This window comes from Gymnoscopelus microlampas, assembly GCF_963454915.1.
Source record: "Gymnoscopelus microlampas genome assembly, chromosome: 7".
NCBI lineage: Eukaryota > Metazoa > Chordata > Actinopteri > Myctophiformes > Myctophidae > Gymnoscopelus > Gymnoscopelus microlampas.
Window position 1 is genome coordinate 44970445 of NC_139944.1, and position 72089 is coordinate 45042533.

The 72089-nt window shown below is 39.6% G+C and overlaps 4 protein-coding genes across 10 annotated transcripts in view; 3 read left to right on the plus strand and 1 right to left on the minus strand.

Moving 5' to 3' along the window:
* Positions 1-11225: 11225 nt before the first annotated feature.
* LOC311048927 (sodium- and chloride-dependent GABA transporter 2-like) lies at positions 11226-30837 on the plus strand. 4 transcript variants are annotated; one of them, XM_084062290.1, is made up of 15 exons: positions 11226-11428; positions 17703-17893; positions 18471-18605; positions 20813-20953; positions 21947-22034; positions 22351-22483; positions 23396-23530; positions 25264-25367; positions 26092-26216; positions 26438-26550; positions 27001-27138; positions 27236-27338; positions 27456-27556; positions 28020-28190; positions 29098-30837. In XM_084062290.1, the coding sequence occupies exons 2-15, from the start codon at positions 17704-17706 to the stop codon at positions 29221-29223; spliced, it is 1803 nt and encodes a 600-aa protein (XP_083918416.1). In that variant the 5' UTR covers positions 11226-11428; position 17703; the 3' UTR covers positions 29224-30837. The 4 variants fall into 4 exon arrangements, with proteins under 4 accessions (XP_083918416.1, XP_083918415.1, XP_083918418.1 ...); XM_084062289.1 differs by having other exon boundaries at positions 27236-27556; XM_084062292.1 differs by having other exon boundaries at positions 20910-20953; positions 27236-27556.
* A 977-nt stretch (positions 30838-31814) lies between these two features.
* fkbp5 (FKBP prolyl isomerase 5) lies at positions 31815-50049 on the minus strand. 2 transcript variants are annotated; one of them, XM_084062295.1, is made up of 11 exons: positions 49863-50049; positions 40764-40899; positions 40095-40239; positions 39626-39768; positions 38679-38793; positions 38138-38294; positions 36211-36301; positions 35942-36025; positions 35642-35827; positions 34392-34631; positions 31815-33701 (listed from the first exon to the last, which is right to left on the minus strand). In XM_084062295.1, the coding sequence occupies exons 2-11, from the start codon at positions 40866-40868 to the stop codon at positions 33603-33605; spliced, it is 1365 nt and encodes a 454-aa protein (XP_083918421.1). In that variant the 5' UTR covers positions 40869-40899; positions 49863-50049; the 3' UTR covers positions 31815-33602. The 2 variants fall into 2 exon arrangements, with proteins under 2 accessions (XP_083918421.1, XP_083918422.1); XM_084062296.1 differs by lacking the exon at positions 49863-50049 and adding an exon at positions 49170-49255.
* A 9066-nt stretch (positions 50050-59115) lies between these two features.
* On the plus strand, positions 59116-65492 carry srsf3a (serine and arginine rich splicing factor 3a). 3 transcript variants are annotated; one of them, XR_014601138.1, is made up of 7 exons: positions 59116-59210; positions 60424-60464; positions 60651-60861; positions 61381-61533; positions 62382-62860; positions 64407-64445; positions 64542-64637. XR_014601138.1 is itself a non-coding variant. In XM_084062305.1 (7 exons), the coding sequence occupies exons 2-7, from the start codon at positions 60458-60460 to the stop codon at positions 64781-64783; spliced, it is 534 nt and encodes a 177-aa protein (XP_083918431.1). In that variant the 5' UTR covers positions 59116-59210; positions 60424-60457; the 3' UTR covers positions 64784-65159. The 3 variants fall into 3 exon arrangements, 2 of the variants coding, with proteins under 2 accessions (XP_083918431.1, XP_083918432.1); XM_084062305.1 differs by lacking the exon at positions 62382-62860 and adding an exon at positions 64756-65159; XM_084062306.1 differs by lacking the exon at positions 62382-62860 and adding an exon at positions 64756-65492 and having other exon boundaries at positions 59129-59231; positions 60446-60464.
* A 1478-nt stretch (positions 65493-66970) lies between these two features.
* The window catches only part of rab44 (RAB44, member RAS oncogene family), a 17305-nt gene continuing 12186 nt past the window's right edge, over positions 66971-72089 (plus strand). The window contains exons 1-3 of the mRNA XM_084062273.1: positions 66971-67078; positions 68744-70744; positions 71456-72089. The exon at positions 71456-72089 is cut by the window's right edge and continues 6938 nt beyond it. Coding sequence (XP_083918399.1) covers positions 68762-70744; positions 71456-72089 — 2617 coding nt within the window. The 5' untranslated portion in view covers positions 66971-67078; positions 68744-68761. The remainder of the gene's footprint in view (positions 67079-68743; positions 70745-71455) is intronic.

The following is a 72089-nucleotide window of genomic DNA, read 5'->3' on the forward strand; positions in this document are numbered from 1 at the left end:
AGACCAGTTCAAACAGCTACTTAAAAAGACCAAGATTCCTATTGACAACTGGGAAGCCATGGCAGCGGACCGTGCAGCCTGGCGCGGCACAATAGCCAATGGTGTCCGGATACTTGAGGCGGACCGGGCACGAGCAGCCGAAGCAAAGCGTCAACAAAGACACCAACGTCTCTTGTTACGCCGGCCACCTCCAACACTTCCGTGTCCAGACTGCCCCCGACTCTTCTACTCACACCTTGGACTCCACAGTCATCAGCAGGCACACAGACGGAGAGATCAACCCAGCTAGCTCGAGAGGAGAGGAAATGAATTAGATGAGGAGAACGGATCCTCGTTTTCGAGGCTGCCAAGATGATGATGGACCTGCATTTACTCATCTGTAAAATAGCATATTAACCCATTAAAACCAGGAAAGCATCTGTGTCATTTTAGTTAACATAGCAACACAACCATTTTAACCACTTTAAGCATTATGTTATACTTTGGCTTTTCAAAAACAGCAGATATAGACGAATCCACAGACGCGCTGCCTGTAGCTGCCTGTAGGCGGCCATTGCTGCGGTGTCGCGTCCGCGGACCGTTGACACCGCAGCAATGGCTGCGCGCAGGGCAGCGCTCCGTGGATTTGTGTATACAAGCTCATAGCTATAGCAAGAACTTGGAACTTCTAGATCTGCAATTTTTTAGATCATTTTTAACTCAAATCTTTTCTGGGTCATGGCCAAATACATCTAATTTTGGGGGTCCTTGACATGAAAAATGTTTGAGCACCACTGATATAGTTTTCAGAAAGGATTTAGAAGACATTTGTAGAATCGGCCTCATGCGTTAATGGGTTTAACAGATGTCATAAAATGCCTTGTAGCCCTACGTGAATTAGAGATTAAGCTAATTTATTATTAATTTCACCCTCACCCCCCCTCTCTCTCAGTTAATTTATACTAGGTATCTACCCCCCCTTCTCCTCTCACTTTATGATTAGAGCAATATTGACGTATTTGGTCTCTCGTTCTCTCTCTCTTTCTCGCTCTCCCCCTCCCTCTCGTTATAGTTTGCAGTAGTTAGTGTGGTTGCCCTATTTGTAACATTGGCAGATTACTGCATGCATGGCCATAGAAGAGTATAGTTTTCTTGTAGCATTAGCTTAGATCACTTATATCTGGATCGACTTCTTTTTGTGCACCTTCTTCAAATATCGATTGAAGTTCAAAGTAGTTGCAATTCCATTGGTGATTCTAGCAATACATGCCTTGCATACTGCGATTCTTCAATAGTTGCATTCCACCTCGTAATCTTTAAAACCGAAAGATATAATTACTGGATTCGACGGGCCGGCAGCGACAGGCCAGCAGGAGTAAACGCAGATGTGTGTGCACACACTGTGAAGCACAGGCGCTACTACAATATGACACGTGTCACTGACGGCTGGGATGTTTGACTAATAAAATTAATAGTTTTTACACTTTTTAAACATTTAAAGATTTGGGCTTGCTGTAAAGTATTAAGTGACTCTTCAAGTCAAGAGGGCTCAAGTCAAGTCAAGTCACAAGTCTTTGGCGTTCAAGTCCAAGTCAAGTCCAAGTCTATTTTTGATTTGATCAAACAAGTCTAAAGTCATCAAAATCGGGACTCAAGTCCAAGTCGAGTCTCGAGTCCAAGTCCCCTGGGGACAACAGCATCATCATCATCCATAGTCTCTAATATCACCAAAGCCAGTGCTGTGCCACATTTGATTACCTTATTAACAAATGACATGACCTGCCTGGTGAAGCATGTTTACAATTTACAATTTTTGTTTGTATTGTTTTGTTTTTGTTCTTGTCTTGTTTTGCACTGCCCCCCCCCCCCACCCCCCTTTATCCTTTTGATAATGGTGTGACAATGTATGTATTTTACATGTTTTTGTTATCAATAAAGATGTCAAGTCAAAGTCAAAGTCAAAGTCAAACAATAGCTATAGACGTATATATAGCTTTAGACAGCTATGTAAGCATGTGTGTCATACTAATTACGTGTCGAAATGTCCTTGAGCAAGACACTTAACCCCTAACTGCTCCTCCCTCCGCACTCCTCTGTGGGCAGCACTCAGCTGAGTGAAGCCCCTGTGGTACGAAAAAAGGTCAAAAACAAAAACAGGTCTTGAGAGCTGCAGCCTCAGTGGACATTTTTAAGAACCATTTAAAAACACAACTTGTTGAAACTCCTAAAGACTTTGACCTTTCCAACACTACTGTTTAAACAAGAATTTGTGGAATGTCTTAGATCTTTAGTTTTTTGATGTTTGTGTTTTTGTTGTTTTTAGTCATTTGAATGCTTTGTGCTGTGTCTTTATTTCTGTTGTAAGTAAAGCACTTTGTGAGTTATCTCTGTGAGAAGTGCCATACAAATAAAATTTACATACATACTTACTTCACCACACAACACGTTCATAAGAGTTGTTGAACATGTTTCACCAGGCAGGTCATGTCATTTGTTAATGAGGTCAAATCAAATCAAATGTGGCACTGCACTGGCTTTGACGACATTAGAGACTATGGATGAGGATGGTGCTGTTGTTCCCCAAATGCTCTTAAACTTAGGGTGTCTGCCTCCTGGAACAAACCTCGAGGATGGTTCCACAGGAGAGGAGCCTGATAGTTGAAAGTTCTCTCTTGGAAATTCTAGGAGCCACAAAGTAAGCCTTCATAGCCTACTTAGAATGCAGGGACACACGCCTGTACACAGCCTCTGTCTCTCTCTCGCTCGCTCGCACGCATGCACGGACGCACACACACACACACACACACACACACACACACACACACACACACACACACACACACACACACACACACACACACACACACACACACACACACACACACACACACGTTCGAGTTTTGCCCTGACACAGAGTCAAGATATGCTTGAATCTTAATAATATCAATTTTAATGAATTCCTTGAGTCCAAATTGTATGGAAAATGTGTTCATTTGTATGTTGTATACTTCCAAAGATTTGCTATATGCTATTGTTTCCATTTTTGGGTTTGGTTACGATATGTGTATCATAGGGTTAGAAATTAACCCCATGGGACATTATTTCAGTCTGATACCTGGCAGAACCTTAAAATACACGCTTCAATGATTAAGAAAATGCAATTGGTGAGAAAAAGTATTTAGTAAAAGCATAAATGTATAGCCTATATGTGATATGAACATTTTCTTCTTTCTTTTTTGCTGTTTTTGTCCTGTAGCCTACTAGAGTCAAGATGTAATTGAATCTTGATAATAACCACTTTAATGAATTCCTTGGGTCCAAATTGTATGGGATTTTTTTTTGTCTCTGTAACTTCCTTCAAAAGTTATGATCTTTTCTATTGTTTCCCCCCATTTTCGGGTTTGGTTTCAGGATATGTGTATCATAGGGTTAGAAATTAACCCCATGGGACATTATTTCAGTCTGTTACCTGGCAGAATATCAAAATACACACTTCAAGGATTAAGAAAAACCAGGTGGTCACACTTCAAATCAGGTAAGGTTGAATAAAGTAGTATCTGTTTTTGGTATGAATATGTGTAAAAAATAAATTGTATTTGCATTTTGGAGATATTAGGTTCAGACATTGTCATGTGTACAGATAAGTATATATATATATATATATATATATATATATATATATATATATATATACACATACATACACACACACACACACACACACACACACACACACACACACACACACACACACACACACACACACACACACACACTAACATCAAGGTTTGGGATTTTTCATTTTAGTTTAGTTTTAGTTTGTTTTGAATATTTTCTTCTACTATAATTCAGTTCGTTTTAATTAGTTTTGAGTGCGGATTTTCAAGTTTTTATTTGTTTTTATTTTTGAAAATGCTAATAGCATTAGTTAGTTTTGATCAGTTTTAGTGTGTTGGAACAGACACACACACACACACACACACACACTGGAGTCAGAGGCCACACATTCAGAGGCCATTTGAGAGAGAGGTGAGAGTTTCGTGTATTGACTTGAGTTTCTTGTATTGACTTGAGTTTCTTGTATTTAAGAATGTCATCATTCTTCTTTTCTCCCTTTAAAAATACAAGACGGCCCAAAAACACCACTTACTTCAGCAGTAGGCTGTGCAGCACCTCCGGTTAAGGAACCAAGGTAAGTTCTTGCATCTATAAAACAATAAAGAGTTGATTGCTTCGTAATGTTCACTTCAGAGCTAATGTATCTAGTTTGTTCCTTTTGTGTGGTTCTATTACTTGTGATATCATTGTCTGATTGTATATAGGGATGCAAGATTAATCGGTCATTGTATCAGTATCTGCAATATCGGCCTTAGAAAATTGAAATAGTTTCAAATCGATATCAAAATAATATATCGGTTTTAGCCAATATTTAATTTTATAATGTTTGAATGTGAAGCTGAAAATGCCTTTTGTGATGATTAAGGCTGCAGAGTTGGAAAAATGTTCAATAGAAATGCTACATTTACATTGTTTGAACTAATATGTGGATCAATAGGCGGGTCTAATTAATCAGGTAATAAGAATCACAGTTACTATAACAGGTGTAAGGTAAACCCTTATGGAGACTTGTATTGTGATATCGGTACAGGTCAATTTGACCATGCAAATAATCGGTAATCGGATATCAGCCAAAATGTCAATATCGTGCAAGTATTTTATTTATTTATTACTGTTGTATTTTGCTGTTTTTGTCCTGTAGCCTACTAGAGTCAAGATGTAATTGAATCTTGATAATAACCACTTTAATGAATTCCTTGGGTCCAAATTGTATGGGATTTTTTTTTGTCTCTGTAACTTCCTTCAAAAGTTATGATCTTTTCTATTGTTTCCCCCCATTTTCGGGTTTGGTTTCAGGATATGTGTATCATAGGGTTAGAAATTAACCCCATGGGACATTATTTCAGTCTGTTACCTGGCAGAATATCAAAATACACACTTCAAGGATTAAGAAAAACCAGGTGGTCACACTTCAAATCAGGTAAGGTTGAATAAAGTAGTATCTGTTTTTGGTATGAATATGTGTAAAAAATAAATTGTATTTGCATTTTGGAGATATTAGGTTCAGACATTGTCATGTGTACAGATAAGTATATATATATATATATATATATATATATATATATATATATATATATATATATACACATACATACACACACACACACACACACACACACACACACACACACACACACACACACACACACACACACACACACACACACACACTAACATCAAGGTTTGGGATTTTTCATTTTAGTTTAGTTTTAGTTTGTTTTGAATATTTTCTTCTACTATAATTCAGTTCGTTTTAATTAGTTTTGAGTGCGGATTTTCAAGTTTTTATTTGTTTTTATTTTTGAAAATGCTAATAGCATTAGTTAGTTTTGATCAGTTTTAGTGTGTTGGAACAGACACACACACACACACACACACACACTGGAGTCAGAGGCCACACATTCAGAGGCCATTTGAGAGAGAGGTGAGAGTTTCGTGTATTGACTTGAGTTTCTTGTATTGACTTGAGTTTCTTGTATTTAAGAATGTCATCATTCTTCTTTTCTCCCTTTAAAAATACAAGACGGCCCAAAAACACCACTTACTTCAGCAGTAGGCTGTGCAGCACCTCCGGTTAAGGAACCAAGGTAAGTTCTTGCATCTATAAAACAATAAAGAGTTGATTGCTTCGTAATGTTCACTTCAGAGCTAATGTATCTAATTTGTTCCTTTTGTGTGGTTCTATTACTTGTGATATCATTGTCTGATTGTATATAGGGATGCAAGATTAATCGGTCATTGTATCAGTATCTGCAATATCGGCCTTAGAAAATTGAAATAGTTTCAAATCGATATCAAAATAATATATCGGTTTTAGCCAATATTTAATTTTATAATGTTTGAATGTGAAGCTGAAAATGCCTTTTGTGATGATTAAGGCTGCAGAGTTGGAAAAATGTTCAATAGAAATGCTACATTTACATTGTTTGAACTAATATGTGGATCAATAGGCGGGTCTAATTAATCAGGTAATAAGAATCACAGTTACTATAACAGGTGTAAGGTAAACCCTTATGGAGACTTGTATTGTGATATCGGTACAGGTCAATTTGACCATGCAAATAATCGGTAATCGGATATCAGCCAAAATGTCAATATCGTGCAAGTATTTTATTTATTTATTACTGTTGTATTTTGTTTGCTGTAAATTAATCAATAATATGTGATTTATTCTTGGACTTCAAAGTATGGGAAATTGAGCTTTTTTCAATGGTTTCCCACCTACATTTTGATACAATTGAACCTGCTTTTAACCTTCCACTTATTGGTTACACCACCATTATGTAATTGGTGATCCTTTGCATCTGTGGAACGGTCAGTGCAACAATCTAGTCTGACCCCTTTTTCTTTTTTTTGCAGAACGCAAAGGTTAAGGTTAGGAATACGTTTAGGGTTAGGCATAGTTTTACTGAGGTTAAGTTTGTGGAACAATATTAGATTTAGGCATAGTTTTACTGACGATACGCCTAGGAATAAGGTTAGGTTTAGGCATAGTTTTACTGAGGTTAAGTTTAGGAATACCTGGTGATACATATTTTTGCACATATAGATTGACCCTTATTAATTGAACAATATTTGGCCAGCATATTGGCACTTTGGGTATTTGCACTTTATTAAATACCGCTACCACAGTTTTTTTTTTGCACATTCATGATTTTATTGTTTATTGAATACATTGTAACTGAACATTTGAGTTGTGTCTCCTGTCCAGCTGAGCTGGCCACTCAGCTACTGTAAATAGTTCACCTGTGGAGATATTTGGTAATAATGTAATCATGTAATGTAATTGTAAGTGATGATTGAAAGCTTATCAGTTACCGGTTCAAATTGTGCTGTTCTGTTCCAGTATAATTGGGCTGTCAGGATGGCAGAGGGGGGTTGTGTGTTTTAGAATTGCTTATGGTTTGTTGTAGTAGTAAGGAAAGAATCATTGTGAAGTTCAGTGAGACTTTTAATATACTTGTGTGGTTTAAGGATATGTATTTATCTTTATTGTATGTTTATTTAGGTATTCATTGTGTGCTCTATTTATTGTATGCTCTATCTAGATTTAGAATACGCCCCTTAGAATGGTATATAGTCCAGGCTGGCTCATTAGCTCAGCTGAGCATAAAATGCTGCCAATTTCCAGTTGATTGCAGGGGCGTAGCCACGGGTGGGCATAGGTAGGCCTGGGCCCACCCACCTGGCTGTTGTGCCCACCCAAAAAAAAAAAAGAAGAAAACATTTTTTCTGCTTGTGAACTGTGCCTGTGCTCTGTGAGTGGAGGCGGACAGCCGCGGACTGCGGACGCGCGGAGGAGGCGGACAACGGGGCATTATTTGCGACCTGTCAATGTTTTCATGAAAATTAAGGCAAAAATAACAATTAAATAACATAATAAACCCGCAAAAGACCCGCAAATTGCGCAAAAAAGTAAGATTTTAACCGATAATAACCGGAAAAAAACGCGCGCGCGCGCACATGGCACTCATGCACGCGCGCGCATGAGTGCCCACCCACAAATCCCCATGCCCAGCTGCTGCCAGCTTTCTGGCTACGCCACTGGTTGATTGGAGCCGATGTGTGGAGGGTGAAAAGCTTTGTGTGGTGTTATTGTCTCTTTTTGTATGGTCTGTGGTGAATAAATACACCTTTTTGGTTGAACCATACCAAGGCCTCTGTACTGAATTCCAGCCGCTAAACGGGTATTACCACAGCACCACACATTCCTCGAGCCAGCCCTGACGGTCAAGTATGACATCCTGGGAGTGACAATAGACTGCAAGCTATTGTCACAAGGCAGGTCCGAATTGAAACTGGGAGCGCTGAGGAGAGTGGCCACAAGAGCCGAGCCCGAGCCACTGAAAATCACAAGTCTGAAGTGTCTTAGAATGTCCCTCACCAAGCTTGATGATTGCCCCATCAACTCAAGTCTGCCTGCTTGACTACATTCAGAAGAATGCCCTGAAAATTGGACACAAAGTGGACACGGACACTGCTTTCACAAATTTGGCCATCCCCAGCCTTAGTGACAGATGACAAGTTGTGCTGCTACAGTTCTGTATCATTGCCCCATGGCCCTCCAACAAATCTATGCTCCCTCCACCATATATCGCACCACGTGTCTGTGCACACTACAGCCACATTGGATTATAGAATAGCCTTCCAGAGCATGGTATTTAAACCATTACAGACAATGGTCTTCCGACCTCCAATGCAGAGTGCATAGATTCCTCCTGACCGCTACCCTATAGACTGTTGAACTGCAGTCCACCATAATTGGCCAAGTGGATTTAACGTTATAGCTGTATTGTCTAACTTGGCTATTGTTCATAATTGTAACCACAAAAAACTAGCTTATTGCAGAGCCACGGCATAAAAGAAACATACAAAAAAAAAACAGGATAACTGATTAACAGACATATAATGATTTGCCTCTAACCGTCTCTGCCTCAACGTGTCTTTCAGCTCACCTGTTGGCAATGTGCATTAAGAAGCTGCCACTGAACTAAAGAGAGAAGTCCTTCAAGATGGAAGAAGTCGGAACAGAATCTGTGAGAGACCCTCCAAGTCATCCATGTCCAGCTTCAGAAGAGGAGCAATGGTAAGACTATTTCATTCACTGTCATGTCAAGCTCGACTTTGACCTTGTTTGGCTCGCATTAACCATAATAGTATTATTTTCAAATAGCCAAAGAATGCTTAGGTCTGAAGTGGTTAATATATGTTTTGTAATAATAATCTAAATCTACAAAGTAACTAGTAACTAAAGTTTTCAAATAATTGCTGTCGAGTAAGAGTACAATATTTGCTTTTGACGTGTAGTGGAGTAGAAGTAAAATGATTGAACATTGGAAATACTCTACAAATACCTAAAACTTGTACATGCACTGTTGTTACTTTCCCCCACTGATTTCAGACGTCTAGCTTTAGTTGGCCTGAAGTGTGCCAAAAAATATCAATGGGTGTGCATCTCTACAGTACATGCCCGTAGACCCGTCAGAATCAGGATGAGAATCAGCTTTATTGTCACGTCACAGGTTTATAGAAGTAAAAAGTGAGTGAAATTTGTTTTCGTGCATAGTTCCCATCGTATCATTATTTCCATAAAAAAAAGAAAGGGAAGAAGAAGGGGGGGGGGGAGATCAAACACGAGAACAAGAAAAAACATACAAGTTATCCACATATTTACACACATGGTAACTGAGATAAGATATAAAGGTGCGTGAGCATAGCAGCAGATGTATAGTGTGCACTGTGAATGACATCATCGGTGGGGATTCCAAGCTCATGGAAACCTTTCTCTTCTTGGAAATGTACTCAAATAGTAGCCATTGTTCCCTATAAAAAGTTTGAAATATTGTTTGAAATAGGTTTCTGAACTGTCCACAGGCCAATAAATTGTGCCATCTGAAAATGAGCAATTAGTGAGGAGGACCAATTAAGATGTGGTTGAAAATGGGTGAAGTGCTCGCAGTACAACAATTATTATTAATACTAGTATTAATACTTGTTAAAAGTAAAAGTTCGAGTCCCGAGCCCGACGGCCTTTTCTACATGTCACTGCCATCCCTCTCACACCATTTCCTGTCAGATAACTGTCCTATAAATAAAGGCATAAAAGCCCCAAAATAAATAAATACCAAAAAAAAGTAAAAGTTCTGCATTTGAAAATGTGGCCATCCGCTGTAAGCCTCACATCAATCCTGATGGCCCAAAATAGAGCCCTGGCCCCTGGGTCTAAAAGCCCCTCTAGCAGCCCCTAGTGTCCGTACTGCTCTGTTCCATACAGCCAACTAGAAAGTGGCCGATGGGTGGTGCTAGAGTAAAAACGATAGTGCCCAATACTTGTAGGGTTTACCCTCAGATCCTTCTATTAAATGATGGACCCTAAAAATAAATAATGAGTTCTCTTGAGAGTGAAAGCTTTATATTTTGGCCAGAGGGTGACCATGTGACTCAAATAGTTATGTTCATCTTCCACAGAGCATGAATGTGCTCAGCACGTTTCATGGCAGTCTGCCATGAAACGTAACTTGTGTGCAAATTGAAATTTCGGCCTAAGGGTGGCACAAGAGGAAAGGCCATGGCATCACTAGCCTTGATACAAGACTGTCATAGATATCATTATGACCGATGATGATGGCCACCTTGATCCAAGGCTATAGTCATCACCAAAATCAGTGGAGTTCACCCTCCCAGAGTGCATGTTTTATGGCAATCTGCCCTTTAGATTTTGAGATATTGTGAGTGCATTTGGAAATGTTGGCCTATGGGTAGCACTAGCTAGAGGAAAGGCCATAGGGTCACCATAATCAGTAGGTTGCCAATTGCCATAGACACCAAAATGGAATAATAATATAAAGAACAAGGAAACTAACAATTACACTAGTTGCCTACAGTTCTGGTCCTTGGCTCCCGATTAAGGGGTCACCAGTGAGGTAAGAAATCTGCTGTAGCCTATAGGTAATCAATAATAAAAAGTAACACCAATTCATTACTGTTTTACTGTTTTAAATCTATGTACAAGGCTAGTAAAACACTACTACAGTACATCTTAATACAGCTGTTAAACATTCATAGAATAACACTTTAATTTTGTGGTAACTAATACTTTGTAGAATTAACAATCAAGTAAAAAGTAAGTATAATTTGAAGGTATAATACTTGGTAATTTAACAGTAACCAATTATGTAGGCTGTTATTAAGGTACTTAAGGAAGTATTATTCTTCTACACCCCAACCCCACTGTAGCTCGATCTGTTCCCATTCCACAAACGCATGCCGTTCTTTTTTAATAACCATTCCTGCAGTATTCACTGAACAAACCCCCTCCTCTTGCCCTGACCATGGCACCATTCTGTTCAATAAGCTCCGCCTTAAGCTGCTCACTCAGACACATGCTGTCCCACTCTCTCTATATCTCTCTCTCTCTCTCTCTCTCTCTCTCTCTCTCTCTCTCTCTCTCTCTCTCTCTCTCACACACACACTCACTCTCTCTTTCACTCACTCTCAATCGCTCTCTCTCTCTCTCTCTCTCTCTCTCTCTCTCTCTCTCTCTCTCTCTCTCTCTCTCTCTCTCTCTCTCTCTCTCTCTCTCTCTCTCTCTCTCTCTCTCTGTCTCTCTCTCTCCCTCTATCTCTCATACACACAAGGCACTCATAAACTCTCCACATGGGCTCACTCGTGGCTAGAGCAGGAGAGGACATTTGGCTGGGAGATACTTGGGGGTCTGTAGGCTTGTTATTTACCCAAAAGAGGACCAGACAAAGTATTCCACCTAGAGCTAAATGGAAAAATAAAGCGACCACACAGACGTCTGACTCTGACCTGCAACTTCCTCCCTCAGGTACACTTTATCCATCCCACACACTCCCTTTAGTTCACGAAAACAAAATCTCTAGAATATTGTTTACAGTGTTGATTGTAGGTGTGGATTACAGAGGGCTGTAATCTCTGTAACAGCATAAGGGCATCCCCATAGTTACTGTACATGCTTCAGTGATCACACTGGTGTTTAGTACTTGTGGCTGCTGAATGTGGGACAAAGGTTACTGTCTAAAAGCTGAGCGCGTGGGAGTGGCTGTTTCTTCTTGTCTAACACATCAGGCGGCTCTGAAGCATGCATGCCGGTATAGCTACATTACATGGGATTTATAGCTGAATAAAGTTCATGAGTATAATAAGCTAATATCTGAACATTTTAGACCAGTGATTTAGCAACAAAGCATTTTAATATTCCAAACGATAGTGTGCTTATACAGTATGTAATAAAAGCTTAACAACTTTATATTATACACAAAGTAATATTCAAAGATTCAAAGGGGTTTATTTGTCATTCACTCATACAAGTATAGTAAGCAAGATGTTGGTGTGACATGCCCCAGAGACTGTGCTATAACAATATACAACAAGATATGATATTGGGTATACAATAAGGAAATACAACTGGTAAAAAAAAACTGTAGCAGCAATGGAGAGTGTACAGTATATGAAGTGAGAATAAATTAGCAACCAGGATACAGAATATTAAGGAACTACAGTGGGATATCAATAATACATGTACAAAATGCACTATGTACAACTTAGTATGTGCTTGGGGGTTTGACCCAAAAAAGGAGGAGTATAAAGACAGTGTAGCCTAGTGCTCTATTGTGAGTCAAACAATTAAGCCAAATAAACAAAAACTTCGAGCCCCCTAAAAAAGACCATGAAAATAATATAGCCTACTGTGCTGTATTAGGACATTACCAGAGAAAACGTATTATCAATAACAAAGGATTAACCAATCATATCAAATATCATTTGAGGTGAACAAATTGTATCTATTTGAAACCCCTAAGGCATTGTTTGTCAGGTAGCATTAACATTTTCATTTCATAACTCTGCCTTTAATGTCATTGTTTGTTATCACATAGTTTACAGCCAGCCTCTTCATTGAGACTGCTGTCAATCAATTTATGAATGAAAAATATCTGCCCAGGACACGGTCCGTTGCCTTTTTCAGGTGGACTCGTTTTCAGGTATTTGCTATCTTTTGCATCAGAATCTCATCTGTGTACGTGCATGGCACTGCGCTAAGTAAGCTCCATGCAGCTTCCCCAGTGATGCTGCTCAGCAAGGTGTGTGTGTGTGTGTGTGTGTGTGTGTGTGTGTGTGTGTGTGTGTGTGTGTGCGTGTGCGTGCGCGTTGCGAGTGCGACTACGCACGCATGTGTCCCCCACTTGCAACTACAGTACACTAAATAAGAATGTTTTCATAGTTAAATCGGCGCAATGTAACTTTTTTTATTAATAAAATGTAATTTTGTCCAATCTTTATGGTAGAGTATGTTAATACTATATAACTTATACAATTGGAGTGGTTGTATTCTGTCTCCCTGCTCATCTATTGAGATAGTGACATAGTGTCAAAGGTCATGTTTCACCTATACACAGGATCTGACAACTTTTGACCTGATGGTCAAGATTCTATTTATCTCCTGATTAAGCAGGCAGACTCTATTAGCTCAATGGTAAAACATAAATCAGCACTTGCGTAGGAAACCGGGTTCAACGAGTGGTAGAAGAGTAAAGTTACATGGTGCGGCTTTAACTGATCTGGTTAATTTTAGATCAATTAAAGTTTTTTAGTTCAGTTTTAGTCAAAGCCATGGTGTGTCGTAGGTAGACCATGGTCTGCCATTACATACTAACTATATTTAAGCAAATAAAAGTCATGTAGGATGGTGGTGATAATGTGTGTAATATAACTGATAAACAATTAAAAATTGTCCAAATGTGATTCCAAATGCTAAAATGACCAGAGTGACTTAGAAGTGCAAGATAGGTAGCAGAGTAAGCATGAACTCTAGTCAATAAACTTAAACCAAAATAAAACCCACCCTGCTGGCTTCAAACCTGGCCACAGTACTGAATCTGCTCACTTGAGAATTGTTTAATGATTTGCTTTTAACTGCTGATTCTGGTAGCTCTTCAGTCCTGGTCCTCCTGGATCTTTCAGCGGCATTTGATACTTCATGACATTTTGATATCACAAGTCACGACTAGAACATCATGTTGGTATCTCTGACACTGCCCTTGCCTGGTTTACCTTGCGGTCAGAGGTTTTTCTATCCAACTAGGTGACTTTTCATCTCAGCTCAAACATCTGCTCCTCCGTCAAAAACCTTGGCGTCATCTTTGACAGTACCCTCACCTTCGATAAGCATATAAGCTCCGTTGTTAAAAGTAGTTTCTTTCAACTACGACTGTTAGCCAAGCTAAACAGCTGGAGATGGAAATCCATGCCTTTATATCTTCAAGACTGGATTATTGCAACTCCCTATTCACCGGTATTGACCAGTCTTCACTCAGGCGCCTGCAGCTGGTGCAAAACTCGTCTGCTTGCCTCCTTACTGGCACACAAAAAGTGGCTCCCTGTCAATTTTAGAATAAATGTTAAGCTTCTTTTATTTGTTTATAAATCTTTGCACGGGCTGGCCCCCTGGTACTTATCTGAACTTTTGGAGCCTTACACCCCACACAGAGCACTGAGCTCTGGCAACAAGTTGCTCCAGGAGGTTCCCAGGAGCAACTTCATCAGACTGATCTAAATCACATTCTTAACGTTTGTGGTGGGAAAAACTAACATCAATCCAAAGAAAAGTTGGCAAGATCTTTATCATAGTTCATCTATGATAAAAATTACACAACGTGCCATGCATAACAGTGGCAAGATAATGGATAATGAAAAGACATGACCAACTAATCTAAGATGTTACAGGCAAGACTACATGTGTTTCACTGGTTAAAGTAAAGCGCAGTTAAACATTTGCCAAGCTGGCTGGACTGCCACTTTTATTAATGCGCACTGTCCTTGTAAGTGTAAACGATATAAATAAATAAAGTAATGTTGCCCCACTACTGACTTTGTTTGCAGTTTAAACAACAGCAGACCTTAACAAAAATAGATGGCAATAGACATGGATGCTTTTGCCACGTTGTAATGCACAAAATCCTCCAATAGTGACCATCAGTCATCTACACTTGCTTTTGTTGTCTACATAGCTTTGATACTAGAAATATTGGTCACTGGATCTCCTAAGATACTGTAGTAGTACTGTACCTATACCTTTATTCTCATAGTACTCTAATCCCGTGGTCACTTGCCCTCTTGTAACTTGACAAATATTCATTGTACTTATAAAAACCTTATTTTAGTAAGCAACTATTTGACTAAGTAATACAAACAAATAACAAAGTATGTATTTGTTTATTTAGCAGGTACAACACATGGTTTAATTACGCAACAGTGCTTTTCACCTGTAGGAGATAGGTAGGCTATTAGCAGTCAACCAAATTTACAGCCAGATGAAAAATACAAAACTTTATATTATTAATTAAACCCGTAAACCTAGCAATTTTTAAATGTGTATCTGCTAAATATCTAAATTGTACTGAAAATGCATTTCTACAGGCAAAGCTACAGCCACCATTTGGATTTGCATGAACTTTAGTGTGAATGTTTAGAAACTATAGGTCCTGTGATGTTCACTGACATCCATGGTGCTTTCCAAGTTTGCCTTCATTTGAAGTTAATATTATGTAATATTGTGCCATGATTATTCAGGAACATGTGAATAAGGATAATAATGATAATACATTTAGACATTGATAAATGGAAGTTTATTTATTGAATGTGTTCTGCTGCATACCAGACAGTTGGACTTCTCTTCACTTAAAAACAGTAAATGACATTGGTTTTCATATGAATACTAGTGGCAAACATTATTTTCCACTCTGTTTAACTCCCACAGTAAATACCATGCACCAACACAAAGGCAACATTGATGACAGAATTAGTCTTCTGCCAAAGCAGTGCTGAGCAGTGCCCTCCTACCTTAATGCAACTAGGCCTCAGGCGTGTGGAACTGGAATATGGTTACACTATGTTTTTAGATCTATTTTGGCATTTATGCTTTATGTACAGCAGGGATATTCAATTAAATTGTTCAGGGGGCCACATTGTCATAAACCCAAGGGGCCAGGGACCGGACCCCCCCGAGCTATTAATCTCATATGTACGCTTGACACAACGCGCTACCACATTTTCACAACTTTTATTTAACTACATTGCAAAAATAGCATACTTTTCATGTAAAAGTGAAAAATCTGTGAAAAAACAAATTACACACACTCGTCGCTAGAGCAGGAGAGGACATTTGGCTGGAAGATACTTGGGGGTCTATAGACACACACAACACACACATACATCTACTGTAACACAACAACACACACATCTAAGTGCATGATCTGCATGATGTGCATCTGAACATCTGAAAAAACAACAACACGCACATCTAAGTGCATGATGTGTATCTGGTTTATTAGCTCCATCACAGCAGCTCAAAACTTTTACAAGGCTACATCTTCATCTATAGTGCATCTGATGAGGTAAACAACAGCTCACTTAAAGGTAGGGTAAGTGATATTTATGGTTAAAACTAAAAGTTTTTTGTTGAAAGGTTAAAGCACTATATTTTGATATTAATAATTGCTATAGAGTGTTTGTTCAGTCACAGGGGTCTCCCTGTCTCTCTAGCTCTTTAATAAACAGACAATACATTTTCAGGTAGGTGACAAAATCTCAGGCAATCAGAAGAAAGTACCCATTTATCAGCTTCATTTTTTGTGTTCCAGTTCCAATTTTGTCAGCTAATTTCTTAGTGTCATCACTTCTAATTTCACTTGTTTAATCTATATCCTGACTGACTTCTCTATCCTGATTGGATACAATTGGAAATGAAACTGAAACTGAACTGAAAATGCATTTTTTGTTAAATAAAGAGCTGGAGAGACATGCCACATGTTACTGATCAAACACTCTATAGCCAGGAGTACTATCAGAATATAAAGCTATTTAACACTTGTTTTAACCAAAGAAAATCACTTACCCTACCTTTAAGCTACATCACATCTAACAAAATAACACATTTATACACGATTTGTGAGAGTGAAAGAGAGAGGTAAGTGGTAATAACATTTTACAAAATGGTTATGCTGTGATGTACTGTAGCTAAACAAGACCTTATGATGCCTTATCAATGGTTTTGACTTGAGCTGCTGTTGTTTACCCCATCAGATTCACTATAAATGTGTTATCTTTCCAGATGTGATGTAGCTTAAGTGAGCTGCTGTTGTTTACCTCATCAGATGCACTATACATGTGTTATTTTTTTCAGATGTGAGCTGAAAAGCTTATCAGAAAGATACGATAAACTGTACGTTTTTAAACTACACACTTAAATGAAATACTTTCTTTGACTAATTTAATGTTTTGAACCGTAGAGTACATTTCGCTATTGCAAAAGAGAACTTGTTCTCAAAACGAACAAACATTCTCTATGGCGTTTCATCATTGCCTTAACGTGTGAAACTGTCAGCAAAACATGGCATCGATAACGGGTATTGATAGATGCGATGTCAAGGAATTGGACCTTAATCGTTTCTCACCGGTGATTACTGGCACTACTGGCTGAACCACCATGGCACCCCCATATAATTAATAGTTGTATACACAATAGTTTCTTGTGTTGAGAAATGTTACACTTCTATGATTTCTTTTAAGTTCACATGTAAATAACCATATGTTTAAGTTCAATGGCAGTGGTAATGGCAGTAGTAGTAGCCGATATTCTTCTGTTGTTGATATGCATACATTTTGCGCTGGCTATGTTGGTGTATTGGTTATCTGCAACCTACCAAGCTGTAGATTCTGAATAGTTATTTCTTATAGTGAATATGTATTTGTTTCCCTCGCACTAAAGGGGTAAATAATAACACCAAAAACGAAATAAACAAATATCGGTATCGGCTAAATTGTTATTTTAAACATCGGCCAAGAATTTCCATATCGGTATCCCTAGTTAAAAGTACATAGTTTAAGTCTGTGATTTAGGAACTGTGATAACAAACTCCAATAACAAGCACACAATAATTCACAGTTCAAGGTTGAGAATACAAGGCCTTTTTAAAGAACGTGTGGGCATTTAAGTGGGATGAGGGCTCTGTCTGTCTCTGTATATAGTCACCGATGGGCCTTGCCAAGCTGCTTGATTAACCCCTGCACTACCCTCCCTACAGTATGATGGACAAACACTATGACCCAGCTGTCAAGTACAAGCTGGACATGGGACTTGTCCATTGTCCACCCACCACTGTGGCTAGAGGCCAATGGTCGAGCAAGTTGGAGTTCCTCCTTGCCGTTGCAGGACAAATCATAGGCCTTGGAAATGTGTGGAGATTCCCATACCTGTGCTACAAAAATGGAGGAGGTGAGTCAATTCTACTAATAGACAATTTAAGAGCATTGGTTCTCAAAGTGGGGTCCTTGGGGGGATACCAGAGGGTCCCTAGCAAAATGAGTTAATAAAAAGTCACAATCATTTGAACCCCTTTATCCATATTTTATACTTTGGCTATTCAAAAATAGCAGATCTACAACCTCATAGCACGGTACTGAGTGCCGTGCTATGAGGTTGTAGATCTGCTATATAGAAAAAATGTTGAAAATGAAAATGTGTGCAAATCTATTTTTCTTTAAAGGCGAACATTTTTAACACAGATCTTTGCTTCTGGGGGTCCCTGGCACAACATATTTTCAGGTGGGGGTACGCGGTTCACATCCATTAAATACCTGAGATTTGATTATTCAGTGGTTCTCAAAGTGGGTTCCAGGTACCCTCTGGGTTCCTTGAAGGGTTTTCAAATGGACCCTTACAGGTGTCAAAAGTTTGAGTACCACTGCTCTTTATAAATGCTAATAATAAATATTCTTGATTCAGTAAGATTCCTACATGTACTGTCAAATGTTGAACTTGTTCATGAGAAGTAACTTGTCTTGTTTCTAAGGGGTGTTCTTCATCCCTTATGTCCTCTTCCTCTTTACCTGTGGCATCCCCTTGTTCCTCCTGGAGACGTCTATGGGCCAGTATACTGCACAGGGAGGCATCACCTGCTGGCAGAAACTATGCCCCTTGTTTGCAGGTAAACATCTGTTCTATTCACTTTCAACTAAACATACAACAAAGGATCTTATGAGGTCTTTTCGTTTATATAATGGTATTTGGTCCAATGAAGCTTACAGTAGAATGATGCCCGGGAAAGACACGCACGCACGCACGCACGCACGCACGCACGCACGCACGCACGCACGCACGCACGCACGCACGCACACACACACACACACACACACACACACACACACACACACACACACACACACACACACACACACACACACACACACACACAGGTTTCTGCAATTTAAAGATAGACAACGAGTAGTATTTTCTTCTTTTTTTTTTTTTTAAACCATAATCTCTCTCAATCATCACTTGACCCATTAGAAGTGTGTGCCAATGTCTGTATCTAGGTAGATGCTGTAGATAGACAGAACCTTTTTGATCCCACTGGGAAAACTGGGGTTGCCGGAGGCAGCACAGCAGTTAGAACACAGGGAAGATACAGAGGAAAAAGTAGATAGAGCTAAGGGTAGCGACAAGAGAGATGTAAAAAAGGTGCAACAAACTTTCAAAAACAGTATCAACAATACGCAACAGTGTACAACAGGTACAATAGCTGCACTGTACAGTACCAGTGGGGCAAAACTATATAAATACAATCACAATATCAATACAGTATCAACAATATACATCAGGACAGTAGCCTTACTGTACAGTGTACAATACACTGAAAACAGTAGAATACATTATCAGTGTGAACGACAGGGTCAGGATCAGTGCGGTATTGTCCTCTGGATGGATGTTACTCCAGAGTTATTAGTCTATGGACCAAGCAGGCCAGCCATGTGCGTCATCGCATAACCTCATGGCTACCAGCACAAAGGACAGACCAAGTCTATCTCGTTACCGGGAGAGAATGAATCTGCCCCCAGTTTAGCACCGACAACGGAGCCAACCTTTTTTACCAGCTTGTTCAGTCTATTAGTGCCCCCCCCCCCCCCTTTAAAGCAGGCACCTTAAAAGACTGCACAAGACACTTTACAGACTGGTAAAACATCCATCGAAGGACCTGAACACAGAACAGCCTGTTCTGCCCCTTACTGCCAGGATACTGTGTTGTCAGAGCAGTTCAGTTCAGTGTCTTGAGCAGAGACCCTTCCCTCTGGCTCTATTGTCTTATTTTACTTTGTTTGGGATGTTTCTGGGCATGACCCTTGGGGCTGTGTGCACTGTTGGTGTCATCGAGCCAAGGAGGAGGGGACAACATTGAATGTTTGGGGCCAACATTGAATGTTTGTGGTTAATGTTTGCGAACCACAATCGCCAAATCCTACTCCCTTTAAGTTAGTCATGTAAATGTTGGTTGTAAAGTAATAATTAGATATGTGTTCTTACACCCTGTTCCTGTGATCTGGCACGTGTTTGCATGAGTTACAAAAGTTAATGTTTATTCCTATCTGACGAACCTGTGCTCACGAGATTCCAACTTTCCTAGTATTTGCACAATATTAACACTGTGTACAATACAGCCTGAAATTAATATGTTACTAAGTAAAAAAAAGAAAATCTGTCTAGGTATGTAAGGTATGTATCTTGTGTGAATGGAAAGTAAATGACAGCAGATATATACGTTTTGCATTTGTTTATTATGACAAATATCAAACAGTGCAGTAAGTGATATTAACACTACCTTTAAGTAGCGTACTTCCTTAAAGTTGTGCGTGCGTGCGTGCGTGCGTGCGTGCGTGCGTGCGTGCGTGCGTGCGTGCGTGCGTGCGTGCGTGCGTGCGTGCGAGCGTGCGTGCGTGCGTGCGTGAGCTGCTGTGTCACAAATAAACTCACCTGCCAGAAGAAGTGTAACTGACATGAGAAGATGATTAAGTGCAACATGCAACCATAAGGATTATTATATGTGACACACTCTCTCACTCTTGCTCTCTCTCACCCTGATTTGAGCCACTGCCTACATAAATAGCGCAGCCTTTTCTGGCAATAATCGTTTTGGTATTTATCGCCCCTTCCAGAAGGCCAGACATATTTATTTTTCCAGCAGCTGAATAAAGTTAACCTTTTCGTCCTATTACATTTTCACCATACCATCGTAGGCAAGATGAATAACTTTGATATAATCTAAAACTCTTTTTTCGAATTGATTTCATTTTCCTTATGGAAACATTAGGTAATTTATTGTAATTTTAACACATGATTTATTTATTTATTTCCTTTCAGGAATCGGTTATGGAAGTCAGGTGGTGGTGTTATACTCCAGTATTTATTACATCGTCATACTGGCATGGGCATTCTTCTATCTCTTCTCTTCTTTCAGCTCTGAGCTGCCCTGGTCAAGTTGTAGAAACTTTTGGAACACAGGTACGTGGAAGTTTTAAATGCACAAATGATTAAACGAGTGATAATTCATGCTTTGAATTGATTAACTGATGAATTCACAATGAATATATACAGTATATATATATATATATATGTACACACACACACACACACACACACACACACACACACCTACGTCACACCACCGATCCGATCGATGGAGTTACATGGAGATCCCTGATGTTATCAGTATGTGCCCATATATTGGCATGCCCGTGGGCATATTGGTCATATCGGCAATTCTGGACAACCACATATCCGAACGACTCGGCCGCGGGCACCAAACTCCGTCGAGTCCTTGCCGATGTGTGCCGAGTTTGAAGTCGGTCGGTCCCATATACGCGCATGACCATATATGGGCATAGCGGTCGGATCTGTGGCTCTGGACAACCGGATCTCCATATATTATGCCTATATATGGGCGTATCAACTTTGTTTATAGTTATGTCTAAGTCATAGTGACGTGCCCGTGGTCCGCCCGCCCACCGGTCCTCCCATTAGCCAATTTTAGTTTAAAGATGATTTGGTAAGATGTCATTGAGTAGCTATCCTATCTGGTTAATGTCAATGCCCATAGTACCACCTTCTGCCCAAATACAGAAAGGCCATGGATAAACTTTGACCCATTTCCCACTTAGCATTCTGTCTTATCTTTTGTTTTGTCTTGAATGATAAAGAAGACAAACACATGTTCACAACATTGCATCGTGACGTGTTATGAGCGTGTAGATGTGCTACTTAAAAAGAAAATGATGACAAATGTCCTGTTATGGGGGTCCCGGGTCCCTGGCACAAAATCTTTTCAAATTGGGGTCTTTTCAAAATTCATCTTGTGTAGGTGCAAGCAATTCTGCCTGGATTTCCTGTTGATATTTTTATGTTTCAATTGTATTATTTCTATTTTATTGTTCATTGTGTTCATTGTTCTTGAAAGCTGCCTCGATTAACAATACTATGTGTATTTCATTACAACAGAGACCTGTGTGGAGTTTAATCGAAAGACTGACCTCATCAATTGGACTGCAGCAGAAAATGCGACATCGCCAGTAAGGGAATTCTGGGAGTGAGTAGACAAACTGTAGCCTAACCCAAAAGGAATACATTTGTTTTGTTTTAGTTGTTTCAGGGACCAGGTACAAAATCATTCATCAAAAATAGAAAAGATGCTTTGTACCAGATTTAACCACTAGCTAGTTTCCATCTGTAGACTGGCTGCTTAAAATATATAAATATATTTTTTATTTAAAATATGAAAATCCGGTTTTCAGATAGACAGGGAGGTTATTCCATAATTTAACGGAATAGAAAATGGAAATGCAAATATAATAATATGAAAGGATTGGTACACATTGTAACGGAAAATGTATTTTGTTTTTCAGGAGAAGAGTTTTAAATATATCTGGAAGCATTAATGAATTGGGCAGTGTGCGATGGGAGCTGGCATTATGTCTTCTTTTATCCTGGATTGTATGTTACTTTTGTGTCTGGAAAGGAGTGAAGTCTACAGGTAAGGTAAGACACAATCTCTGCTTTTTTCTTTGTTGGAGTGATATCCAAGTGCTATAAATCTGTTAAAGTCACACTGTAAAATTTCATTGAGTAGCTATCCTATCTTGTTAATGTCCATAGTACCACCTTCTGTCCAATGCTATAGTAAGGCCATGGAAACACTTTGGCCCATTTCCCACTTAGCATTCTGTTTTATCTTTTGTTATGTCTTGAACAATCTGGGAACCCATCGCCAAATAAAAAAGGAAAAACAGCGCCCTCTGCTGTTTTTTACATCGCAGAATCTGTTCTTGAGAGATTATGTCTTGAATGATAATGAAGACAAACACATGTTCTGAAATACGCAAAGACTAACAAATGGGGAAATTAGGGTAAACAAGGGTCTGTTATTTAGGGTTATTGGCCCCGATTCACCAAGCAATTTACGACCATATTTTGATCGTACCGGCAGGTACTGCATAGCACTGTTCCCCGTCCTGTTCTGTGACCTTTATGAAGTACAAACTGCTACGGCCAGGCCCTTTCTGCCACATTCCTGAAAATAGAAAAAGTGCTCCTTGGAGCACAGGTCTCCGCCAGTTCAGGTAGGTTATTGTGGGCCAGCAATGTTCGGAATTCGCCAATCAGGATGGAATATGAAAAATAGGACTGATCCGTCTTGATCACTTGACTATAGAGATAATGTGAATTTCCGAACATTGCTGGCCCACAATAACCTACCTGACCTGGCTGACTGTAGTAGCTTGCATTATGTGTCAATCTCTCAGAAATGGTACTTCGAAATGTCCTAAAGAAAGTGTCTCACTGAAATATAAATCATCTTGGTAATATCAAAAAATAATACTTGTACCATATTGGTAACCTTCCATGTAGGGACAACTAATAGAGATTGATTGCACACTGGTTCTCTCATAGGTGGTTTACTTCACCGCTACTTTCCCATATGTGATGCTGGTGGTGTTGCTGGTCCGTGGGTGCACGTTGCCCGGGGCGATAGATGGAATCAAGTTCTACCTCTACCCAGACCCGTCCCGCCTTGCTGATCCTCAGGTAGGTCTGATGTGTTGATGCCTGGTTGTGAGTTAATTAAAGAGATTGGTCAGCCATTTTAGCCTCATTTTGACAAACTAGCATTTACTGCTGTCAGCTTTTATGTAGGTTATTCGGCTTTACTTCTGTCTAGAATGCATATACACAGCCACAGTCCAGGTTTTTAATTATGAATTGTAAAACTGATGTTGAAATTTGGTAGAACCTCATTGTATGACGATAAAGGCTTCAAAATAAACATTTGCATTAAAGGAGTCCTGGAAGCACTAAAAGTGTAGATGTGCACAAAACACAAAACTGGTGTGTGCAGTCTGTGCACAAAAATAATCAGATGTATAAAACCATGTGCACGCACACCTGCACACAATTATCCCTTTATAAACCTCAATTAACTTAAAAATGTGCGCTCATGTCCAAGCCTAATATCATGTCCCTTTAACTTCTACAATTAACTTTAAATTGATGGTTTGTGTTTGTGTATTCAGTAGGCTAATGTTAGGTCTGGTGGGGTATTATTCTCAAACCCACATGGCCCCTGCCACACATGGCCACTGGTGTGACTATTCTCATGGCAGACCCCTGAACAGTGTTTGTTTGTACCAAGTTTGCTGCGGAACCCACGACATGCTGTCAGGCTGGCATTGCAGCCTATGGTGCCTGGACCGTCACACTACGGCCCAGGCCAGGATATCCTCTTAATCACCTACTGGTAGCCTAGAACAGCAGCCTGGCAGCAGCCTGTCCTTGCTCTCTAGACCAGTGTTTATCAACCCTGGCAAAGGGCCCAATTTTGGGCCGCGAGTACTGCTGAGGTGTGCCTCGCCGTTTGAAGAAAGTGTGAACCCAGCCCCTCGAGAACAATAGCGGTGATCGTCCGTCAATCGATACGGCCATCATCCGTTTCACGCACGACCACGCCCGAGTCCATTCAGTGTAGCGACCATCACCCATAGGAATGCAAATATGTTGTCCTACCTGTTACTGTATAAAAGGGGCACAGGGTACATGCTTTGGCACTCAGTATTATTACTACAAGATGATGAGAGCTCCACCAGCAAAGAAGAGATGCACCCAGGGCCAGAAGACGCTAAATTCTAGGTGTGCCCTGGGATATTTTGGCTATGCCAGGTGTGCCTTGGCACCAAAAAGGTTGATAAACACTGCTCTAGACAGTCGCTGAGCCTGATCCTTCTTGTAGCTCTCATGCAATTGTTTTATATTCGTTCTGTTGTTTTATTTTTCATTCTGGCTCCAACCCCAAAACACAAAGTGAAAAGCAAAACACAGTTTAATTATTTTGGTTCCTCATGATAAGGTATTAGAAGGCTGTGTAATTCAATAAGAAGTTAATTCAGGGCGTTTCCCTTTGCCCTGGTTCCTTATAGTTCTTGTCAGTCCGTTCATGTGCCTGATTGGCGGAGGCATCCGTGTTGCAGTATTTCTACTGTTTTATATATTAGATTAATCTACTTTATATATTTATATATCCTGCCCATCTCGCTATACAGCAAGTTCCTTCTAAAGTTCAACATCACAAGTGTTTTAGCGGGTCTTATATAGGTTTAGATGGTTATTTTCTGACAGTCTTCTCTGCACTTGCATGAATTAGTTTCTGGGAGATGTGGCATTATCAGGCTGCTTCAGAGGAGAGAATTATTAAACAATTGTCACATATCGGCTTACAAATCAATAAAAAATACTACATTTGTATATATTATGTCTCCTTGTTGCAGGTGTGGATGGATGCTGGGACACAAATATTCTATTCATATGCCATTTGTATTGGCTGCTTAACTGCACTTGGCAGTTACAACAAATACGACAACAACTGTTACAAGTAAGTCTGCAATGTACTGTATGTAGGTGCATGACTGGTGGATTAATTAATTAGCATTCCTAAAGAGTACAATGGGTACATCTGACCTGGTAAACAGATGCAGAATAGAAATAGAATTAAGTTGTTGTCTTTGTTTTAGGTTAAAGCTGATCTGATCTGTTCTTCATTCTGATGAAGATCCTTATAGAATCAAAAAGTTGATTGCTGTTAAAGACAGCAGGACCTAGATTAATTTGTGTCATACTATTATTACATTGTAAACCACTGCAAAGGTTTGAGTGCTCTTGCATCCAGCAATATTACTAATACAATACAAATACTGTACATCCTCAATTACCGTACCCACTGGAATAATTTAATGTATCACATTGAGTGTCACAATAAAGTGACATTTTCTTTGCATAACAATCTTATTTGGAGATGGACGAGTTTTCATTCCAAATACAAACTAAAGACAGTGTATATTACATAGTGTACTGTATAGGAATGTTTGTTGGCGAGTGCACATCTTCTCTTGTTTAGACTTCGCTAAGCTACAACTATCTATAGCCATAGGACAGTTAAAGGGAAACTGCTTAACATTGTTATTGATCATGTTCTATGTATGTAGACATACTGTACCAAGCAATGTGTGTAGTTAAACACATTTTTAATTCTATGTTATGTGAAACTCCTATTTGCACATCCAAACTGACACTATTGTAACCAAACATTTGTCTTTTAGGGACTGTGTGTACCTATGCCTACTGAACAGTGGGACCAGTTTTGTAGCTGGCTTCGCCATCTTCTCTGCACTTGGTTTCATGGCTTATGAGCAGAACATGGACATTTCAAAAGTGGCTGAGTCAGGTGAGGAGTGGAATAATAAATCCACAGGCCCGTAGGTTTTCTTGTTTCAAACCCAAATTCCATTACCATGACTCATTTTGCTTAAGGGTTTTTGGCCAGGGCAGGTGACTTTGTTTGCCTACTCCCCTTGCCAGCTGTGGGAGGATAATTTCATTGATAGTCTGCATTCTCGGACTGTGTATTCGTGTGTAAGGGTCTTTACTCTCTCTTTATCAATGCAGGTCCTGGTCTGGCTTTTATCGCTTATCCTCGCGCAGTGGCCATGATGCCTCTGCCTCAGGTCTGGGCTATCTTCTTCTTCGTTATGGTCATCTTACTTGGCTTGGACAGTCAGGTAGGTTTACTCTTTTCCTAAGTGTGCGAAATAAAGACATTAAGCCCTATTTGTATACTTTGACGTAAGAAAATAGCGAGAACAGACCTAGATCCAAAAGCTCACACATGTGTCATGATGTGCGCTTGTAGATCTGTTTTTGCTATTTTCATAATGACATGCCTGGACAGCAGGGGATTAGTGAAAGTGGTTAGCTTCTTTCTGTGGTCAAAGACAATCCAAATGAAGATATTTGGTGATCATTAAGTACCTCTAAAGCAATCTCATACTTTATATTATTGTTACTGAATAAACAATGCAGCACTTATTAATTGTGACTTTTATCTCTTAAACATTACATTGCTGTGATTGACGATCATCTAACCATCCATTTTTACAATCTCTGAGTTAAACTAACGCTGATGATTTTACTGTGTCGTCATATAAACTGAATTTATGACACTGTTTCAGTTTGTAGGTCTGGAAGCTCTCATGACGGCAATTACCGACATGTATCCTGCCTTCTTTCAAGTCGGACATCGACGTAAACTTCTTCTGCTCGGCATTAGTGTGTTCTGCTTCTTCGTAGGCCTGGTGATGGTTACAGAAGTAAGATCAAAGACCAAACTCTGATGCTGTCCTCATTCATGATCAAAATGTTTCCTCATCTCTTATACAACTAATACAACCTTACTCTCAAATGTAGGGTGGACTGTACATCTTCCAGGTGTTTGATTACTATGCCTGTAGTGGGATGACTCTTCTCCTCTTTGCTATACTGCAGTCTGTGGGTATTGGATGGGTTTATGGTAGGTTACGTAAAAAGGAAAGTCGATGGTATGGTTCATTTGAAAATACTGTACTTGTGATGACACGCAAATCATCAATCAAATTGAATTCCCTGAATGTCGGTATCCATCCCTTAGGTGCAGACCGGTTCTACGATAACATAGAGGACATGATTGGATACCGTCCGTTTCCCTTGATTAAGTACTGTTTGAAATACATCACTCCAGTAATATGCATGGTGAGTAATTTAAGTTAAAATATTCACCAATCAAATTCACTTGATAAATAAAATAGAAACCTCTCTGTTTGAGGAATATGAATGGCAAACAATTGCTTGTGAACACTAAAGAAACAGATTCAAAATCGTGTTTTCTGTCACTAGATTACCAGCTTCTTACAAGAACCAGAACATATGGCCACATTACCCCTTTTTTTGACTCACTGCTCTGGCTACCAGTGGTGTTCAGAATTGATTTTAAAATCACATTATTGTACTGCAGTACTGTATGTGAAGCACTTGGTAAACCTGTTTTTGTAAATATATATAAATAAAGTGTATTATATTATTTTCTTGTTCACGGATTAAGACTATAGCTTCAAGTGACCCAATGTCACTGCCTAGCAGCATGGGGTAATATATATTTTTATCAATCAAATTACATTCTCAAAACTAAAACTGTTGTTCTCACAACTAATTTCAGGGAACATTTGTGTTCTCCTTGGTCAAATTCACCCCTCTGAAGTTCAACAACACCATTGAATATCCATGGTGGGGCTACGCACTCGGCTGGTGGTTCACCCTCTCCTCTACACTCATGGTTCCTCTCTGGATGTTGTACAATGTCATCGTTACTCCTGGTTCTCTGAGACAGGTATGCTGTTTGTGTTTTTTTTTTTAGATAAAACATGCTGTTTTTAGCAGTGATGGAAAAAGTACTAAACATTTTTACTGAAGTAAAAGTATCAATACTGCAATGTAGAAACACTGTTACAAGTAAAAGTCCGGTAATCAACATTTACTTGAGTAAAAGTACAGAAGTATTGGCGTTAGGGGTGTGCCGATATATCGTCCCGCGATATATCGCGATACGTTTTCGCGACGATATGTATCGTTTTGGGGAAAAAAAATATCGTTTTTGAATTTTTTTTTTTTTTTTTTTTTTTTAACAATCATAATAATCAGGCATGCAAACGGCCCCGAAGTGAAAAGAGTGACAACATGTTTTTTTTTCGGGTCAGGTGTCATACTATTTGGATTCAAAACGGCTATTGTAGCTGAAAAGCTACAAGTTTGCATGTCTGAATAATGCAAAAACAGAATTATTTGTTTGCATTTTCTTTTTTTCTCCTCCATATATTTTCATAATAAAAAAAGTGCGTATCGTATCGTATCGAAATCGTATCGAAGTTGTGAGCCAAATATCGTATCGTATCGTTTCGTGAAATTAGTGTATCGGCACACCCCTAATTGGCGTCAAAATGTACTTACAGTACCAATGTAAAAAAGTACTCCTTTATGCAGAATGTCCCGTTTCGCAAGGTGTCATTATGTCTAAAATGTATAAAACTCTTTTGAAAAGAGCAAATCTACAAGCAATTTTCAAATAGGCAAAGTTTAAATGGGACTGAAGTATTGAAAATTGGAAATACTCAAGTAAAGTAAAAGTACCTCAAAAAAGTATATCAAAAATGTACTTAGTTACTTTCCATCACTGTTTTTTAGATAATACTCTTTGGTCATCAAGCTTAAACCTTAAACCTTCTTCTCTTCTTTGTTAGCGAATCTCAACCCTGTGCACTCCGGCCAATGACCTTCCCTTGACCAAAGCTCAGAAGAAAGCTCTTGAACAGCATGAAATGGAAGCATGGAGGAACCACAGAGACACAGGACCCCTGAAGTCATAAGGCCTCAAGTGTCTCGCCATAAGTCGCCAACTCATTGATGAGAAAGTTTATATTGATTCTTAGGTATGATATTTTGTACAGTATTACAATCTTTTTAACACATGATGATTATGTAAAGGTGCCAAATGAACGGGAGGAGGTGAGACCAGGATGTATTTGTTTTTGTCAATACGTTTTTTTAGATATTGGAGGTTGGAAAATGACCTGGTTAAAAGGGATTTCTGTTGCCAATGTAAAGTGATAATTGTGTCTAAGATCTAACTGACATGAATTAGAGCTAATAAAGAACAACGTATATATTTTATCATCCTTGCTGCAAGGTTTTAAGACAGAAAGCCCAGGACCAAACACCATAGTACCTCAACAATAGTGAAATTATTTTCATCAGGCTAAATCAACATCACCTGTCTCCAAGGAGTATCAATGAACTTCAGGTCTGGGGACTCAGTTGATGCTTGACTCACACTGAAGTCTCTGTCCTCGGACCACATGCACAGAGGGGACATGCAATAAATGTGTATGGACAAATCACTTTCCACAATTAAGACTACACAATGCATTAATTATGTGAGCTTAACAGTCTGTGTGGGATATAAACTATACATATACGTATATATTTGACCAATTTTCATCTTCATATATTTGGTCCTTACTAGAGGTCATTATAAGATGGCACAATTCCTATCTACTCGCTCTGTGTCTCAGAGGAGGTCTGTCTGTGTACAGTTCAAACAAGATTTTACTTCTTTGGTAATTGGTGGTGATTTCAAACAAGATTTCGTTTTATTTTTTTAATGCAAGGACAAAATGGATTTATTTCATCATGCTACCTTCCCAGGAAGAGATAGACTTGTTTCTGTTGGCTTGAAATACCCATCGACCATGTAATTGGTAGGCAGGTTTCTGAACTGTCCATAGCCCACCAATGAAATGCCAAGTGACTAAATGGAAATTGTGCCATCTTATAATGAACATTAGTGTGGATCAATTATATTAAAGGTAGGGTAACTGATATTTCTTGGTCAAAACAAAGTTTTTTGTTAAAAGGTTAAATCACTATATTCTGATATACCTCTCCAGCTCTTTATTAAACTCAACACTCTACAGCATATAGCAATGATTACTATCAGAATATATAGTTATTTAACTTATTTTAACAAAGGAATATCACTTACCCTATCTATAAGATAAGGTTAAAAATGGGTGAAGAGCTCCTTTAACACAAATTTATGCTTTGGTGAAAAAGTAACTTGTGTAATAATATGTCACTCGATTCTTTTTTGTCATAGTATAACTTAGGCTTTACATAAATAAAGGCTTATTACTGAATGGAATAATCTTAACACTTAATTTTTGTTAAGAGATCAAAGTTGTCAGTCTTCAACAGATGTTTCAACATGTTCACGTGTAATTAGTATTTATGTTTTGTGACTGATTTTCAAATAAATACATTTTTTGACTAAGTGAGAGTGAATGTGACATAACTGGGTCATAGTGGGACATAACCTGCTCACAAAGCAAGCTATTCATACGTTGAATACAACATTCCTGTTTAGAATGGTAAAATGTGCCGGTAATTGTGAAAAGATGTATTTTTCTACTGAACAGTGTTTACCTTAACACATCGGGTGCCAAACACGGTCTGAACCGTGTGTTTACATAGTGGTTCCGAAGCTTCGGTGCCGAACATCAAAAATCATCAAAAATGTGGAATGCCCTACCAAAAGGAGTAAAGGAGTGTAAAACCCTACTCACTTTCAAAAATGCCCTAAAGATACACCTTCAGGAGGCTGCATTTCAAAAATGGCCCCTGTCCAAGTCCTAACCTACCCCATGTCCTAACCTAACCTACCCCCTCCCCCCCCTCTCTCTTTCTTTTTTTGTACATATTTTTCACTCTTCATACCAGTAACCTGATTGTATGACATTCTGTATAGTAGTGTGTATATCTGTCTGTCTCTTATATGTCATCATGATTTGTGTACATGGGGATCTCATCTTAAACAAGCTAAGTGCTTAACTGAGCTATCCAGTTTAGTAGACCTTGTATTGCGAATTTGTACTTCCATGTACTGTTATGTACTGTCATGTACTGTTCTCATGTCTTACTAAATAAAGTACATCAATCAATCAATCAATCAAACAAACACGGTCTGAACCGTGATTTCAGTCTTTTTGTTTTTTTCGTTTTTCTCCGCGCGGGCGGGGCTAGAGCAGCTCTGGGAGCACCCATTGTAATCCTGCGAAGGAAGTGCCAGATCGCTCACCGGAAACACATTTTTTCCCCCCATCCACTTCCTGTCTATTTCCTACTTTGAAACGCCTATATCTCCGAATCTGTTTCCTGTGGGGAAAAACGGTCATTCGCGATGCGCGATCCCCCCCTCCCCCGTTGTAACTCGCCAGGGTAATGTTATGGTTCCAGCCTGTAGCCAGGCTCATGGCAGAACATGAATCGATGCTTTTTTTTGCGTGGATTTGCTTGTAACGCACGCGGAAACGTTAAACAGCAAAGCGCAGTCAATGGGGAGAATGCTGGCACCCACGGTAAGTTGTTATGAAAAAATGCTGGCACCCGATGTGTATGAGCTTGAAAATAAGTATTTCACGAAGATTGTCATACTGTAAAAACTTATTCAATCTTATTTTACAGCAACACTTAAAACACTTACTGATAGTCCCTTCAAAAAAAGATACAGGTTTACAATTCCCAACAGAAACTACTGTATATTTCAATTCTTTGACAAATGTTACCATACACACACACACCCATACACACAAAATCACAATTTGTTGTTGAACGTACAAGCCTTTTTACACAAAATATGTAAGACACCAAAGGTATGAAAACCAACTAAGGGTTTAAGAAAATAAAAAAAATATAGTCAAGATCTCATCCAGGCTTGACTTGACGTGGTTTACTTGACAAAACTGTGTTTAAAGACAATAGCGGTGGTTTTACAATCTTAGCCAAAGTGCATCATTGTCCACAATTTAACACTTAAAAGAAAATAAATTCAGTGGCCTAAAGAGTCGCCTGTTGCTGGACTAAGGCAAGCAAAACTATACAACAGTAAATTGCTTTAGTCACAAAACCAGATTTTCAAAAATGTTGCGGAAAATACAAAGATTACAGGGTCGATTTAGAGAGGACAATTTTTTGTTGATTCAAAGCTTCATTGTCTTTTACTGTGATTGACTTCCTCTTTTTAAGAGGGTGGTACTCACAGCGTAGGGTCGCATACAAGAATGAGTCTACCATTATATTTGTCCTTTCATATAGACAACTGTGAGATTGGGTTTATTCTACGGTTTCCTTCAGTAGTACTGTGATGGACTTTGCCAATCTTAGCTGCTTTGCCAGTCATAATACGATGTGCTCCACTACTTTGCTGTACTTGAAAGCTAGGCCCCTATTCAGAGCTGGCTTACCTAAGCCATGTGTTCTTCAGACAAAGCAACAAGAAAACCGTTAACCATGCTCAGTCCTGTGCTTTACAGGTGCAGAGCTCTGAAATGGGGTGGCGTGTAATCTTGAACATATAATATAATAATATAAACTGAAAGGAAGAAACATTTACTGACATTCGGAGTATCCTATTTTATGATTCAAATGATTTCCTCCATACCAGTTATGGTCAAGTTGTCTTGGCTTATTGACACACATAAAAGTAAATTTCTTATTGGGTTTTCTTCAAAATACCACTAGGTTCACAAGAGTTATTCCACCTTTTATCCATAGTAGATATTGCACATTACGAAAATACGTTAAATTTCAAGTCTGGATAAAAATAAAAATAGATGAAAAATAAAAACTAAATCGCATCTCTATATTGTTGAAACCCTACGCAGGCCGCTGCCTAACGTTACAGCAACTCTGAGGTCTCAGTACCAACATGTGCACTTTTGGAACTGAATACCGTCTGTCCTGGCTTACTGTAGTTCCACTCTGAATAGAAGCCGAAGGATATTGGATATCCAATTATACTTGTTTATAACTCATTCATTTAAAATGAAGTCATCTTTCCAAAAAGAAGTGGCCAAAACTGATCACAGATCTATCATAATTTAAACACGCATCACACTGGGATTGATTCTGTTTCACAAAGAACAGAACGCAGGCTGCAGCACTGGCTGTATTTGAAGGTGCATTTGTGGCTGATGCACAGTCCATGTGACAGAAGCGATGCTTTTTGGCTTGCAATCGTCCTTGCTCACATGCTGTTTCTTTTTCAGAAACAGTGCTTGGGGGCTAATGAGGTTTGGATAAGTGCGTGGGGTTTGTACGACTCCATTCCTGCCTCGACCCCTGGGGTCTGTTTTGGACGCAAAGGGAGGCCTGCCTTCCTTTCCCGCCTTCCTTTCAGATGTCATTGTCATCAGGGACAATCCTGACTCCTCCGTCGTCGTTTGATTCCCACTTCACTGTTCATGTTGCTCTTCAAACTCTCATCCCTTCTCCTCTTCATCTTCCCAACCTGGGTAGCAACAATGAGATGAAATACAAACTTTAGAACCACAATGTTCGGAAATATACTGCAATTACAGCTTTGCTTCATTTAAGAAAGGTCTTTCCCTAGATTAAACCATTACAAATGTATGATTGATGTTTACCAGGCATTTCATATATATGAAGATGTTTTTAACAGAGCCATAATTTCATAATGCATTGCAGTTTAAAGGGAAGGGAAGGGATACCATTTACCATTTATACCAGCATGTCGGCCATAAACACAATGGCCACTAGGTGGCAATATGACATCACAGCAAGTTAATCTAAAACCCATGACATGAGAGGGAGTTCTGTCTGTTCACACAGTTTCAACATAATTATGTGCCAAAAAAATGATGAATGCATAGGAGCAGTAAAATAACTGAATCTTTGAGTTGAGTGAAATATGAAGTCACACGTTTAGTAAGTCACACGTTTAGTTTTCCACATAATATCTGTTGAGAAACATTCCATGTTTCTCCACATTAAACAACTTTCAACCTGGCATCCCTATTTTGGGCATGCCATTATAGACATTGCAAAAATAGCCGATCTACAAACTCATAATGGGTTTCACCGTATCATGTTGTGAGCTTGTAGGTCACCTATTTTCTCCGCGATGCAAGACAGAAGTATAGGGCTCAAGTGGTTCATTGAAGCAATAGGATTTACAGACCTTTGCATCATGATCTGCAAATTTCTGGAACATGTTGGCATAAATCCTTTTGTCTCGTTCATGATGCTCCCTCATCTTGAGCTGGCATATGGAAATCTGAGCACGGGCTGCTCGGTTTGAGGAGTTGACTTGCAGCACTTGCCTAAAGTCCGCCATGGCCAGGCTGAACTCATTTCGAAGGAGATGGGCTTCTCCTCGCCGATACAAAGCCTTCTCATTCTTCCCATCAAGCTCAATCACCTGATAGACACACATACAGTACATACACACACACACACACACACACACACACACACACACACACACACACACACACACACACACACACACACACACACACACACACTGTAACTGGTTGCAGATCCACATATCCAGAGAAATGGAACAAATACATGTATATGTACGTATTTGAAATTGCACTGGCAATCAATACAATATTATTTGGCGAGTTAAGGATCTCAGATGTTCCACCAAGGATGAATCTTAGGCCCTGTTTAGACGGCAGTCAAATCATATTTTTATTTCTCAGGACCGTTATTTGCAAGTGATCAGATCAGTGTGTCCAAACTGATTTAAACAGCGTCAACCCAGAGCCGCCCTGTGCGACCTATCTGCTTTGGTTGCTGTAGTAACGACGTAACAATGTCGTAGGCGCTAGTTGCTTCCTTAGAAATGCATCATAACAGACAAGCGACAACAACAGAAGACACAAAAACTAAGACAAGTACATGCATGAAAACGGTGGAAAATTGACATATCTCAACTTGCCAGTTCTTCTGTAAAATAATACTGTCAAAATCAATAACGTCAGTGTTGCTTGGGTTGCGCTGCAAATGCCGTATTGGGCAATTAAATATGCGACTTGGGTGGTTAAAGCACGTTAGAGCGTTCAGACTGAGACACATCTTTAGAAATCAGATTTGAATCTAATTTGAAACCACCTCTGAATGTGGCTCATGTGGTGCATGTTTTCGGTTCAGACGTCATAAAAAATCTGGATATGCCAAAAATCTGATTTAGGTTGGATTTGAGCTGCCAGTCTAAACGTTGCCTTAGAACATCTCTGTGAAAAGTATGCACGTGCAGAATATCATTTGACTCAATGTGGAATCGTGGAACCAGAAATCCCTATGTGCGCCTTCCTGCTAAATGGTACCGTATTAGCCTTACAGTACAGTATCTTTAGAGTTTAAATACATTGGCAAAGTCATCACACATACACAGTAAGTGTCCTTGTGTATGCAACTCACCTTGTTGCAGTTCTCTATTACATGTGAAAATTCCTTTAGTCGCAAGAAACACAGAGCCAGATTGAGCTGGGACAACAGAAGTAATTCTTGGATCCTTTTCTGCTGCTCCATCCCAGCACCACACTCCATCTCCAGCCAGGAAACAATGCGCTGGTACTGGATGACTGCCTGAAAGAGCTGTCCTCCCTAGCAGGAAAACAATAGCAATTGCATGTTTTAATTAACAGCTACTTGTTTTTAATTATCTTAACATGATAAGAGGATGCTAATGGCAAAAGGGTCAAATCAAATGTACGGTACCTTGAAATATTGATTCCCTTTGTGCTTGACTCTAGCAGCCAAATCCAGTTTTTCATTCAATTCCATTTCCCAAGATTCTTTGGCCTGAAGGAAAGTTTCAGTTAGTGTCATAACATTTGAACTGATGTTTCTTCATTTTCAGGAGGGCTGACAAATGGAAACTTAATTTTTTTTTCCTATATTGCAGCTGAGCTGCTTATCACCACAGCCTTAGTAATCTTTTATTTGGGTTGTTTATTTCTTTTAGCACTACTGACACTAAAACTCACCTTCTGAAAATCTTTAAGGGTGACTTCATATACAAGTTCTGTGTTTGGTCCAATCTTGTACTCTGGTTTACCCTCTTTTCCAAAGCCATACCTACAAAAACATAGAAAGTGTGACTGAGCATGAGCATTTTCAAACAGAAAACAAAACGAAAATAAACGAAATGTTTCATTTGTTTAGTTTTTTCTAAAGATGGATGTCCGTCAGTTGGTCCCTTGGTCAGTCCCGCCAATACTTTGGTCTCACACAAGACATTAGACATCTCAAACGCTACAGGCTCGATTGGCATGTAATTTACTGTGCACCTTCATGCTCCCCTGAAGCTGAACCCTGTTGATTTTGATGACTCCATGGCCTTTCCTCTAGCACCACCTTTAGGCAAAAATTTAAATTTGCACCCAAGGTATCTAAAAATGTAATGGCTGGAACTGGACATGCATCTTTAATTTCAGAGGATGAACCCTGAGTGTCCCCATGACCTTTCCTCTAGTGCAACCTTGTGGCCAAGGATGCAGAGGGCATTTTAGAACCGAAGGGGACGCAGCGCATGTTTTTTTTTCCGGGGTTTGTTACTTTTTGGGGGGTTTTATTACTTTAATTTGGTTAGTTTGGTTAATTCGGTACAATAAAAATGTACTCCATGAAGTGTAGATGTCGGAGTTTTTTTTCTTTTTCTTTTTTCTTCATCCCAAAAGTGGGGGGGAATATTTACTCGCGACCCACAAAGATCTGCTGGCAACCCCCAAATGGGTCCCAAATGGGAGCAATGTTTGGGAAACAGTGCTCTATACAACCTACACACTAATACATTTTATACAGTCCTAATGTTTTTTTTTGTTATCATTCTTAGCCCCACTAGTGAGAGCGCAGAGCTCTAAGGATGGCAATGTCGGTCAGTTCAAACCACTTCCATCCAGTTGAGTGTGAGGAGCAGCATGGTCTTTTAGGGGCTTTTTGACCGTTTTTGTTTTTGCTGCACTCCATGTAGTCCTCAACAACGGTTGCCAAATTGGCCTATGCACAGTCAAATCCTGAGTGTCAATTTAACTCCCAAGAATGTACAAATAATGGAAACAAATGGACCCGTACAGGGCCAATTGGTTCCATTATCTTCAGAGTTGATTTAACACTCACGATTTTATTGTGTGAAAGTCACCATTTGGCCCACAAATGTGTTTGTCAACTGCCTTCTGCCTTCTGCTTGACAATATGCAGTCCCATCTGGGTTACTGTCTACATTACAACATGGATGTAGATGTGATTATACAGTGGCTGCATTACTAGAATTGTAAGAATTCATACAATTGTATTAAGTCATTCTATTATAAAAAATATTGTTCGTAAGAGTAGACATTTCCAAATTTTCATATTTAAATACCTAAGACACTGGACACTAGACTAAATGTATGGAAATTTGAAATTCAAATGTACACTTTTTCTGAGATAACTGCTCATTTTCAAGATCTGGGAACAAACAGCCATTACTGTAGCTCTTATCAAAACGCGTGTCAACAAAACAAAACAACACATTTAAGTGGGACTCATGGCAACAAAAAAAACAGTCAAGAATAATAATTTGGTTCAAATCCTCCAAGGTGCCTCCGGCTTCGCCGGGCACTCCAACAACCACAGTTGTTGCCAACAGGGAGCCAGTTGGAGAAGGTTATCTCTGTCGCTCTCCGCTGAACAGGTTGGTTAGGGTGCCTGTTCAGCAGAAGATAGCATGTTCTTCCACACACATTACATTTCTCCCTGTACATGTCCTCACTGTCAGGTGAAAATAAGCAGCTGGTGACTTCATGTTTATCGGAGGAGACACATGCTTGTCTTCACCCTCCCTAAGACCAACTGTAGGGGATAGCACGGACAGGGACTACACGCGTGGGGGGGAGGTTGGCAATTGGCATAACGATTGGCAAAAATACTTACTTGGGTTTTAAGTAAATTATGCAGCACTCTCCTTTCTGCATCTTCTCCATGGCCCGATCAACTCCCAGAGGAATCCCCTTATCCTCTCCCTCGCCGACGATGAAACGCACATCCCTGGAGTCAAACAAACGATCCCCACAGCGGCCCTCCAGGTGCACTGCAGTATGCATGAGTATGTGTGAGCTATATTATATATATATATATATATTATAACTATATTTCAGTTATTTCACACAATAACTGATAATGGCAGACAGTAATAAACCACAAAACCATAAGGAAGTTACCAACTCAATGGACTGGCTATATATATATAACTGATAATGGCAGACAGTACTAAACCACAAAACCATAAGGAAGTTACCAACTCAATGGACTCAATGGATATATATATATATATATATATGCGCACGCACGCACGCACGCACGCACGCACGCACACACACACACACACACACACACAGAGTACTGTATATATATCATTTCAGTTATTTCACACAATAACTGATAATGGCAGACCACAAAACCATAAGGAAGTTACCGTCAACAGTTGCTCCATCATTGGGGTTGGAATAACCATCCCCTCTGACCTTGATTCTTCTCATGATGCCGCCATCATCTGTAAGCAGCTCTCCTTCGAAACTGAGCAGCTCCACCTGAAGAGAAGGATGCATGCTCACATTTACCGGACGCCCCTTGATACAGGATCGCTTGGTTGAGCACCCACTGGCAAAACCATAAATCGGCGCACCTGCTCTCAGCCATTATAAAATAGAGGTAAACTGAGACCTTGTGTGGTTCATTGCTTTTCCAAAACGGTTACAAATATGGCAACATGAAAATCATAGACATGTCCCAATTAAAACAGTTCTTAATAATTCACTACAAGAACAAGTAGTAGTTCCCAGGTTACCAGGAAGAGAACCTTCCTGACAGAGACTAATGCCTGTTTACTCAGCCAGTCCATTGAGTTGGCAGAGTGCTAGACGTCATCGTTTTCCAAACAAACACATAGAGAAACAAAACTGAACTGTTAGCTCAATCTTATTGTAACTAAGATATTCGATACAAATTCTATTTTTTTTTTTTAAAGACAGATTTAGCTACTACGTCTGTGAACTTCCCGTGTAAACTGCTAGCCTAGCCTTGCAGCCGAGAATCCAGCACAGATGGTTGGTAAGGGATGGGGAGCGCTTGTTTTACTTACAAGCCCCGCCCGACACCCCTCAGTCACTTGCTGTCCTACGCGGGTGGTGCTTAGAACCCCAGCACGGTCAGGCTTTTAAGTAAAACAAGCGCTTCCCCTTCCCTCATTCAGCTACAGATAGGCCTACGCCGGATCACTGTAGAAACAAATAACGCACCTGGGATTGATATAAGCTGATCTAAGGAGTAGATTATAGTGTCTTTTATCACGTCTATTCATGTCATGTAATGTCATGTCATGTCATGTTCACCCCAAACACAGCAGCATCATGATATACCCACCTCAAACAGCAGTGATGAGTTGGGGGGAACTTTGGGGGGGTTCCCAGCAGACCCATAGGCATATTCAGGCTTACAGAGTAGCATGCACACCTCTCCCCTCTGCATAGACATCACACTCATATCCCAGGCCTTGATGACTTGTCCTGTGAAACAAAAGAGAAATTCAATGGTAGGAGGGATTGCTGGTGTATAACTTGTTATGGGTAATAAGTGGGGACTATTGACCATAGATAGATAGATATACGTCTTCAGTGACGTTGTGCTCAGAGAACAATGGAAACACTCTTTAGCAACTCTTCAGCAATTAAAGTTCAAGAAACAAAAATAGATAAGAGTTAATAAGAATACATTTATTTGCTCTTATGTCATACTCAGGGGAGCAAAATGGCCGCTGCGTGAATAAGGTTGATACAGAGGCATTGCAAAACGTCACAGTGGCACAGGATGAGCCGTAGAAACAGATACCCACCTTTTCCCAAGTTGAAGCAAAAAGGCTCTTTGCGATCTAGACTAGAGTCAAACTTCTTCCCATTGAGCAGCTTGCCAGTGTAGTGGACAGTCACCCTGTCCCCGATCATAGGTCTGTCTCCATCCAAACCCTGACGTTTCACAACCTGCAGAGACAGAGATCCGAATCCGAATCAGCTGTATTGTCACATCACAGGTTTACAAAAGTAAAAAAGTGGGTGAAATTCGTTTTTTTGTGCATAGTTCCCATCGTAACGTTATTTCCATAGACAAAAAGAAAGGGAATAAGAAGAAGAGGGGGGGGGGGGCAAGGGGGAAAGGAGATCAAACAAGAGAACAAAACTATCTACATATTTACACATGGTACCTGAGATAAGATATAAAGGTGCGTGAGCATAGCAGCAGACGTATACTGTGCATGATATACTTATGGAAGTTAGTTAAGGTGCTGGAAAAGATGACCTGCTATATCACCACAGCCCTACCCTGTTTGCTAGGGTAAATAGATGTCCGCAGATACAGGAATAGGGAAGTCATAATTGAGGCTGAACTCAGTGTGTGTGTGTGTGTGTGTGTGTGTGTGTGTGTGTGTGTGTGTGTGTGTGTGTGTGTGTGTGTGTGCGTGCGTGCGTACGTTTGTGTTCCTAGAACTTGCTTTTTGAATACATACCTTGAATACGCCTTGGTCTTTATTAGGTGTTATGTCCACGCCCTTTGCATTAAACACAGCGACAGCTGCATGGCCATCCATAGACAAGTCTTTATCAGTGGTCATGTCTGCATCTGGGCATCACACACTGTGCAATCTGCAGAAACACAGAAAAATACCCAGGTTGGGATTTAACATGTCATGTAAGCCTCAACAAAGCGTTTAACATATACGTAGATAAACCACGAATGAATGATAATCCAGGATAAGAAAGAAAAATACCTGGGAACTTCAGGAGAGACTACCAAATAAAATACTGGAGCACTCTGGTCTGCACGTATTTATTGTTTTTCAGGGGTGACTGACGTTTCGACTTGCGTCTTCCCCGCATTCAAACCTGTTTGACTCTGTGGAAGACGCAGGTAGAAATACGTACGTACAGTATCAGTCGAGTGCTCCAGTATTTTATTTGGGTAGTCTCTCCTGAAGTGCCTCTGTATTTTTCTTTCTTATTCAAGTTGTCCCTGTTGAGTACCGAGCCCTTCTATCCGTAACTTGCTGAAGCGCGTTGGACTTCTCTCTTTGTACCTGATATTCCAGGATATTTGGACTAATGCAGACAACCTCAGTTTGTAATTGGACATATATTTCTCATAGCCTGCAACACACTCAAATAAATACCTATCAGTGCCGCTTGTATTAAGATAATTTGACCTAATTTATCGAGCAACATACAAAACGAATATAATCATGTCCTTTGCACTGGCATTTACACAAGTTTTGGAAGAATCCACCTGGTTTGGAAATGTGAGAACCGTCCTCAGACCGCAAATTTGTAAACTCTGTAGATCTCCTTTCAATTTCAATCATTATGTCACACACACACACACACACACACACACACACACACACACACACACACACACACACACACACAACCCTATCATCAACCCCAGAAGCAACGATTTGAGTTAAAAATGTTCGCTTTAAAAATATATATATTCAAAGATTTGCACACATTTTCACGATTTTTCAAAAATAGCAGATCTACAAGCTCGTAGCACGGCACTCGGTGCCGCGCTATGAGCTTGTAGATCTGCTATTTTTGAATAGCCCAAAGTGTAAAATAATGCTTTTTAGCTCAAATCTGAAAATGACACACTTAATGGGTTAAAGGAAAAACCTGAATACATGAGAGGAAAAATCCTAACGAATGAAGACGCTTCCATACAGGTGGACAATTACGCTAGTAACATTCTATCAGTTTTTGGCATGTATAAAAATGCTGAGCAGTCCCAGTTGATCTTTATTTTTAATCAAGATGGTAAGAGAAACATATCCAAGTGACTACTATGAAAAGTTATTAGGGCACGGATGGCAGGGACTTCAGTCACTAAGACTGCTAAACTGGCTAGTGTTGTTTCTATAGGAACAGTGACTAAAGTGTCATCTGTATTTCGATCTACGGTCAGTAATCAGTAATTAGCGTTGGAAATTGTGGTCATAAGTACAGTAATGTATTAGTGTGATATGCAAGACAAAATAGCAGAGCAACTCTTCCTCGGGTGACTGAGAATGTCAATGCAGGATCAGACTGTGTCAGCAAGAACAGTCTGTTGACAACGACACAGAGAGAGGGATGTTATGGTCGAGATGCAGTGCAAAAATCCCTGATTACAAAGGAAAATGCACATTTGAAGGTTCAGAGGTGCAAAAAAACGTAGGCACTGATCTACAGAGATGTGGGGAAAAAAAGTGATATGGTTAGATGAGTCATCATCTTTCACCATATTCTCGAGAAGTGGGCGAGTGCATGTGCGGTGCACACACCAAGAGAATGGCACAGGCCTGAATGCTGGACCCCTGCAGGGTCCACTTGTCCCCGTAGACTCGTAGAAGGAAGGGTCACTGCAAATCAATACAAAGTTATTCTGGGTGATTGCCTTTATCCTACGAGGAAACGCGTTCATCCCAATGGGAGTGGTCTTTTACAGGATGACAATAGCCCCTTCCACAGGGCACAAGGGGTCACTGAATGCTTTAATGAGCATGATATGCTATGCCTTTGCGGTCGCCAGAGCTCAATACAATTGAACCCAGATGGGAGATTTTGGACCACAATTATTTTTTGTTACACAACACTCTCCACCACCACCACTTCAGCAAATCTGAATTCAATTAATAGAAACAAAAATGATGATATAAACTTTATAGAAGATAGATGGTTTGACTAGAGTGCACAAAAGAAAATAGTGAATTTTCTGGGGGGCGACTTTTCTTTGCAGAGGACGATGCGTGGCAGCCTTCTCTTGCACTGTAGAACATTTTACAGCCAGACTTAACAAGAAAAACAAGCATCTACCATTCCAAAACACATACAAGTACTGTCAGGACTTTTGGGCCACAGGCACTTTCTCAAGGGAAATTGGGGACCACTCTCTAGAGTCTAGAATAAATGATGCCTCCTGGCTACAAACTGTCTAATGTGGTATATTAAACTGCACATTGTAGTGTACAGTCCCTCCGCAAATCTGTGGCATGTTGACATTTTTCTTAATGGCCAGACTTCCTAATGCAATAGGTGCCACAAATTGTGCTCACATTAATGCTCTATCAAGTAATACCAGAAGATAGCAATCTCCATTGTGTGGTTGTGCTGGTTACAATCTATACTTTAGGCATCTATCTAGACGCTCTTATCCAGAGCGACTTACAAAGTGCTGGATTGAGTGAGCAGAAAGAACTCCAGTCAACCAGAGTGCCAATGAAGTGCTGGGGGTGAGGCAGAGTCTGAGTTTTAAGATTGCAGCAGAAGATGGGGAGTGAGTATACTGACTGCGTGTGTGTGTGTGTGGGGGGGGGGGGGGGGGGTCGGTCATTCCACAGCTTGGGAGCCAGGAAAAGAGAAGAGTCTAGGTAGCTTGGAGCATTGGCGTGGAAGAACACACAACTATTTCATTTTACAAAACTGCTCTGCGGTGAACCGTTTGACGCACAAGTTGTTGTGGATGACTCAGTGGTGGGCATAATGTTTGACATTTAATAGCTCTACACCGGTGTAATAATGTTTCCTCTTGCCCTCCAAGTCCCTCTCCTCCTTATGTATTAATTACTCTCTGATACATGGCTATAAAAAATCCACTTGCCAATACTGAGTCACCTTATGAGGTGCATTGCAAAAAGGAGAATGTACAGTAGCACACGGAAGTCATGTATTGGATGTGAGTGGACACACACATGTTCCTCTAAGAATCTGAGAGACTGTAAAGTGAGGAAGGATTTGCTACACATGGGACAATGTGTCACTCCAAGCAAGTCTTCCTCAAAGTTGGAACAAAGTCCGGTAACACTTGCTATGCATCCCATGTCCTTAATGCATTAAACATACTTATAATATGCTTATAACACTGTATAATTATAGTTATAAGAATTCATAAATAACCATCATTCTTAACACATTATAAAGCATTTCATAATGACTTATAAGGTCAAGTATTATAATACGTCATACACTCACAGACATTTATTTTGCGAGGATCATAGTGTATTATACTTTCCATAGTATGCAATACAATAATTGTATGAGTTCTTATAATCACTGTTATAATGTATTGTGGTGTGATTATAAGTCTTCGCTATTTGTCGTACAACAAAGTATATAGGGCTTAAGCAGGCATATCTGTGTACATGTCCAAACACACACACCTACATACACACACACACACACACACACACACACACACACACACACACACACACACACACAAACACCTGCACGCACGCACGCACGCACGCACGCACGCACGCACGCACGCACGCACGCACGCACGCACGCACGCACGCACGCACGCACGCACGCACGCACGCTCGCTCGCTCACTCACTCACTCACTCACTCACTCACTCACTCACACACACACACACACACACACACACACACACACACTCACACACACACACACACACACACACACACACACACACACACACACACACACACACACACACACACACACACACACACACACACACACACACACACACACACACACACACACACACACACAGCCTGGGAGCCTGGGAACAGTGGAAAATGGGGTAAACAAAACAGCATTGAATGATTTCACTGCAGATGAGTGGTGTGGTGCAGTAAAGTATCTGTTATGGTGCATGTGATATTTGTGATGTCAGAGGTTCAAATCTGGCTCTTTACTTATCACATGATATAACCCAACTCTCCTATTTTTTTCTTGGAATTCTGCCTTGAGTGTTATCAAATAAAGCCAAACCATGGGAATAGTTTTTAAAGACAAATTAGGCTACTGATAAAATCGTCAAGATAAGCGTACTGTGACGTTCTCTTACAACGATAAACAATAACGTGTCACAGTTTTTAGGAACCTTCAAATATAAATGTGTGTAAATTGGGTATTATAGAAATACATAAATTGCTGAACTTTGTGTGTGTTAATTATTCAACTACAAATTTACAAGGGCCTGATACTGTGTACGTTCAGAGACATCACACTTTTAATGGATAATGACAAACTACTGAATAAATACTAATATCATGAGTAATATAAAAGGCTAGCTGCTATCAATGTTCAACATACTGTCAAACCCAATTTACTGATTAGCCATGGGCAATGACAGCAGGTCTTATTGGCATAAAATCTGCACACAGGTGTTATCATGTTGGCCAGATATTACTAATAATGCTTATGAATTGAATATTTTGTCTGACCAACAATTAACAAGAAACATGGAACCAAAACAGTGAATGAGAAAATTGACAGGAATTGCACTGATGTTTTCATTTGGTGAGCTTGTAGATCATTGAGCTTGTGAACGTGTAGATTTGGTGTAAATACTAGCAGATGTAGTATAGAGCCCTGGTCAAGTATATAAGGTTTAAATACGGTAGTTCCTGGCCAAAATGCAAGTGTCACAGTTCTAAATTAAACCTGTTCAGTAGGTATTTTGTTAACAAAGGTTGTTTATCACAGTGGCCTGAAAGAAAGTGTGAGTCTGTACAAACATTTGAAAGATGGCAACTAAGGCAATACTACCACTAGGAGGACCAAAGGACGAACGCTACTTTTCAACAGTTCAGTCTTACAATGTGATAATTAACCCATTAAGACCGGGAACGCATCTATGTAATTTTTTTATTTCTTTGGCTATTAAAAAATAGCAGATCTACAATATCTGCTATTTTTGAAAATCGTGAACATTTGTGCAAATATTTGAATATATATATATATATATATATATATATATATATATATATATATATATATATATATATATATATATATATATATATATATATATATATATATATATTATTTGAAGCAAACACTTTTAACTCAAATCTTTGTTTCTGGGGGGTCCCTGGAACAAAATATTTTGAGATGGTGGTCCGTAGCCAAATAAATGGTATTTGGGGGTCCTTGACATGATTTTTTTTTGAGAACCACTGATATTATAGCAACACAAGTTGTTTTTTTTTAACTGTTAGGATTTAGAAGACATTTGATGAATCCCCAGAAGCAAAGATTTGAGTTAAAATGTTTGCTTTAAACGTTAAACTTTTAAAAATATATATCAAAAATAGCCGATCTACAAGCTCATAGCCCGGCACTCGGTGCCGCGCTATGAGCTTGTATATCGGCTATTTTTTTAATAGCCAAAGAAATCTAAAATGACAGATGCGTACCCGGTCTTAATGGATTAAAATGACTATTTATGTATACTGATGAAGATCATTTATGATTAGTCAACATTTGTCAAGTTCTACTTCAGACTGATCTTAATCCAATAAAGGCAACGCTAGACTCATGGGTATACAGTACATACTGTACACTAGGCTGGTCAACCATCCCGGTCGTGGAATTCACATTTCCATGTGTCTTTTGCAGACCGAAGACACATGGAAATGTGAATTCCGCGACCGGGATGGTTTACCAGGCTATGGGTACACAGCACTGCATGTAAATTCTTCATGACACCTCTGCCTACCAAAAGTATATTGTAAAAATCCTGAGTGTTAATTTAAGAGAGAGAGAGTGTACAAATGTAACCAAACGGACCCTTACAGGTCCATTTTGTTACATTTATACACCGTCATATATATCTTGAAATCCATGCTACAGTTGTAATAGGAACAATAGATATAATATGCTGTTGATAAAAATGTTTAGTAATTTGATGAAAAGAAAACCCAAATAAACTGGCTACTAGTTAAAAGAAATTAGCTTTACTTCGATGTCAGTAATGACTGTGTCAAAGTAGCTTTTTGTCACTTCATCCAACTGGTGGAAATATTCCCAACTGGTCATTTTCAAATAAGAATAACCTTGAAATCATAAATAAAGTTAATGGATAATGAACGCACGATGGATTTTGTAGGTTCAAAGAACATCTGAGCTCCTGCATCTAAAGCCTTTATTAGAACGTGTCACTAGGCAGTCATTCAAGGCAGATATGAATCATGAAGTACTGTACAGTACGCACACAGAGCACTCTTACTGAGTGACCCAAAGCACCATGTTCACGAACCAGTAGACAGACAGACAGACAGACAGACAGACAGACAGACAGACAGACAGACAGACAGACAGACACTGAGAACTACTAAGAAATGAAAATGTAACTGCTGCATTTCTTATTATTGAATATTGTGTGTAGTACATAATGTGCATATTAGCAAAACAGATGCCTAAAATAGTGTTGCGAGGAGGAGCATAATCACATATTTTCTACTGAGTATAGGAGCTTGGTATTTTCAAAGCACTTTTTAATTTACCAAATTGAGCGAAGAAAGAGACTCTCTATTTTGTGTAATAGCGGGAGACAGCAACGTGGGTGTGGGTTTGCACACCCACCTTACTGACTGGCGGATGTTCTGCTGTACTAAATATAATCTCCACGATCCACGCATCCCTGCCAGAGTCTGTTTGCTATATTTGTCACTTAAATGAAGTATTTCACCTTAAATAAATGGAACTTCCCATTAGATAGGGCCCACAATGTTATTTGTACCATTGTGTGTGTGTGTGTGTGTGTGTGTGTGTGTGTGTGTGTGTGTGTGTGTGTGTGTGTGTGTGTGTTCGTGAGTGCATGCGTGCCTGTGTGCGTGCGTGCCTGTGTGCGTGCGTGTGTGAGTGAGTCAGTTGGTGAGTGCGTGAGCGTGAGCGCGCGTGTGTGTGTGTGTGTGTGTGTGTGTGTGTGTGTGTGTGTGTGTGAACACTGTGTTCCTTCTGTTCTCTGTTCCCTGGCACAGCCCAATGGTGTTCGTTATTCTCAAACCCACTTAGTTACGACACAGCATCTTTGGTGAAAATAAGAACATATAAATCATCGCCCATGAACGATTCTCTTAAATCATTAATAACTTAACAATGAAAGTTCACTCTGTTTCTTTCTATTCATATTCATGTTTGGGCAGTGTAATCATTTTGTGATGATAAATAAAACAAATGTTGTTAAAGAATATGGCAGTTTTGACCTATAAAAAACTGCCATGAAATATGAAACATCAGGGAACCTATCTATAGGCCTTTTTACACTGGGAAAAATTAGAATTACACATACATATATACACACACACACACACACACACACACACTCACACACACACACACGCACGCACGCACGCACGCACGCACGCACGCACGCACGCACGCACACACACACACACACACACACACACACACACACACATATATATAAATATATATATATATATATATATATATATATATATATATATATATATATATAAACAAAGTTACAATACAAGATGAATTAGAAGACCCTATGAGGTAGACCCTGAAATGCAGGGACAGAACTAAACAAAACAACATTCATGGTTACGCCACAATTACAGTCCGTCCTTCCACGGTCTCAATTACCAGTCAATGCTTTAGTGATGATCTACACGTGAGGAAATGTTCAGACACACGATGTGTGTATAACAGACTGACAAACAGTCTGGCATGGTGGAGAATGACACATTGTCTGAAATAAACTATTGTCTCTTAGCCTCCTGACTATGCCTGTTCTGGACAATATTGTTGTAGCCTAGAAATAGGAGTGTGAAGATAAACAAGGGCGTAACTATGAAGCCGCAAAACCTAAATAATGCTACATATTTAACAGTCAGTCCTCCATGAAACTGAAATGTGCAGCAACACCTCAGTTTTCTCATGTTTTACCTATGAGGAGGTGCATTATACTATAGATATGAAACATAATGATAACATGAGTTTAAATGAATGTCTGTCTCTAATTCATTTTGAGGGTATTTTAAGGCATATCAAAAGGTAAAGATTTTCCTTTTTGTACAGGGTCCCCCACATGTGAAGGTAGCCTGACAAAAGTACTTCGGGAGAGGTGATATAATGAATAAAATGATGTCCCTTACCATCTCTAATCCATCTCTGAGATTGCTTCAGACCACTTCAAGACCCTCTTAATGTCCATCAACCTGCAGGTACCTGATGTAGCTTCTATGCCTCACAACTTTAATTGTTCAGAGGCTGAACCATAAAGGAGCCAGAGAAAATGATATCACTGGGAAACTTTAAAGTCTTCAACAAGTAAAATAAATGTCCATAATAACCCCAGCCAGGATAAACTGTTAACGACCACTAAACTAACTTGTAACTATAAGCTACTTATTCCTAATGAAAGAGTTCCAATGGTTTGTCTCTCGACTACATCTAAGCACAAGGTGTTCTGCGGCTGGATTACATTTTAGAAAACCAGACAATTCATCCTCCTGCCCCTGCAGCAGGTAACAGTACCAAGTACAAGTAGCAGTGAGCGTGTGTTGTGTGTGTGTGCGTGCGCGTGTTTTCCGAGTGCGCACGGCGCAAGAGTGCGCGTCTGCCAGAGAACTTGTTGTAACCTTAACTGACCCCACAATTAACCATCCTAATTATGTCTTCAGACAGTGATCACCGTGCCTTGGTTAGAGTATGAGTGAGTATGAGTTCCATTCAGCAGGACATGCCAGTCAGACACCATTCAATACATTTTACTTCATAACAGTGCAACAGTAGGTATAACCGTATAACGGTATACACAAATAAAGTAAATTAAACAAACCACTTACTATATAATCTGCGTTCCTTCTTTTATTCCTCTCTTGTCAAACGACGCTGAACACAAGAAGCAGCAGATCTGATGAAATTCGTGCCGGTATCGAGGATTTTTAGCCGCGTCGATTCCTGCTTTAATTCAAGCCCGCCCTCTTCTTCATCATATCCAAGGTACTAAATGTTCTGCCCATTGCTTCTTCTCTTTTTTTTCTCTCTCTCTCTCTCTCTCTCTCTCTCTCTCTCTCTCTCTCTCTCTCTCTCTCTCTCTCTCTCTCTCTCTCTCTCTCTCTCCCCCTCTCTCTCTCTTTTTCTTCCTCTTACATTCGACTCTGATGACGATCAACATGCTAGAGTAACGACCACATGGAGTAAAGAGAATTGAAATGACACCGAGAGAGGGGAGGGAGGGGGGCGGGGATATGAGCGGAGTGGGAGGGAGTTTTAGTGTAAAAATTACTAGGGCAGGTCTTGGAAAGTGGCCACAAAGTAACACAATGTTCCGGCTGTACTGTAGCCTCTGCGCTGATGAGAACACTGTGTTCCAATAGACACCCTGACCCTGTAACCCGTTCTGTGCCGTTCCGTTCTGCGCTGCTGTGTGTGTGTGTGTGTGTGTGTGTGTGTGTGTGTGTGTGTGTGTGTGTGTGTGTGTGTGTGTGTGTGTGTGTGTGTGTGTGTGTGTGTGTGTGTTTGTGTGTGCTGACTGCCGGGAACAGCCTGTACTGCAGTGTAGTGTAGCGTGTGCACTGTTGCCAGATTTTTGTGACTGAGAGAGAAAATAAGCAACCTGGTCTAGAAAAACATTTTTTTTCTTTTTTTCAAAAACGTCTTGAAATAAAATGTGGAATGTTTGGAAGATTTTTTTTTAAACATTCTAATAACACATATCTGGTACAGGGCTCCCTGGCACAAAACATTTTCAGAAGGGGTTTGGGGACAAATACATCTTAATTTGGGAACCACTGCTTTAAATAATAATTGGAAGCAAGCCCAATTAAGCAACACTTTAGAAACAAGCCCAAAGAACCACAACCAGCTGCTACAAAACCTGTACATCCAGACAGTTTGGGGCATAAACAAGAAGTTGAAGGATACAATTAGGTCTGATAATGATGTACCATGCATATTCACATCATATACTTTATATTACTTAAGACTATTTTTCAAATATATATATATATTTTTTTACATTTTGGACAAGATAGCAAATTTTACATCAAGGTGCCCAGCTGTCCCTAGTGCCCACCTATTCTGTATCCCTATTATAGGCCACATGAGCTTAAATCTAATGTAAATCTAAAATGCATCTAAAATGGCTATTTGAGAATAGACGATCTACAAGCTCACCTAAGTTGCGATGCGACTCGTTGTGAGCTTGTAGATCGGCTATTTAAAAAAAAACTTGAAATAAGAATGTGGAATGTTTGAAAGATTCTAACAACACGAATAAATACATAGTTAATTTGGGCGGTCCATGACATGAAAATACTTGAGAACCACTGGTTTAAACAACATTTGAAAGCAAGCCCAAACAAGGCCAAAAAACTACCAATATTTACAAGCAACTTGAATAATAATAATAATAGCTCAGATTTATTTAGCCCCTTTCTAAGTATAGGCTACCCAAAGTCGCTTTACACTTTACAGAAAAACAAGCCCAACGTCGCTTATAAAAAGCGGACATGGCAACACTGGTAGTGTGTAGCGTGCGTGCTGTTCGTCGTACAGACAGAGCTCAGATGAACAGTACAAGTACAGGAACAGGAACATTGCTGCATTACATACACGGGGAGCATTAAGGCGTGATGTGATGGTAATATAAGTGCGCCATCTGGAGTAGTTGCATGTACACAATAAAAACCCTCACGTGTTAAAGCTGCAATCCGTAATCTATTTGAATGTAGCCTTTTGGATCACGACTGTTCTAGGTGTATTTTATTGAGTCTGACTTTTACTTTCGCATCTATATGCAAATATAAAAATCGATAAAATACATATATGATAGTCTTCATCCGAGGCTAATTTTAATGCAAAATTCCATTCCATTAATAACATTTTATTTAACCAGAGTATGTGATATACAATGATATTGTTATATTATTATAACTAGCACATATTCACATAATAGTGGTTGTTGTTGTCTTCCATTGAGAAATTTAGACCCTGGTGCTGGGTAGGACAGCGGTTCTCAACGTGGGGTCCGGGGACCCCCAGCGGTCCTGAAGGGGGTTCCAGCTGGGTGTCCCCAGCTAAATGTATTAATAGCTAGTACCAATATCAATTTCACACCCAGCATTGTGAGCTTGTGATCATTTTTTACATTTTGAACACAACACATCTTCTTGAATAGGATTCTTAAGGAGGACTTCGCCCATTTTCAACATTTTTTCATATAATTGGTCCTCACTAATGCTCATGACAATATGGCACCATTTTTGTCTACCCCATCTGTGTCTCAGAGGAGGACTGTGGAGGACAGTTCAGAAATCCGCCTACCAGTGATCGATGGGGAATCCAAGCTAATAGAAATGGCAGTCTTTTTATTCCTGGAAACAAAGTTAGCATGCTATAATGCAGGGGTCTGCAACAGGGGGTCCGGGACCCCTAGGGAGTCCTCAGAGTTACTACAGGGGGTCCGCCAAATCTTTGTGTGATAGGATTTTTTATTTTACCTTAACCACTTGAACCCTAGTATCCCTTTTCTGAGGAGAACTTTAGCCAAAAATAGCAGATCTACAAGCTCACACGGCTAAAATAGCAGATCTACAAGCTCACAACGCCTCGCGCTGCGAGGCGTTGTGAGCTTGTAGATCGGCTATTTTTGGCAAAGAGGCTTAGGTGTAGAGGGGGAAAAAGAGCAGACCACGTAAACAAAAAAAATTGAATCTGAAACACAGTTTTATACGATATTGAGGGGGTCCCTGCTTCATCTCTCTCTCAGCTAGGGGGTCCTTGGCCTAAAAACGTTGAAGACCCCTGCTATAATGGAAGCCATTGTTCACACGTTAATACAAAATAAAAAACTTTTCTGCTTGAAAATGTTTGAGAAGAACCACAGGGGTAGGACAACCTACTGGCTGACAAGTAGTACTGCCCGAAGCTCATGAGCCCAACATCACCCTGACCAAGTGGGTATTAGGCAGAGTACGGTACCCGCTTCAAATGGGTATAGGACAGGAAACTTACAGATTGGAGCTTTAACTCTTAGAGCGTACACATGGATAAACACTGAGGATTTGACTCACCTACTTTAGTGAAAGCAAGCTTTCAATAACTTTTTATATAAAGCATATGTCACTCTGTCAACAATAACAAGTTCAGCGGAAATGTACAACAGATAAGGTTCTCAGGCAGAGACTTTTTAATAAGGTAGATCCTAAGTATGAATTTGTGTGGTTGGATGACTCAGAGAAACTGAAACGTCTATTTCAACGAGACATTTTTTCATTTGCTTCATTTCTTGACAAGGCCTGGTCAATGAGGAGGAGGGCCATTTACATGTAAAATGGCATTGTCTTGTTTTTGTTCTTATTTTGTTCATATAATTACTGTATGCATGTTTTATTTATTTGGTATGTTATAAGGAAGGACGTACTATGAACAGGAAGGACTGTTAATGGACTGTTAATGGACTGCTAATGTCTTGTTTTCTTTATGTGTAATGTGTCATATAATCCCATATGGGATGGGCCAAAATGGTGGCATGACACGAAAATACAAATTTCATTCATTCATTCATTCATTCATTCCGATAAGCCATGTTGTAATGGTGCAGATATGATGCTATAAAAAAAAAGTTGAAAATAGTCAATATAAGCTCACAACGCATTGTAGAGCAGCTACGACAGAAGCCGTGTATTGTGTGGCATTGTCATGGATACAGACGTTCATCCCATCCAAAAGATATGACTAAGATTGATATTTTTTCTCTCACTGTAGTTTGGTAGTTTAACTAAATTGAGGTTGGTACACATGCTTATGAACAATGTCAGTAAGAGAGCCTGAGTTGTAATTGGTGTATGTGGACATATTCTAGAACATAATGACTTGTCACTCAAAGCTGGTTTACATTGCCAATATGAAACCACATTGATAAGGATCAAAGAAACATGTCTTTGTAATTGTTAAGACAAATTTCAAACAAATCCACCAAATAGCTTGTGTTAGACTAGTGTGATATGACCAATACATAGAGATTCCACTTCTCCTTTAAACAATGGAGCTTTTGGCAAATGGCAATGAAAAGGACATTTTAGGCTATATTTCTGTTATATTATATTATCAAGAATCATCACCATTTGCTAATTTGACACTGGTGCATTTGTATCATGATTTGTGTACATTGTGTTCACATTCTACAAATGAATCTATATTTGAGCTCTATTAACAACATGGAGAATTGAGTTGTAAAAACAGTCAACAGCTTATTGAATAACATCCAATTACATTTGTATGTACATCCTGGGCTGTAGTGTACATTGTATCCATGATTAACATACCTTCTGGTACAAGGGACCACACACACAAACCAGAAAGCTCCAGCAATGTAACCACAATGATTCATACATAAACCAGAGCAGCAGCATAGGCCTATACATAAGTGTTGTGTAATAGTAGTAATCATGTATCTGCAGTCTGATGTTAATACATCATTGACCAAATCTCTTCGTAAGCAAACTAAGTCAGGAATTCACCAGTACGATTATATGCCATGGCCTATTCAGGTCAAACACAATACTTAAATTAGGATCTATAAAGTGGTTATTTTCTACTTTCTTATCCACTTAAGACCGCTTCTTTCTGTCTACACCAAATCTCAACACCAAAAATAGCGTTGCAACGCGCCACATTGTGAGCTTGTAGATCTATTTTGTCCGAATGTTCCCCCCAGAATATGGATGCTGGGTTTCAAGTGGTTATAATGGTTTCTGCTGTAGACACACACAATTCCACACACCCAGGGGAGGTGATAAATCACTAAACCCTGGCGGTTGGCCAGCACTTCTAGAATGGAACATGATGTACCTGTTAATTACAGCATAACGGTGATAGCACATGTGGAAATGACTCTGCGTGCGAACCCACAGGGATGTCATCAACACAAGCTGAGGAATAGTCTTTCAAGGCGACAATTAGACAGCAAGGCATGAGCCTCTTGCTATATTTATACCTGTCTCTTTATTAATATTCAAACCAGCATTCGCTGTATTATTCCTCTGATCTAAGTGCACAATCGTTATTGTGAACACGGACAACTCTCTCCCAAAGCTAAGAACTAAAGAACAACACCAGAAACCTCAGTCTCACATACATTTTCAATGGAGTAGCTTTAGATTTTGAATTGTCTCTTCGTGACATCGTCAACAGATGCTTCAGATTTGCTTGTTTCTAGCTGTGACGAAGAAGTTGTTTAAGTTCAGAAATCCATAACTGAACTTATGTAAATTTCATTTTGGGGTCAGTTTTCTTTCTTTTACATTAGAAAAAGTACCCATTTAAAATATTGTGTTACATGCTGCTATCTTATTTCATGTCCCCTGTGTCAGCAATAAAGATCTTTCCACATTGTTGAGACATGCTTTATTAAACCTGTATTTATGTGTCATCACAATGCCTTGTTTCTCCTCTGATTAAATTACCAACCTGGTAGAAAGCATAACATTTTGAAATAGAAGCTTTTACCTGAGCCAGCAATCCCACAGAAATTTACATGAGCAAGTAAACAAAGTCAAATCCTCAGTGTTCATTTAACTCTATTACAAATTTGGTTACAAGTACTGTATATTCTCTCAGAGTGAGAATGGATAAATGAACACAGAGGATGTTATTGTGTTCTATTCTGACTCATATAGCTTAGTGTGCTGTAATTTTTGGAATGAGAGAGAGAAAACCGTAAAGAGATAACACTATTGAACATTTATGTGCAATATTCTCAGTTTGTCAACAAAACTCTGAGGCAGTTGTAAGTCTGTGTCTGCCTGTGTGAATTGATTGATGTACTTTATTTAGTAAGAATGACTGTTGTAGTGCAGTGGTTCCCAAACGTTTTAGCTTGAGACCCCAAAGAGAAATGTAATGTCTCCCCGGGACCCAAAGTGAAAAAGAATGATCTAAAAGCTCACAACGGGTAGCGATGTGACACATTGTGATCTTGTAGATCAACTATTTTCACTACTTATTAAGGTCTTTTGTATGGAATTTGTATGGAAGTTATTTCTTTGTTGACAGCTTTTTTTTCCTTTTTTTTTTCTTATCATTATTATTTTTTATTATAGGGAAAAAAAAAAATATCTATTTGTGACCCATAAAAATGTGTCCATGACCCACAAAAGGGTCCCGACCCATTGTTTGGGAAACAGTATTGTAGTGTAACCAGAAACGCAAAGGGAGTTTGAGAGTTCATTCAAGGATACGCTCTACACAGTCATCAGGAAGTGAAACAGAACAGAATGTGCTGTACTAATCTGATTGAAAAACACTGCCCTGAGTGGATGCATAAAAAAAGATGTTTGGTTTAAGCAGCTAAAAAGGGAATCTTCAGACAGTGGGGGAGACTAAGAAAGCAAGCTGACAGTTCCTGGAAATGTGTTGTATTTTATAAGGGCTCTACATGGATGTTGAAGAGCTGTCGCTCTCACAAAAACATGCACACTGTGACACAAATAAAGCTATGCAACATAATGCTCTTTGTTTGTGTTCAAGTCATCTACTACTGTTACAGTACGTACAGTCCTGTAATCTCCTACCTCATCCCTATTATCCCTGAACTATTGCTCTGTAGAGCAAGGGGTTCTGAACTCTTGTTCATGCCAAGCATAACCCTAGTGCTCCAAAATAGAAACACTTTGGGTAAATGTTTTTACGATTATTATTATTATTATGATCTGGGCTTTATGGAGTGAAATCAGTGTGGTTATCTCAGGCTATCTCTGTGTTGTTGAGTTTATCTATTGTTGTTGTTGTTGTTGCTGTTGTTGTTGTTGTTGTTGTTGTTGTTGTTGTTGTTGATGATGATGGTGTTTTAGTTGTTATTTTATCACATTCATTTGATGCAGAATAAACCTGTTTGAACTCGTATTTGAGAAGTTTTTGAACGCCATTACCTCTGAACTTGTTGCTAAATGTTGACAGGTCTTCTGAATGATCAAAGACAGAATGACACAAAATCACAACAAAACATTCATTTGAATAACAATTGATCAAATATTAAATGGTAAGTCCTTATTGGATTCACTATCAAAACACGTTTCAGGGGTTTCAAGAAAAAATACCATGACTTTCCTTTTTGTTTTTACATAATCTTTTTTTTACATATACTGTATAATATATTAACGTTATATTATGATTCAAATGTTTGTGTTTTGCCAATTATTTGGGGGCCCACTTGCAATATCCGGCACACAGGTTGTGAAGTGCCTTATGCCACGGTATTATAACTGAAACAAACTGAAACAACTGAAAGAAGGTAAACCGATAGTAGTCACTGCCTGTACCTGTATGAGAGTGTACACTGTACAATGTGAGTGAGAGACAAATAAACCCCTCTTGATTCTTATCATACGATTTTTAGGTTAGGTTGTCCTACTATGCAACAACAAAAGCATCGTTGTCCAAGATTATTATTGCTCTGTATTATGTTTTCAATTGTAGATGTGTGTGAGAATATTGGGGGTTAAGTAGGGTACTCAGTCAGAGAAGTGGAAAGACTGTCCTCATAAATGTGCTACTTACCACTTCTCATTTGTCTGTGGTTAAGAAGTTCCGTTTATAGTGGTCTGCAGTGAGGGAAGAAGTAGGCCCTACTCATATTTGTAACTAAAGTAAAAGTAACAATAACACGATGGAGAAATACTAAATAAAAGGCCTACATTCAAAATCTTACTTGAGTAAAAAGCTCAAACGTATTGGGATCAAAATGTACTTAAAAGTACCAGAAGTAAAAACCCAAAACGTTCAACCTTTTTTAGAAAATAAAACAGCAGATCTACAAACTCAACTCGTCATGATGTGATGTGTTGTGTTGTGTTGTGAGCTTGTAGATCTGCTATTTGTGATAGTAAGTCCACGATAGTACAGTCTTCTTTCACGTTTGCCCTGCCGTTTGGTGCCCCCTCAAGGTTGGTGTCCAGTGTTGCAGCACCTTAACCAGGCTTTCTGCAGCACTAGCAATCGTATTAGTTACTTACTGCTGGTCATTTCAATGCTAGAGCCATTGATTGATTGATTGATTGGTTGATTGATTGATTGATTGATTGATTGATTGATTGAATACTTTATTAACAGTTTGCAAAAAAAGCACGGTGGCACAGATTTATACAGAAGAATGCTTAAAGGATTAACCCAATAAGCCCAGGGCTTATTTCCATTGAGGTCCTGTAGTGTACAGGACGTTCTGTGCCAGCACGTTCGTTCGTTCAATTAAATAGCAGGATGCCCCCACTCCTGCAGGGGGCCCACACCACAGCAGGGATATAATATTAATAATAACCTGATAATAATAACATACCCAGCTAGGAGGATATAACTCTTGGTGGGTTCAGGTTCAAACGGGTTCTGGGCATTATTATAAATCTGGTTCTTCTGGGGGTCATTTGAAGATTTCTTTGGCTATTCAAAAATAGCAGATATACAAGCTCATTGCGCGGCATATCTGCTATTTTCTTTTAAATCGTAAATTTGTTTGCAAATCTTTGAATATATATATATTTTTTTAAACTGAACTTAAACTCCAATCTTTGCTTCTTAGGGCATTGGTTCTCAAAGTGGGGTCCGGGGACCCCCAGGGGTCCTTGAGGGAGTTCCAGGGGGTCCCCAGCTAAATGATAGATTAGGCACCAAATGGACCCTTATGGGTCTGTAACTCTGAGAGTGTACAAATGGAACCAAATGGACCCTAACGGATCCATTTGGTTCCATTTGTACACTCTCAGAGTTAAATTGACATAGATTTTACAATATAAATTGCGGTCCAAGTGATAGAAATGCCATTAAATGTAGCCCTAATGCATGTCAAACTGGGGGTCCTTGAAATTAAAATGGTTGAGAATCACTGCTAGAGCCGTAAAAAAACTTCTCTTATGGGGGTCCCTGGCATATCTTTTGAAATGGGGGTCCGCGGGCTAATAAGTGTCAATGGGGGTCCTTGACATGAAAAAGTCTGAGAACCACTGTCTTAGGATGCCGTGCTGCGCATTCGCCTGTTTGAACACTGGGGGGCGAGCTGCGCTTCCGTGTTGGTCTGTAAACTCACCGGAACTACAAGAAGAAGAAGGAGGCAGTCATAATGGAAACGCAGACGCTTCTTCTCTCCCTCTCAAAGAAGAAGCGCTAGTTCCGGGAGACGGTCGGGTGTCAATTTACAGGTAATATATTTATATATGATTGTAAATAAAACGTAAGGCCTTGTAAAGGTTGTCTGTCTGAAACAGTTCAGGTTAGTTTAGTACTTCTCTAAACCGAGGATAAGTTAGTTAATAGCTGATTGTTATATTAGTGGGGTTAGTAGGCCAGGCCTTGATCCTAAGCCACAACCACACCGTGTTGGCTAGCTAGTAGCTACATCATCAAGCTAGCTTGGTTGGCTAACCAACCAACCTAGTATCAACAACACCTTTTGAGTTACGTAATGTTTTTAGACGTCTTAGCCGTCAAAGCTTAATACCTATACACCGATTGGCGTTAGATTTATCAAGACGTTTTTTTTGTAAATTAGCAACATTAGCCTGCTAATGTTGACAACGTAAAGTTAGCATAGCAGCTACGCTAACACACGGCTGGTGGCAGCTAGCTTGAAAGCTTACCCTACGCTAAGTGTTTTAAGGTATCTAGAGCTCAGCTTAATGCATACATGTGTAACTGCGGAACAGTAGTGTTACTTAAAGTTGGATGGTTTAGGGCGGTCTGTGTGTGGACACCCAACAGCTCTTCTGTTTGTGTTATTGGGAGAAGCGGGCCTGTGCTGAAAGTAAACCTTCTGATCCATGATGAACGAAGCCTCGCGGTGGGGGAGGGGAGGATGGGGGGCCAAACGATATTCAGGCTTTGGTTTCGGTTCTGGTGACCGTTTTTTTTGGGGGGCTTTGTTTTTAAAGTGTAGTTGCCTATTTGTGCTCGTTTGTTTCCTAATGTTTATAAATTTAAAACGTTTTCATGTCGGACCCCCAGGTTTAATATGTATTTGTCCTGACACCCCCATCTGAAAATATGTTGTGCCATCTAGGAATCTTAACCTTAAAAACATAAGTAACTTAAACTTAAAAAAAAAAAAAAAGCAGATTTACAAGCTCACAATGCGTCGTGACGCGATGTGAGCTTGTAGATTAGCTATTTTCAAATAGCCATAGCCTAGTCGCTTCTTTGGGGCTTGTTTTCATAGACTCCTGGTTGCTTATTGCTTATTTCTCTTGCATAATCTGGCAACACTGGATTCTACTATCTTGTTTACAAGCTCATGGTCATTTGCCTTCTACATCTCTTCTGATATTGTTGCATAATTATGTTTGTTCTTCTGAGATCACTTTTTCATTGTCTTGCTGCGACCTAATAGTCCCTTTCCCCCATGCGTGTATTTCACAGTTCAACTCAAAGCGATACCCAGGTCAGCTGAAATATGGGAGGTATGTTGAAAATGTTAACAGCCCTTCCAAAATGGTGGAGCCATGTTTTACACTGAATTTTCATTGTTGTGTTTCAATCCCATTTTCCGTTCTGATATGCCTCCCTCTTAATGTACAAGCATTTTAATGCTATTCACATTATGTAAAATATATTACATTTCCCTGTTTCCCTTTTGTCTCTCCTAGATCCTGCCCTCAGTAGAGATTGTCCCCTTGACTGCAAAGTGTATGTTGGGAATTTAGGTAATAATGGGAATAAGACAGAGTTGGAGAGGTCATTTGGCTACTATGGTCCCCTACGCAGCGTATGGGTTGCCCGGAATCCCCCAGGCTTTGCTTTTGTGGAGTTTGAGGATCCTAGAGATGCTACTGATGCTGTGAGAGAACTGGATGGAAGGTAAAACTTCTGAAGATTTTGTTCCTTTTACTGTTAGTTGTCCCAGTGATTTTTGCAGTGGTGGTAAGAGTATTTCAATGTAGAAATACTGTTACAAGTAAAAGTCGGTTATTCTAAATTTACTTGAGTAAAATGGCATCAAAATATACTTGTAAGTACCCATTATGCAGACTGTCCCATTCCACAGGTTTCAAATGTATACAAATCTTTGTTAAATAGCAGATCTACAAGTTCACAACACGCCACGATGCATTGTGAGCTTCTAGATCGCCTATTTTCAAATGACCAAAGTAGGGCTGAAGTGGTTAATGTTTTGTAATCTAAATCTACAAAGTAACTAAAGTTTTCTAATAATTGTAGTTGAGTAAAGTACAATATTTGACTTGTACTACTGGAGTATTTCCAATACTTTTACATCTCACAAGTACCTCAAAATTATATTTAAGTTCATGTACTTGGTGACTTTCCACCACTAGATTTTTGCAGACTGCAACTCATGATGTTCCCCATTTTATTTAGAACCATGTGTGGCTCTAGAGTGCGTGTTGAGCTGTCCACTGGTGAGAAACGCTCCAGAAGCCGCGGACCACCTCCGTTTGGGGGCAGTAGACGCACGGGCCGCGATGGTGGCCGCGATGACCGACGCCGCGGCAGTCCGCCCGTCAGACGCAGGTATGCTTTTTATGCGAAAAGATTCATGTTATTGGTCCTATATTCAAATTTCAAATTGTGCTAATGATAACAGGGGTATCAAATCCCCCTCAGACTTTGTTCATTTTGATTGATCGAATACTTTTAACTTTTAAAAAGTACAGAGGTACAGTTGTACAATAATGCTAAAAAGGATGACACAAAAAGCCCTGATGATGGCATTAGATGTTTCACACCCTCTTCTCTGAATGTATTTTAGGTATAGATTGTTTATTATCAATCAGCCTGCAAGAATGGGCAAAAAAGGTTACAAACCCAACAGGGCAGGTACTATTGTTTTCATGGGCGAAAAAAAGTGTCCATAAACCTTACTTCATTTAACTAGAATATTTAATCTTTTAGCCTGCATACCCATGAGGTCATGCACAGTCAACCATCAAAGCTGCGGTTGCTTTTATTTTGTAAGACTAGTCATTCCTAAAATGTCATTCTTGCCAAACATAAATTGAAAAGGAAAATATTTGGGGCACGCAGTGATGTGCCCCAGTTATTTACCTTTTCCAAGTAAATGCCTCCTTAGCAGCTCTTTTGTGTACGTTGATTATTTTTCTATAAGACAAGTGTGACCTTGAAATGTAATCTTATTTCATAGGTTGACTGTAAATGACCAATATTGGGGCATGTGTATTAAAAACGGCAATTCTTTACTTGAAATTGCTTTAAGGGAACATCAATGGCAGTTAAAGTTAGCCCTTCATCATTCATCAAAACGTTATTTGATTTTGTACGGCTGTGAAGGATTTTTTTTTAATTGCTCAGTTCAGTTGGCATCTATAATTCTATATTAATAAAACTGAACCCCGTTGCAGAGTCACCGCCACGCTTCTCACCACCCCCAGTCAACTAGTCCTCTTTCAGCATCATGTGACTGCTGACCAGCGTGTCCCAATCAGATCGGCTGGTGCTGTCACATGACCCAGGCGCACCGCCAGTCGTCAGGTTCCACCAACCTTTTGGTTCCTGGGCATGCAGTTCCCAGCACTCCTCCTCCTCCTACTCCTCCTCCAACCTTAACGCAATCGACAGCTGCCCACCTCCCATTATCGACCAATCAGCATCTTAACTTTTTCTGTTATGAACACACAACTATCTACGGGAGGGAACAGCCCTTGGCTTACCTCCCCAAAAAGGCATGGAAAATCTACAACTACCTTTTCCAGCCAGCCAAGCAGGCAACTCCATATCTCTCAACATTTGCATCATGGGGCAAATCCTCTCTGCAATTCGACCTCCCTCACCATCAGGCTTCCTTGCGTCATTTCTATCTTGTCCAATTCCCCCAAAAATAGTAAGTTGCTTTTATCCTGCTCTTTGTAGTTTGTGCTTTATCTAGTTTTCAGAGCTGCGTGATCATTTCCCCTCAACAGTAGTGTAACTTGCACTACTAAAGGAATTTTGAAGGCCCTTTCGCATAGATGAGTTACAAAACCTAAATCCTTGAGATCACAACTTGTGGTCAAGGAACTGGTGGCCGCCAATTTTTAACTGCATATGGGGAAAGAAATGACAGACAAACAATGTTTCAAACATGCACAATGCACAGAGTACATTTTCATGGCTCGACATTAAGCAAACAGTTCGAGCGCTTTCTGAGCAAATTGCACTATTATGTTATACTTGACCCAGAAAGTCCTATGGGATTTTTTTTTGTTCACTAGCTATAGTCTTAGTAAAAATGGGAAATCAAAGTATTTTATTAGGTTGTGATGCTCCCAAACTGCTATCACAATGACGGTCCTTAAAGAGTTTCATGTGGCCAGGCAATCTGAGATCCATCTGGTGATTAAACTATTTCATAGTTTAATAGACTTGACAGCACTATCATCAGTGTTGTCATGTTAATTTGCATTTTCAGACATTTAACCACTTAAACCTTCAATACTTGCTAAACTTAACTGTTGGCTCTGTACTAGGTCTGCTTTTTCCCCTTTTACACCAAATCTCTTGCAGAAAAACTAAAACTTCCAAGCAATGAGTCGTGTTGTGAGCTTGAGATCGGCTGTTTTAGGCTTAGGTTCCCTCCCAGAATAGGGGTTCAAGTGGTTAGAGGATCCCCTGGGTGTCCCGGACCTCCTTTTGGAAGACCCATGATTGGGATACAACTGGGAGGAAACAAAAGACATTTAACAAAATGATAACTGCATTGAAGAGCCAATGCAATGACTTTAGGGCAGCCGTTAATATTGGGATGTAATCTGTTTTCAAAGCAGTGGGCGTAGGTTTGTTATCTTCTATTCGCGCCCATATATTGATTCTAGATTTACCCAGTTATCGGTAGGCTCAGATCTGTGATTGTCAGGCTACATGAGACTATTAAAACTCCACACACCAGTGGTGGAATTTCAGACAATTGTAAGAAAGATGTTGGCTATTGAACATGTAAAGTAAACTAGTTGTGTTTAATATGCCTCGGGTTACAGTTAGGCTGTACTAAAGCGTCATGCCAGAAGTGCAGGGCAACAGGACGTTGTTCTTTTCCAGGCATATCTAAGAATCATATCTCTCCATTAGATGGACATGAAACTGGGAATATATTTCACAACAAGGTGGCAGCAGAATGAGAATTTCACAGCTTTGACTTATTCCATGCAATGTTTCTCAACCTTAATGTCGAGCACTGATTTTGTATTTGGCAGTTTAAAGGGTCTTTGTCTTGTTTCTCAAAACGGTGTCATGGATGCAGATGATCCTGCTGTTAACAGAAAGGTCATGGCTGTAACCATGTTTGCATTAAGGATCAAGAATCCCAGTGGGTTCATTAGTGTAGGAGGGGTATGTTGTTTGCCTCCGTCATCTGATGTACTTTTCCTTTTTTACCTCATCTAATACCTCAGATCACCAAGGAGGAGGAGCTTCAGCCGTAGTCGCAGCAGGTGAGCCTATGCATTTCCCACTTTGCCTCAACACTGACTTGACTTGTGAAATCTTGTATGATTTGAGTTTATATATTAATCTGCGTTTGTTTTCAGGTCTCTTTCAACTTCAAGAGACAGGCGGAGAGATAGGTCTCTTTCCAGAGATAGGAACCCTAGGAAACCCTCAAGATCTTTCTCACGCTCAAGGAGGTGAGTCATGTGTCAGAATCTTTGGAATTTGTATTATTACTGCCTTTGGTGTGCTTCGAAGGTGCTGATTTTCAGTCTTTGGCATTTCTTAATTTTCCTAATTTACCTTTCTTTCCAGTCGCTCCAGGTCTAATGATCGAAAGTGAATACATCAGATGGTCCAGGCGCAGGATTATGTTTCGGTCGTGAAGGTTTTTATACAGTCCTGTTTTTTCCTTTTCCTCAGCTTTTGAAGTAACCACATGTCATCCACTTTGGACAAGATATACTGTAATGGCCATTGATCTGTGGTCATATTTTCTTGTCAAGTCTCATTGCAAGATTTGGTTTTTTAAGTTTTCCCTCAAGCCTCAACTTTTTTTTTCTCTCTTCAAAATGTCAGCTAACTGAAAGTGAAGCGATTACTGTCTTGCCTTGCATGTTTTGAAGTGAAATACTGGGATTCAACTTTGTCCGTAGCTCAAGTTTTATTTTTGTTTTTTAGTTCCTCTGTTTGAATTAAAAGTCAACTTGCCATTTTTATTTTATTTGTTTCTGGTTTTATGAGTCATTGTCTCTTGAAATCCCCTTTGAGATGTTTGATATTCATGTTCGAGGGTCATCAGTATTTTTATGATGGTATAACACATGGACAGAAATAAACAAAGCATACATTCACATCTTATGTAAGTTCTTTAGTTATCCCATATTCAGACAGTTCTAGTGCAAATGCAGTGGTGCTGTTGCTTGCAGGACTTAATTTGAGATTTTCTCATTAACATTGTTTGCATAAAGGGTGCTACTGCTATTCCTTTTTAATTGGTTTGCTGAATATTGTGTCACAATGCTTGTTCAATAAATTTGTTCTATAGGAAACACTGCCTTTCAGATTCCTTCAGTGTTCTCACCTCTGGGAAAGGACTTCACTACAAAGTTAACTAACTGGGAAAAACAAGAATCTAGAAAATGTTGGTAAATTATGCAATTTTGCAATGTGCTGTAATAATTCAAACAACTAATCCACTTGAACCACTCTACTTGACTGCAGTAGTCTATGCAAAGTCTAGAATTTGAGTAATTTCCAGGTCTGGAGAAGTATGGGGAAAAAATAAAAGATGGCATGGGAAAATATTTGTTTACAGACTATTATCCCTATTCTGTTTCTAGAAGAAAAATCAGTTAAAGAAATTGATCATACAAGCAGATTTTCATGGAGTTTGGAGCAGGCAGACAATGTTTACAACTCAGTGTGCAGGCCAGAGTGAGATTGATGTAATTAACCCATTCAAACTGGGAACGCATCGGTGTAACCACATCCACATTTTATACTTACGCTATTTTTGAATAATCTTGACCATTTGTGCAAATATATTTTAGGGAGCATTTGTAACTCAGATCTTTGCTTCTGGTGGGGGGGGGGTCCCCTGGAACAAAATATTGTTCCGCGGTCAAATATCATTTTGGGTGGTCCTTGACATGCAAAAGTTTGAGAACCACTGATATAGCAACATGTTTTTCAGAAAGCTGTTAAGATTTTAATACATTTGTAGTAGCACATTTAAAAAAAGCGTATATCTGCTATTTTAGAATTGACAAATAAATCTAAAAATGGCATTTCCCAGTCTAAATGGATTGAAAGCAAGATTATGAAGTATATTGTGTATATAAACAAAACTACAGGCTAAAGAACTCCTGAGCCTCCTCAGTCAATGAGGCACATATATTGCATTATCAATTTCTAGCCAATGGGGCAATACATTTTAATGTCTTGCCTGCCGTAGGAGTTACATCATGGCAAGGTAACTACACAACCCAAACCTCTACCAAGTGTTACAGCCCTTTAACCCCGAACTGCTACCCGGGCTCTCACTGCTCCTGTACGGATGGGTAAATGCAGAGGACATATTTCATGTATGTGCCCAGAATAGATTAGGGAAGCCAGGGTTCATGTGCTTAATAAACATATTGGAAAATGTGTAGGGACCCTGTGACAGGATTCCCACAGGCTCTATAGGCTGCCTCCTGTTTGCACTCTATATTAAATGTTATTGAAAATGGCAACAAGCTCATGTGAGCTCCAAATGTTGGTCCCAGAACAGTGGGAAAGGGTTAAAGTGGTTAAACATAAATGCTGAAAATGTATTTTATAGCAGTCCCTTTTTATAATGCAATTTATCTGATACTATATTTGTGTATTTATCATAAGCTATAGGCACAGGTTTGACCAAGTAAAGTATAGCGTACTGCAATTTTACTAAGGCAAAAATGACTTCACACTTCATTGACTATTTTCAGGAAGTGTGGTGAAGTGTATAAGAGTTGCAAGTAACGTACAGGAAGACATTCGTCATGGTGTCAGCTTAAGGAACTTCCCTTTGTGCAAAGAGTATCTTGCTCTTCAGAAGCTGCTCATATGAGATTGACAACCTACAAGTATCATCAAAAGACAACTGATTCTAGTGGTAAGCCTGACCGCATTCATTGTAACATTTGTTCCTTTTTATTCTAGTGTTAAATGTTTATGATTTCATTTTCTTGAAGTGTAAGGGAGAGCAGTGTACAACGAGTCAGCCCATGTTTTGAGGAATCCAAAAACTACAGTTGCACTACCAACTATAGCTTGATCTTTGATTTGTTTAAATTATCGAGTAAGCAACTGGCTTTGGGATAGCCCACTGTTAGCCCTGATACATGACTTTCATATATCAGATGACCGTCTTGTGATCCATGGCTAGCCTACTGTATATTAAATCAATGATAAAAAATTAAAATAAATCTAAGAAGAAAAATACCTGGGCACTTAAGAAGAGACTACCCAACGAAAATGCTGGGGCACTCGACTGGGTCTGCACGTTTTATTATTTTGCTGGGGTGACTGACATGCGTCTCCCTCAGAGTTGTCAAAAACGTTTTTTGTTTTTTTTCCTCTTCATTTCCCCTTCTTACTCAAGTTGTCCTGTTGAGCACTTCTCTTTGTGAAAAAAAACTAATATATTTCTTAAAACGTGATTGTAGACCAGATAGCTTTCTTATATGATAAATACTTTATGTAGTTTATGATTTTGACAATTTCGAAAAATTCTATAAAGTTTATAGATCAATAGATACATCAGTAGAATAGGAACATGTGAACTTTGTTGCATGATCAACTTACCCCAAATTGGGGGTAACTTGTGCCAAAGGAACCGTTTTTCAGTGATGAATACAACATTATCTATGCAATAGTTTTTTCGGTCCTGTAGACATGATAGACATTTTGGTAACCCTTGCTCATAAGGGGCCAATTTATAAATGTAATTAACACTTAATTAATGCTTAACTCATACATTAATTCATCATTAATTTATCATGAATTCATCATTCATTCCTGTTCATAATGATGAAGTCACTATGACTTAACCAAAGTTAACACATCTTTAGTGCCACACGTGGTGGGTTTATAGATCTGTTTTTCTTTCCGGTAGCTTCTATGCCCAGGATGAGTGCTCATAGGTGGGTAAGAGTAGCAAGGAGAGTAATTGCCTGGTGGTGGCTTGTGTGTTAGGTTGACAGGGGTCTCCCAAGTTGGACTGGCTCAGTGGATAGGCCCGATGGCAGGTGGGTCATGGTTTTCATCATTAGTTAATAATTTCTTACGCCTCAATTAATTATCCAATTTATTTATCAATTTATTTAGTTACTTGATTTTTGCATGTCAAAGTATCCTGAGAGCCAGTCCAACTTGGGAGACTGCTGTCAGCCTAACACATCAATGCACCACATGGAAGTTTTGGAACTACTACCACCACCACTAGTCTTGCGACTCCTACCCGCCTATGAGCACTCATCCTGGGCATAGAAGCCACAGAAAAAAGCAGCTCTACAAACCCACCACGTGTGGCCCTTAACTAATGATATATTAACTTTGTTTAAGTCATAGTGACTTCATCATTAATCAACAGGAATGAATGATGAATACATGATTAATTCATTATATATTTATGTATGAGTTCATTATTAATTAAGTGTTAATAAAGCATTAATCACGTGTATGAATTGGCCTCTTATGAGCAAGTGTTACCAACATGGTAAACTGTGCCTTAACATTGCTGCTATTTTGCTATCATTTATTATGGTTCATCTTTTAGGAGAGGATTACAGGAATCATGTCTGGCCAGAGATCAAAGAAACGAATGGGCTCATCACGGCGCAAGACATCAAACCAAAAGGAAAAATCTGATCCTGATGATGGGATTCTCAAAACTCAAAGTCTTTCAACTGCAGAACATTCTGTGGCAGAAGAAAGTAGTGAATCGGTAGCTGGCTTTGCTGAACCTAATGATTCTCAGGCTGGAAGCCAAACAGTAGCAGAAGTCACAGGAAACAGAAGAAAGCTTGGGTCTAGTAGAAAGATTAAAGATAGGAAAGCTGTCAAGGACAGTGAGATGAGAGAGGAAGTCTATGACAATACCCCAAGCAAGGAAGAACTGTTTGAGAAAAGCAGCAACTCAATTCCCAGCATTCTTGAAATGGAATCAGCCTCCTACCAAGAACATGACTTAGTGCAGCAGCCAGATCTCTGTTATAAACAACTCGACCATTTGGAGAATCTAAGAGAGGAAACAGGCCCTGAAAACAAAGATAATGAACAAAGCAGTACATTGTGCAGCAACGAAATGGACACGGTGACTCTGCCTCCAGAGTTAATTCCACAACATATATTGTCAGAGCAAAGGGAAAATAGAGAGGTGAATAAAGATAATATTTTGGAGCAAAGGGAGATCATACAAGATGAAGAAACTATTCAAGATGAATCAAAGTGGAAAACGTCAACAGTTACAATAGCTGACGCGAGGCAGGATGAAATGAGTCAAGCGAGTGAGCATGACAGTTCTGTATCGTCATCCAATGTCCCTGAAGATTCTTTAAAGTTTGGCACCCCCACCACAACAAGCTGTACTGATGCGCTCCCTGAATGTTTAATCCCCAAAAGTGAAGAAGCACTGGATGTTGATGGAAATGACTATGACAACAAACTGAAAGGAAATGACCCAATTGTGCAGTTTCAGAGTGAGGAAGTCAGTGATGATGTCGAAACATATAGTTCTGCTAATGTGGTCGCCCAGTTGCACCAACCAGATGATGCAATTGACATGCATGACCAGGTTACAACACAACAACCTGGTCATGCAACACAAATACAAGAAATCGAACCATACCAATTGGAGCAATTGGTGAAAAGTGATGATCAGCCTGTAATTTCAGATCCCGACAACAAACAAGGTGAGGATGGTGCAACCAAAGATAATTTGGGTCTTTTATATCGGGGACATGAAACACTGAGTAGGGAAGAGACGAGTGAACCTGCGGAATCTGTAGATTTGAAGGATCAGTGCAACATTCAAAGGCATAACATCAATTCCTCCCACAAAGAGGCCTGTCAGTCAGATATGACACATTCAAAACCTTCAGATGACTGGCAACAACAGTATGCATCATCGGAAGAGCTCAGTAGTCAGTCAAGACAGAGACATTTCACTCTTTACTCATCACAAGACAATAATGTGAGTTTAAAGGCGGAAAGTATTGCCTTCGAAGCGACAGTGAAGAGGGAAGTGGAAAGAACACAAATAATACAGGAAGATAAAAGCTTGTCACAAATCGCTGAAGAGAACACAGAAGAAAACTATTCTGTATTGGAAAAAGATGACCTGTCCAAATCGACTGTTGAAGCCAGTGAGAATGAAGCTGAACATATATCTGAGTCTGAACATAGTTGGGCATCCAAGTCAGATGCATCTGATGAACATAGAGGCCATCAAGGGATACTGGACCAACATGATAAAAAACAAAATGATGAAAATCCACAAATAAAATCCACAGGGAAAAGGAGAAAGATGGGTTCAACTCGAAGGCTTCAACCTAAAAAAGCAATCAGCGACCAAGGTGCAACAATGGAGTTTGACACAACAGATGTTAATCAGATGAGAAATCAGAAATCCTTTGAAGGGGAGTTGAATGTAATATCTGAGCCGAAATATAATACCAGTAACACTACTGGTCACATGGACTTGACTTCAATAGGAAGTGACAGCCAGTCACATGATATTAATACATCTCACAATGAACCAATGGACACCCCTGTAGAGGTGGAGCCACTTGACAACACAAATTATGACAAATCCGAAACTGATAGTACAAATATGGACTCAACTCTCTACTACTCTACTTGTTCATACCTACTGGATGAACAAGATGAAGATGTGACAGAGACCACACTCAGAGTAAAGAGTGAATTGGAAGAAATATTAGAGGTTGTCGAGGTGCAATCAGAAAAGACACCTTTGATGACTTTGTCTAGACAAAATAGTGAAATCAAAGAATCATTTGCCAGCCAATACCATCAGGACGTAGATGCCTCTGACCAGTTTGATATACATTTAAAGGACAATACAGAGTCAATGAAAGTCCTTACTGATGCAGTGGACGGTGCCTCCCAAAGAAAGGATGTTGGAAATAATGCATTGCTTGATCAAGATTCACCTGTAATGGCATCCACCCCCAAAAATGACAGAGAACAACCAGAAGAAGAAAATTTGGGACATGGGAGGGACGAGAAGCAGAAGATCGATTTGAACATATTAGAGGTAGCAAAAAATGTGGGAGATGCCATCATGGTGGAAACATCACCCGCAGAATATCAATTACAGTTTGATGTGGAATGCAAATATGACAACTCTGAGGAGCAGAGACAAAAACCATGTGAAGCAGTGATGGACAGCAGCCACTTATCTGATACTAACTACCATGAAGAAGACTATGATAAAGGTTCCCCTGACACAGCTGAACATGTATCTGAGCCACTTGACAACACAAATGATGATGTTGAGAAGTCGTTGATAAGCGGAGTAAGAGATAGTGAAGAAACAAAAGATGACAAATCCGAAACTGATAGTATAAATATGGACTCAACTCTCAGAAACCTACTGGATGAACAAGATGAAGATGTGACAGAGACCACACCCTGTGAGATCAAAGAATCATTTGCCAGCCAATACCATCAGGGTGTAGATGCCTCTGACCAGTTTGATATACATTTACAGGACAATACAGAGTCAATGAAAGTCCTTACTGGTGCAGTGGGCGGTGCCTCCCATAGTGAGGATGTTGGAAATAATGCATTGCTTGATCAAGATTCAACTGTAATGGCATCCACTTCCAAAAATGTCATAGAACGACCAGAAGAAGAAAACTTGGTGCATGGGAGGGATGAGAAGCAGAAGATTGATGTGGACGTATCAGAGGTAGCAAAGAATGTGGGAGATGCCATCATGGTGGAATCACCCGCAGAATATCAATTACAGTTTGATGTGGAATGCAAATATGACGAGTCTGAGGAGCAGAGACAGAAACCTTGTGAAGCAGTGATGGACAGCAGCCACTTATCTGATACTAACTACCATGAAGAAGACTATGATAAAGGTTCCCCTGACA

What these genes read in the sequence shown, in the direction of transcription:
- fkbp5 (XM_084062295.1), bottom strand. Translation starts at nt 40,868, where the DNA reads ATGACCACTGATAAAGACTTGTCTATGGATGGCCATGCAGCTGTCGCT. An exon ending in ACTCATCACTGCTGTTTGAG is followed by an intron (nt 38,794 to 39,625) that starts GTGGGTATATCA and finishes CCTTCTCTTCAG; the next exon opens with GTGGAGCTGCTCAGTTTCGA. An exon ending in TGATGGAGCAACTGTTGACG is followed by an intron (nt 38,295 to 38,678) that starts GTAACTTCCTTA and finishes TGCATACTGCAG; the next exon opens with TGCACCTGGAGGGCCGCTGT.
- LOC311048927 (XM_084062289.1), top strand. Translation starts at nt 17,704, where the DNA reads ATGATGGACAAACACTATGACCCAGCTGTCAAGTACAAGCTGGACATG. An exon ending in CCCGCCTTGCTGATCCTCAG is followed by an intron (nt 23,531 to 25,263) that starts GTAGGTCTGATG and finishes TCCTTGTTGCAG; the next exon opens with GTGTGGATGGATGCTGGGAC. An exon ending in TTCAAAAGTGGCTGAGTCAG is followed by an intron (nt 26,217 to 26,437) that starts GTGAGGAGTGGA and finishes TTATCAATGCAG; the next exon opens with GTCCTGGTCTGGCTTTTATC.
- srsf3a (XM_084062305.1), top strand. An exon ending in GTGAGAGAACTGGATGGAAG is followed by an intron (nt 60,862 to 61,380) that starts GTAAAACTTCTG and finishes CATTTTATTTAG; the next exon opens with AACCATGTGTGGCTCTAGAG. An exon ending in TCTTTCTCACGCTCAAGGAG is followed by an intron (nt 64,638 to 64,755) that starts GTGAGTCATGTG and finishes CTTTCTTTCCAG; the next exon opens with TCGCTCCAGGTCTAATGATC.